General features: G+C 35.7%; 2 protein-coding genes and 1 non-coding gene across 7 annotated transcripts; 2 read left to right on the top strand and 1 right to left on the bottom strand.

The window, feature by feature from the left end:
• The first annotated feature begins 497 nt into the window (after window positions 1-497).
• LOC124968989 (U6 spliceosomal RNA) lies at window positions 498-600 on the top strand. The gene has a single exon (XR_007105905.1). It is a non-coding gene; the product is annotated as a U6 spliceosomal RNA (small nuclear RNA).
• Window positions 601-30,259: 29,659 nt separating this feature from the next.
• On the top strand, window positions 30,260-65,215 carry Znf326 (zinc finger protein 326). Of its 5 annotated transcripts, none has more exons than XM_047563448.1 (12): window positions 30,260-30,417; window positions 32,326-32,370; window positions 39,235-39,270; window positions 39,365-39,476; window positions 41,584-41,989; window positions 44,322-44,520; window positions 49,911-50,022; window positions 54,784-54,931; window positions 56,394-56,493; window positions 58,028-58,158; window positions 59,733-59,828; window positions 64,343-65,215. In XM_047563448.1, exons 1-12 carry the CDS (start codon window positions 30,402-30,404, stop codon window positions 64,688-64,690), a joined length of 1,749 nt encoding a protein of 582 aa, XP_047419404.1. In that variant the 5' UTR covers window positions 30,260-30,401; the 3' UTR covers window positions 64,691-65,215. The 5 variants fall into 5 exon arrangements, with proteins under 5 accessions (XP_047419404.1, XP_047419414.1, XP_047419438.1 ...); XM_047563458.1 differs by lacking the exon at window positions 39,365-39,476 and having other exon boundaries at window positions 39,235-39,324; window positions 41,584-41,744; window positions 41,873-41,989; XM_047563467.1 differs by lacking the exon at window positions 30,260-30,417 and having other exon boundaries at window positions 41,584-41,744; window positions 41,873-41,989.
• Window positions 63,078-63,482, bottom strand: LOC124992567 (60S ribosomal protein L36-like). Its single transcript, XM_047563497.1, has one exon. The coding sequence runs from the start codon at window positions 63,440-63,442 to the stop codon at window positions 63,125-63,127; it is 318 nt and encodes a 105-aa protein (XP_047419453.1). The 5' UTR covers window positions 63,443-63,482; the 3' UTR covers window positions 63,078-63,124.
• Window positions 65,216-72,089: the final 6,874 nt, after the last annotated feature.

The raw sequence follows: 72,089 nt of genomic DNA, 5'->3' as shown, positions 1-72,089 counted from the left end.
AGCAGATTAAAACAGATTTGATAGGCAGTTGGATATAGTAGTATGGTGGTAGAGTGTTGGGGAAGAAGATTTTAGGCTCCTGCTTGGTATTTGACCTCATTTAGTTGAAACAAAAAATGGATCCAGGGATATAACTTATGGGTAGAGTACTTGCCTAACATGCAGGAGTCCCAGGGTTCCAGCTCCAGCACCACAAATAATAATAATAATAATAATAATAATAATAATAATAAAATCTTGTGGGGTGTAGTGGCACACACTTGTAATCCTGGCCACAAGGGAGGCTGAAGTAGAAGGATGGCAAGTTCAAGGCCAACCTGGGCAACTTAGTGATATCCTATCTCAAAGAATTTCAAAAAAGGTGCTGGGGCAATCTGTGTTCAATCTCCAGTGTGTCTGTCTGTCTGTCTGTCTGTCTTTCTTTCTCACGTGCACTTGTGTGTGTGTGTGTGCGCGCGCGCGGGCGCACACACACAAAGAAAGTAAAGTCCATGTGCTCGCTTTGGCAGCAAATATACTAAAATTGGAACGATACAGAGAAGATTAGCATGGCCCCTGCGCAAGGATGACACGCAAATTCGTGAAGCGTTCCATATTTTTGAGGAAGGAAGGACTGTATAGAGGGAAAAGAGGGGTGGAAGGGGTGGGGGGGAAGGGAAAAAAATAACTAAATGAATCAAACAGCATTACTCTATGTAAATTTATGATTACACAAATGGTATGCCTTTACGCCATGTACAAACAGAGAAACAACATGTATCCCATTTGTTTACAATAAAATAAAAAAATTAAAAAAAAGTAAAGTCCAGAGGTCAATATTGTCAAAGTGAAAGGAAGTACTGAGAAGCTGCTCTAACTTGATTTGTCCTCCAGTGCTCCACAAGATGATATTTATTCAACTTGACAGTTGAAGTATTTTAAACCTAGGAGCTTTAGTGTGGGTTCTAAAGCAAGCCACAAAGTGGAATTCACCTCCCGGGAGTGTCAAAACTGCCTCTGGATGTCAAAGCCTAGACATCACCCACAAGGACAGACTCAGCACAGGTCAGGTGAGACCAGGGTCAAGGAGAGGTGGCAGCTGTGGTGTCAGGGCTTTAAATCTTCTGTCATGAAGGAGGGTGTTGTTTTGCCTTTTTGGATGAGTCCATGTGTGAGTTGGAGAGTTTGTAGATTCTGGCAGTCCTAGAAGGGTGGGGCAGGGCGCTCACCTCAGGGAAGGGCAGGGAACAAAGAACACAGGCAGGCTGAGTTGTCCAACACCAACAGCGGACTCGCCGTTTCCTCTTGCAAAAAATGAAACAAATGTCAAGACAAAGGAGATATTTTCAGTAGGACAGTGAAGCAGTTGAGAGCATGAGCTTCTGAGCCAGATTAGCTGGATTGACCCCTACCAGCCCTGAGATCCCGGGCTGCTTATCCAAGCTGTTGGAACTCTTAACAAGAGCCGGCACCCAGTAAGTACTCCGTAAATATTAGTTTCTACCGTTCTAAGTAATTTGGGACAGGAAAGGAAAACCAGAACTACTTTTCCAACCCTGAACAAGAAGCTAAGAAAAAATAGCTTTCAAAACAGCACTAGAGGCTATGATGTAGCTCAGTGGAAGAGCACGGGCTTAACATTTGCAAGGGCCTGGGTTCCATTTCCAGTTCCACAAAAATAAATAAATTAATAAAAATAAAACCAGCACTAAAATACAACTCCAAAAGCACAGACAACAAAAGGAAAAAATAGATAAAGTAGACATCACAAAATTAAAAACTTGATGCTTCAAAGGACATCATTAAAAAAGTGAAGACAACCCACAAAAATGGGAGAAAACTTTGCAAATCATATATTTAATAAGAGACTTGTATCTAAAACATATGAAGAACTGCTACAATTTAATAAAAAATTAAAAACACACACAAAGCCTGATGTGGTGGTGAAAACCTGCAATTCCAAGGACTATGAAAGTTGAGGCAGAAGGATTGCAAATTTAAAGCCAATCTATGCAACTTAGTAAGACCCTTTTTCAAAATTAAAAATAAAATCAAAAAGATTGGAATATGGCTCAGGCCCCTGGGTTCGATCTTCAGACATTTCTACAAAGAAGACACACAAATGACCAATAAACACAGGAAAAGATGCTCAATGTCTTTACCTATCAAGGTAACACAAATCAAAATCACAGCATAATATCCCTTCACACATACTGGTAGAGGCTATAATCAAAACAACAAATAAGGGCTGGAGATGTGACTCAGTTGTAGAGTGCTTGCCTGGCATGCATGAGGCCCTGAGTTTGATCCCTAGCACTTTGGGAAGGGAAAAAAAAAAAAAAAAAAGGATTGGCAAGGGTGAGAGTGGAGAAATTGGAACAATCACACAGAGCTTGTAGAAATGTAAAATGGTTTTGTCACTGAGGAAAACAATTTGGCAGTTCCTGGTTAAAAATAGTAAAAAGGTTAAAAATAGAGTTACAACCTAGAAATTCCACTTCTGAGTATATACTTAAGAGAAATGAAAACATATGCTCCCGCAGAAGCTTGTACCTGAATTTCATAGCTGCATTATATATTATGTAACAGCCAAAAGTGGAAAAACTCAACATGTGGTATATCCATACACTGGAATATCATCTGACAATAAAAAGAAACGAAGCCTGATCTATGCTGCAATGTGGGTGAACTCTGGAAACATTATACTTAGTAAAAGATGCTAATAAAGACAGGGGAAAAAAACAGTATTTTCCCTGTTCTTACACACAAAACTTCCAACACCAGATTGGGCAGTGGTGGCAATTCCACAATAGTTCTCCAACAGACACTAATTGGCTAGACTATAATTTAACTCAGTTCTGGATCTGTCTACCTGGTGATAGTGTCATATCCCACAGGTCAAGGGCTCAGTTCCACAAAACTGCCTCTACCTTCTTTTGATGCCAATAGCAGGACCTAAATTGTGACTTGTACTTCTGATCCTCCAGCTATACATCAGAGTTTCCCACAATTACAGTATACAGCAAACACATACAATGATTTGTATACTGCAATGAGTAAATTACATTTCAATAAATCTGCTGGGGAGAAAAGCACTAGAAGAAGGAGACATCAGTGTGTTAAGAATGTAGAATAATTTTCCCGGTTATGATACATCATATGAACTGCATTTTTAAATTAATAGATCAATATCAATGAAAAATTTCTAGTGCTGCACCGAAGATCTCCATTCATGGTCTTGGGTGTTCTACATTTTAATTAATGACCTGGAAATGTTCACGTGCTCCCCGAGATCCACTCTCTACTCTGCTCTAGGAAGGGAGGCAGACTTGTGTGAACTGTGCCAAGCGGCTTCGGAGCCTATAGTTGAGTCTGGACATGAGGATCTCTAACGGGAGATCCAAATGGAGAGAGGAGATAGAGGACTGCTCCCTCCCTGCAGGCCAGCACATGACTCATCCTGAGACACAAGAAGTTTCCTTTGCTTAGATGTTCACCCTTCCCTTGGGGCTTCTGTGAAGTTACTAGCCCTGCACCACCCCTTGGGATTTCTCTGAACTCTAGTCAGTTTCCTGTTGGGACACTAATTAACATACTCTCAATGCATAAGTGACATAAAGCAGGATCCAAAGGACCTGGACTGAGGAGAACAATGGGATGAATTTAATATGATTTTTTTTTAGATTCATAAATGATTTATTTTTTCCATTGTTTTTAGTATTTTGCAATATTTTCACAAAGAAAATGAACTTTAAATTTTATATAGTATTTATAATTTTTTTACCATGATAAATGAAGAGTAAATAAAATATGCCTTATAAATGATTTAATGGGAAACTAAGAAAAGTTGTTTCAAAGGGCACAGTGATTAATCATAATAGGATGATGTTTAATGTATAGGTATACAACCTCAGGACTGCAAATGCCCCAAGCATACTGCTTATCAATCCCAAATAAAGAACGTGGAGGACTCACTGGAGAGGGTTTGGACATGTTATTACTCATGCATTCTTGGCAGCAGTGGGCTGAGTTACATGGGAGGACTGTACTGCATCTACAAGCAGGGGGAATATACATATTGCATAGGTTGCATGCCCACTGCGTAGAATTTCTTCAGATGTTTATGAGTATATTCTTTTACTTTACAACCAGGGTTACAGTGCTTTGATTTTCACCTGAAGATTAGAGATAAGAGAAGCGGCCAGCTTCCCTTCCCCATTTCAATCCTTATCACATTTTCTCTGAGTTCTGATTTTGCAGCAAGCTTTACCAGGCTTAAATCAGTTAGTGTTTAACCAACCATAGGTCTGAAGATGTAGTTGCTACACTACATCTAACCAGAGCTGTGAAGCTCTGGTTATTACCAGCATATTGAATCAAGAGTTGACATGACGTAGACTCTCCAAAGAAAATTCTAGTCATGTTCGTTCACAGTGCTTGGAATTAGAACTATGGCCCTGTGTGGGCTAGGCATGTGCTCTACCACTGACCTACATCCCCAGGACCCCCTCCCATTCTGATTTCATAGTTTCCCAAATAAAACAGTGTTTGAATTCTCTTCCTCTGGGGTTAGACCACCCTTAATGCACTGCATCCTACTCTAGGTGATGCATGAAAAAAAGCTGTGTCATTACTGCACAAGTTTAATTGCATCCACTTAACTTTCAGTCCCATCTCTAGGGCTCTCAGACATGAGCAAATGGGGTCTGTGAGCCTGATGGGTGGACATGGAGCTATTTTTAAAAATCATCTTTCTCTTCTAATTCTTAAGACGTTGTTTTTGAACTCTCACTTTCATTAAACTCATTTCTAGGAGGAATCTCAAATCTTCATATGCATAGACTCAGTGATTCACTCTACAGACCTTAAATAAATCCAGCTCTATGAACACACTGTAGCCTCAAATCTGGTACATACAGAAGAACTCTCTAATAGATAGAGCAGATCAGAAATAGTTTATAAGTCTAGTTTAAGTGTATGGTAAAATTCAAGTTAAGGTCAAATAATGTCAGAATGTTCATGCTAGAAATGCTTTTGATATTTAATCTAAACCTCTGTTTTATAAGTAGGGAAACTGAGGCCCAAGGGAGGTGAAGTGACTTGCCCAAATTCATTGAGCTAAGGTGGTAGAACTAGATAAAAATCTCAGTTCTTCTGAGTCTATTCACTGTGTCATATTGCCTCCCTGAATAAATCATGCTATTTTTTGAGGTACTAGGGATTGAACTCAGGAGTGCACTGTCACTGAATGACACCCCATACCTTTTTAAAAATTTTTTTATTTTGAGACAGGATCTTGCTAAGTTCTGAGACTGGCCTTGAACTTGTTATCCTCCCTCAGCTTATCCTCCCTAGAGTTGCTGCGATCACTGGCGTGCACCACCACGCCCGGCGTGAAATCATATGTCTAAAAGTTGATGAGTTTGAGCCAATTTGAAGGGAACTTTGTGGATATTATTTTCTCAATGTTCACTGGGTGTCTACAATAGAAGGCACTGGGTACCACATTTCCAAGGCATTCATCTGCCTTGTTGAAGCTGAAACAGCACAGTATTTGTAATGTTTTACAAATAACTTCAAAAAAAGTTTTCCTGATTTTTCTTATCTATTAATTGCAAAAGCATTTGAGATACTGTCATGTACTAGGTAATGTCCAAAATACAAAGCAGTGATCAAACAGAAAAAAAATTCTTGCTGTCGGAGAATTTATGTCATTACTCTTGCTTTTATGTTTGGGGTGGGCTTCAAGTGAAGTGAGAGAATTCCTGTCTTCTTGGGTAGCCAGCCTTCAATATGTTGCCAATGATCCTTGCCTCCTGGTGACCGCATTCCTGTAAAATGCCCGCCCATGCTGCCCTGAGTGAGCAATAGAATACTGGAGAAGTGACAGTGTGTGACTTGGAGTTTCAGTCAAAAAGAACATTGCTGGTCTGTCTTTGCTTTCCTTGGATCACTTCCACAGGAGAAAGGACGGCAACTTAAACAGCACTGCAGAGCAGCCACATATTGGGAGGAACTAATCCTCCTATTTACGGTCAACATGAACTTTCCAGCAAGTGAGTATGTCATCTTTGGAAGCAGATCTTCCAGCCTTCAGATGACTGCAGCCTCATGAGAGACCCCAAGCCAAGCCTGCCAGCTAAGCTGCTCCAGAATTTCTGACCCAAAGAAACTGTGAGAAATAGTAATGTCTATTGTTCTTTTACATCACTGAGTTTTAGGATAACTGTTAGACAGCAGTAGATAATTGACATACCCCCTGGGTTTAAGGAGGGCTCCCTGTAGGGCAATCTGAGAAGCCCCTGCATGTTAAAACGGGAAAGGTGGCAACATTTTCCTGCACTTTAGGGTTATAAGAGACCCGATTTGGTGGGAAAGGTATATTAAAATATTGACCATTTCAAACCCGCAGTTTCTGATCAAGCATTCCATGTTTTGGGTGCTGGCAGAAATTTGTGGTTTCAAAATGTGAATAGGAAAAGATTAAAGGAGTTCTACCTTCCTAACATGGGAGAAGGAAGAGACCCACAGACAAAAGAGGAGGCAGTCGTGCTAATAAAGAAGTCTAGAGCAATCAACTCAGGTAGCTAAACTTAGCAGTGGGCATGGCAACAGAAAACATCGCAAAAAAGTGCAACAACTCAGCAAGTCTATTTGCTAATAATTTATTTTCATCAAGGAAAGAAAAACATCCTTGGTAATACGCCAGTTCTCAACAAGCTAATTCATGGCAAATCTTTCCCTGGGAAAAGAGATAATTAAATCTTCCTGAAGTCTTTGCTCCCTACCTACAGTAGTCATTAGAGCTGTTCACAAATATTCTTGTTCTTTCTTTCCTGACCTATGGTGGATAGTTATTTCTCACCCACGGGAAGGGAGTGCTACATGACTTACTTTGGCCAATGAAATGTCAGTGGAAGTTTGAAAAGTCAGGATGCTGTATCATCTTATCTTTTTCCTGTTATGGCAACAAGCGATGTTCCTAAAAGGGGTTTCTCTGTCAGTCTGGGGCCTGAGTGAGAATGATAAAGGTGTGGGACAGAGCCTCCAGCTACCATGATAGACTATTATGAATAAGAAATTTTATTTTCAAACTTAAGTCACTGAAATTTGGGTGCTACTTGTAATCACAGAAGAGCCTAGCCTAGCCCAGCTGAAATACTAATAAGGACTTGATGTTTGTGTTCATTACTCCTGTCTCTTCAGACACTAGCTTAGCAACTCTCACTAGGTTACGAGTTATTATGAATTAAAGTCTGGCTGGGAGCCAGGTACCTTCCATCCTGCATCTCAGTTCATTTCCACAGTAAACTTGAAAGCCAGGTATTATTCAACCCATTTTACCCTTGAAAGAACATGAGAAGCGAAGTGTCTTTCTCCAGCTCACTTGCAAGCAGCAGAACTGGAATAGGAAGTGAGGCTTTCTGAATATAAAATTCAAGCAGAGGCACTGTGTTATACCAAGGCCTCCTATTACTGATTGTGAACCAAGTTAATTTTATCCCACTTGATAACTCAGATGTCACCTCTTCCTGAATTAGTCTCTTTTGCGTCCTCCTCGTCTCTCCTTTTCTATTTTCTCAAGAACTAGGCTGTGGGAAGCTTCCCTTATCATGTTCCTCCACTTAGAGGTAATTTTCACTCTCCCACTTAACAGGCAGGAAATAAATACTTGGCAGGCAGTCCCTGAAAGGTATGTTAAGCATTTTATGTGCATTGCAATCTTGTTTAATCCTTATAGAAACTCTGTAACAGAAGTATTATAAATGTTTTTTTGAAGTGTGGAACTGAAGCACAGGCAAATTATGTGAATAGTCTAAGGTCTTAGTCAATAATGATTGGTGGGTGGAGTATAAACCTGTGGCCACCTGACTCTAGACTCCATGTTCTTTCTGATACCTCTTCCCACAGTGATATTCACTGTGCCTCATTCCTTCCAGGGGAGAGTAGGGGGTCCCTAACAAGGTGAAGAGAATTCAGCCACCCTGCAGTCAATTTGGTTGGGCTTTTCTCTACAAGAGCTCGCTCAGAGTCTCCAAAGACCCAGCGATTCTATCATCCTCGCCCCGCAAGCTCTTCCGGTTCAAGGAAGAAGTGAGATCAGCAGGAAAACATCATTTAATCTCCATCCTTTGCTTTGCATGAAGGAAGTACCCACTATATACTTGTTCATAAATTTCAGTTCTTCAGGGGCTTATCAAAGTCAGCAGAAGATGAATAAGGCCCACACAACTCTGGCTTAGGCAGTGGTTTTGGAAAACATCTCTGATGAGGCACCTTCTGAGCTTGACTTGATTGATAAGGAACCAGACTGGAAAAGAACATTCCAAGAGGAGGGAGTGGAAAGTTCTAAGGCTTGCAGACTGGAGTAAGTTTGAGATGTTTAAGGAATAGAAAAAAATTTAGCATGATTACCATTCATACACTAGCATGGACCCAGGCATCGCATCATGCACTTTTATATTTTATATCATTTTGATTCTTATAATTCCCTCCAAGGCAGATATTATTATCTCTACAGGTAAACCTTCAGGTTCTATCAGCACTTGAAATTTCCTTATTTCTGTGTGGGCATTCAGAGAAGTTCTCAACTGGGGTCATTTGGAAATATCTGAGTGGGAAAAACTAGCATTTAGTGGTCAGAGACCAGAAGGAAGAGACATGCTGCTATAAGTGAGTTGGCCCATAATGAACTGCCCCTCTTCACATATGAGACTTTGATATGTCCCACCAGATGAGGTTCATATAGATGAAAACCAGTTTATAATCTCCAAACCTAAAATAGAACTGCATTTTATGTACACTCTGAATGAAGTCACCAGCTAAAGGGAGTGAAGATTGTATTCAAGTTGGAACTTATATGAAGAAATGTTCAACATTTTAGCAAATGTGTCCTCTACTCTAATGCCGCTCATGATATCTGACTCAGAATGCCGAGCCTGCATCTGCCTGCACTTTTAGCTGTCATGTGCAAATATGCAACACAGAAGATCCTACACCCCTCTCAATGGATTTAGAATCAATCTCTTTGAATCTTATGAATAAAGGTTGTTTTAAAAATATTTCATATTACCTACCCTGAATTTTAACACATTTAGGCTCTGATAAGAAATCCATAATGTGAAAATAGCAGAATTATTTTGGGGTTATTCTGATACTGTCCTCAGATCTCTACCCCATAACCTCTATAACTCTTTTCTAGTCTGTACTATTGTTCCTATTGTTCATTCAAGTGCATGTCCCCAGAGTCTTTTTAAGTACTGTATGGATGCCTCAAAATGCTGAAGAATTTCAAGAAAAGGGATATTACCTTGCCCATGTGATAGTCTATAATGTCATAGAAAGAACACATATTTATGACAAGATCCACTAGTATGGGCCCAGGCATTACACAATATCTGTGTTTTCCATCTACATGAACCTCATCTGGTGGGACACTTCAAAGTCATGCATGGTGAGGGACAATTCATTGTGGACCAACTCACTTACTATGGCAACTCATCACCATGGAGCTCAGATTCTTTGTGTTTTCAACCTTAACATTGTGTAATTTGTTTTGCATGTTATCCGAACAGTAGTCAAATCAAATGGACACTTTCCCTTCTCTTACATGAATAAATTTAGTCTGTTATTACTTCTTTAAACACTAGATTTTATTCTAATGCTCTGTACACTCTTGTTCCTTCATACTTTTGTATTTCTTATTTAGATCTTATACTCTAACTCATTCACTGTAAATAAGTATAAGCAACTATACTTCACTTTATCTTGTAATATAGCCCAGTTCAAGCAGAGACTTCCAATACGTGTTAATTTATTTTAATTTATCTTTTATTTATCCTTTATATTGTAGTTAAGGCTTAGTGCTGAAAGTCATGTGTCCCGGAAAATTTCTCAGTCCCAGGTGGATGAAGACTCATAGTCATCCTAAATGAAGTGGGGTTATTCTCCCTGAAACCATGTAGGTAGTTTATATTATCTATGTGTTTAGTTTTATGATGGTGAAGAGAGTGTTACAAAATATTTTGTTGCAAGAAAAGGGAATTTAAAAAAAGGAAAGAAAGAAAGGGGAATTAAGTCTGATGGGGTGGAGAATCACCGCCCTAGAGAAAAACCTGACTCATGGAGAGGTTTAAGGGTAGGATCTGTTTGCACAAGCTTTCCAAAAGGGAAAACACCCAGGGCTGAGCCCCAACCCTTCCTGCATAGATAAGATTTGCATCTGTGAAGCTGGGCAAGTGCTTTGGGGGGCATTTGACATCTGTATCTTTACCACTGACAACCTCCAGAAAACACGTCACAAGGAATGTACTAAATTTTTTCCCCAAAAGGAGAAGTTTGTGTTTGCTATTCTTTTATCCTCTTTTGACACTTCTATCCTCATGGTCCCTAAATCCTCAAGTTGAAAACTTTTCTCCAGTGTAGAAGGAAGACATGTAGATTCTGGCTGCAGACAGATTTTGATTAGGGTTCCTGCTCCAACCTAATCATTCTGTGTCTAAGCTTCCACTGAGAAATGAGGATGATATCAATATATTTGCCTTATCTGGTTAATGGGGGAAGTAAATATAGGAAGTGGACTAATGTCACTCATTCTTAGCAAAACACATAGGGATTGTCTAAGAAATTTTATCACTTTTCCTAGGCCTACCCAGCTCTGTTCTTCCTAGTAGTGCTTTGTGAATTGAAATTACTTACTTTTGATTTCTTGATCTTTTCTCTCACACAGGTCACTGTTTTCCTACGGTTACTAGGAAAGCATTATTCTCTAAAAGGCAATTTTATTCTTAGGCTGTCTGTATTTTAAAACTTATTAACCTTTACCAGAAGCTTATCTATGAAAATTTTTTTTTCCAAGGAACTTATTTAATCTGACTTTTATAGGGCCCCAGAAAACTGCATTCTTAACAAGACATTGATTAAAAGTGTGGTTTGGGGAAGAAATTTTAATCTTCCTTTTGTATCAGATTACATGATACAATAAACTTAAATTAAAAGTCATACAATAACTGGGTGTGTTGGCACCCATCATAATCCCAGGAGCTCAGGAGCCTCCAGTCGCAAGTTCAAAGTCAGTCTCAGCAACTTAGCAAGGCCCTAAGTTACTGATAAGACCCTGTCTCAAAATGAAAAATAAAAAGGACTGGGAAAGTGGCTCAGTGGTTAAGCACCCCTGGGTTTGATCTCCGGTACCAAAAAAATAGTCATATAATTAAGCAAAAATTCTTTATGCAAATTATTAATAGATACCAAAAAACAATCTGGTTTGGAAAATGAAATAAAATGAAATCATGTATATAGTTGTATTAATAATATAAGTATGCTAAATCAAAAACTATATAATAATTGGAAACATTAATGGCTCAAATCCAAGTATAAATGAAGACACTTCTCTGAATTCCCATGTTTCATCAAGCATCAAAACCCATCAACTTTTGGTTCTTTTCTTGTCCATTATTTTGTATCCACACTCTGCTTCTGATTGGATTCCTGGATTTTATTTCATTTTCAGTGTGTGTATATATATATATATATATATATATATATATATATATATAAAATTGCCTGCTGCTTTGGGTTTTCAACATCCTTTTGTGTGTCCATTGTTAGTACTTATACAGCACGGAGAAGCTTCTCTGCATTTTTTGTGAATTTTTTTTCATTAGAGGGAAAGGGGAGCACATTCCCAATGCTCCCTCTTATGGACTGAATTATTGTTTTTGCTACATTCCCATATTTTGAACCCCTAACCTCCAGAATGTGAAAATGCATTTGAGAATAGGAGCTTTAAAGTGATCATGAAGGCTAAATTAGGTAATTAGGATGGGCCCTAATTCGATATGACTAGTGTCCTTAAAAGAAAAGATTGGAATACCCACATGCACAGAAGGAAGAGTGTGTGAAGACAGAGAGAAGATAGCCATCTCTGAGCCAAGGAGAGAGGCCTCACATGAACCAACATTGCTGACACCTTGATCTAGGATTTCTAGACTCTGCAATAGTTGGAAAAAGAATTTTTTGTCATTTAAGTCACCCAGGCTGTGGTACTTTGTTATGGAAGTCCTAAAAAATTAATATACTCCTTTACTCTTGTTATGGACCCTTTATAGATTTAAGCTTCTGGAACCATATTCCAAGTAAGTTTCCTGAATTCTCTGTTCTGCTTTTTCATCCTTATGGCAATTCCCAGAACTTCAGTGTATGGGCTCACAATGGGGAGGGCTGGAATGAATAATTTTTGAGCATCTACCCATGCATGGGATTTAACCATCATTGTAATTTATGGATGAATAGCATTATAGATCAGGAAGCTGAAAGCCAGAGAGGTTACATATCTTAACTAAAGTAATCACTCATTCAACAAGTGTTTATTAAACATCTATGCCAATTATCTGTATGCCAGGCACTATGATAGGTGCTGCAGAAACTTCAATGTATCAAACCGACTTAGCCCTTGGTTTCATAGACCTAATAATTTAGTGGGAAAACAGATGTTACATAATTACAAATAATATAATTCTGATAAATAATTGCAAATGTAATAACTTTTGAAGGAGCACAACATACTAGTAGAAGACCCAAACCAGTTTAGTTTCATTCAACAAAAATTTTCTGAGAGCACATTATAGGCCAAATATTATGCTAAGTAATTGAGAAATGTCAGTGAACATGACAGATATGGAATCTATATTCAGAGAATTTCCATGTCTAACGAGAAAAGAAGACATCGAACAGGACTTACAAAAGAGAAAGATATGTTCTGAGAACCAACTTCAAGATTAGATGAGAGAATTTAGTATCAGAAGTCAAGGTAGAGCATCCAGAGGAATCACCACACATCCTGAGGCCTGGAGAAGCATCAGTGAGTAGGCAGAAGCCTTCTCCAGTCAGGCCATCTCTAGTTCAGACAGTACCTCCTCCATGTGGCTCTCTCTGAAGGCATCTTTTCTTTGACTGACCATAAACATGTCACTCAGGTAGAACACTGGGCTCTAACCAGAGAGCCATTTCACCATTGAGTTGTCTGGAATGGAACATGACTTTTCTCTTAAGTGATAATCCTGGAAGCTTCCACTTCAGTGGGTGACTCTTCTCCCCTCCTATTCTGTCCATGACAGACACTGGGGGCTGACTTCTAAAGTCTTTTTCATAAACATAGAAGCTGTTTACCAAAATGTGTGTCCTGACTAAAATGTCACGCAAGATTACTAGATCTGTCACCTTCAGGTGTTTTTTTCCCCACCTCTGTCGTTTATTTGTAATTAAACACATCCCTGTGCGGTTCATTCATTGCCCTACCTGCCTGGTAACAAAAAACTGGGGATTGAATGATTGCACCTTAACTTTGAAGGAGTGCAAATGCTTTCTATATTCTGTTTCATGTCAGGGTGTTCTTGGTTGGAAAGCTCTAGGCATGGCTACAAACTCGAGCTGAATCATATTTGTATAGATTCATATTGTATAGGAATCATATTTGTTAGGTTCAGGATTGCAGAACCAGCTGCCTTTTGAAGTGCCATCATTTAAACACCCGGGGCTCTCCTGTTGATGCTTCTTGTTGAAACAGGTAAAATGTATTCAGAAGAGTAGCTACTCTCCGAAGTCTGATCACAATAAAAAATGATACAGATTAATTTAAAAACTTACAGCCAAAGGGAAATAGAAAAGGAAAATGCGAAGGGAGAAAAAACAGCAAAAGTACACCAACTGATTTCAGCTGGTGCCAGATTGTACTTCCTTTTGTCAGATATAAGTGAGTGGAAAATAGAGCCTCCTGAAGAAAAGCTTCGTTGAGATAGAAAGTCCCTCAGTCTGTGTGACTCCCTCCCTCCCAACAGACCCAGAGTCCTGGAGAGGTATTTACAAACAGATTTTGCTCAGAAGGATAATTTCAAAAGCATACTTACTGGAAAAGTCCTTTAATTTATAAGAATCTTTACTCTTGGAATACAATCTTAGAGTTTGTAAAATAAAACTAAATGTTTACCTTATTTTGGAGTCGGAATTTTTAATCTTTGTAAAACTGATCCTCAAAGAACCAGATTAGTAGCCACCTGGACTCAGTAGCTTATCCTGCATGTCACCTGCCTAAACAGTTGAAGTGGAGAGACTACAATATACCTGAGTTTTTTGGTTTGGCCAGAATCTCTCTGTAGGCAGACAAAAAAAATCAGAACAGCCACTTCCCACAATCCCACATCTATTCCTATTGGGTACCTGACAGAGGCCAGTGCTTTGGGTTAAATCAGTGAAAAATCACTGCTTGATAGAGAGTGGAAAGGGTCACTTGGTCTCAGAGCAGAGACAGGCTGAAGGACTCTAGGAGAGAAAAGATTATCATACATGTACAAATGGCAACCAGAGAGCTGATCAGAGTTGAGGCAGCACCAGGGACTGGAGATTCCCTTTGTTTCACTCATGGCTAGTATTCTCTCCCTTTTGTCATCTCTCTGCTTTCTCCTGTGATGTGTCCACCCCCACACTTAATTTTTTTTTTTTTTTAATCTATAGGACAACTAATTCCTCCGTTCAATTGCCGGAAAGAGCTAGTGGAAAGGACTTTGTTCACTGACATTGCCCTTTGAGTAGAACTCTTTGCCCCAGACATATTCATAAGCCATGAGACAAATGATGGACAGGCCACTTTGGGCCAGGTGCGTACCTCTGGTCCACTCAGCAACTGCTTTTGCACAGACTAGCCCAACTAAAATGATTTCCCTAATCCTGGATGCTGTGGATGTAACAGTTCAAACTAAAGGCAATTGTCTTGTAACACAGTCCCTGGGACATGCATTTAGGCTGAGTCACATGCCTGATTTCCTTGACCAGTTGACAATCAAATGTCCTTATCTGAAACAGAGAATCATAATGAAAGATATTTCATAGGGTTGTGGTGAGGCTTAAATAGGATAAGTGCATAGGGAAAAGTGCTTTGTAAACTGTTAAATATTACACTAATGATATTGTTATCAAAAAGGGATAACCTCCTGAGTCATTCTGAACAATTCAGCTTCTCAGAAAGGGCATCCATTCATCTAGAAAGGGAACAAAGATAGGGAACAATGAATGGGGAGTGAGATGGGCAGGAATCTCCTGTTATCCTGCATTAAGGGATATCCAGGGGTGGCTAGGGGGCTAACCAGGAATCCTGGTCACTAGGCTCTCACAAGTCTTTGAGTACTTGGTGTGTGTGTGTGTATGTGTGTAAAACAAGTGACAGAATCAAGGAATCTTTTTCTATCTATCCAGAGCTTCTTCTCCCCTCCATGAGTGCCACCCCCCTTCACTACCTCTCCAAAAAATTTTAAAGGCAAAGAGAAAAGCACACAGGAAGTAAAGAAATGAGAGCTGAAAAGAGAGAAGTGACAGTGAATAGGCAGAAGTAATAAGATACTGGGTGTGAGTTCCCAGAAGGGCTGGGCAGTTCAGCCCACAGAATTAAACTCCTGGGGAATTTTGGCTTCTAATTAAACATCCTGCAGCTGCTGGTAAATATCAAGCCCTTTGAATGAAAAGTGGCTCTGACCTTGAGCAAAACTGCATCTGGCAACCCCTGGGTCCCCTGACTCACTACAGAGGTAGCCAGTGAGGGCGAGGCACTGACAAGGGTATGGCAGCTTCATTGTTGACTCAACAACCAGGAGCCCTTATTGAATAGGACAGAGAGGGGAGAGCGGAGTGGCTGAACAGATACTCTAAAGCCTCCTGTCCCAAAGGTGAAACCAGGGTCCTGTCTGAGTAGGCATAAGTTGCTCACATTCAGTTTGTCACATAAAAATGATTTAATTAATGCGTGCTGCAGAACTTTACAGTTTATCCATAGAAACAAATTTTCAAAAACATACTGCAAACTGGAATGTCTTGGTCCAGCATAGACCATCTGCTGAATTCTAATGGTCAAGATGGTCCTATGCAAGAGCCATGTGGGATGGGAAGATTAAAAAGGAGGCAAGAAAAGTAGAAGTAAACTTCTGATATATTCCTTTGAGAAGGATACACGAAAGCCAAGCAAGGGGAGATAGGGAAGTGGAGAAGCAGACGAATCACTCTCTATATTTGGCTAATTTCCTCATTGGCATTGGCAGATGTGGCTGCTGGGGTCCTGGCTTTCTTCTTCTAGGGCTTTTCATTCTCCGTTAATTAGGACAGTGGAAGAATTGTCATGATAATTACAGTGTCTAGACTTGGGAAACTACAGAAGGCAGTAAGAGAATATTTAATTGCAGAGTCAAGAAGACGCATGAAGATGACAAGATTTTGAAAGTCTCTCCAGAGAACAATGCTATATTGAGCTGAGTTTTTCAGGATTATCCTAACACTGTCTTTTATGCAAAAGGGGTATCTTGGTGTTTTGTCTGAGCACTTGGAGTTGTCAAAATTCTGATTTCTTCTGAAGGTGTTGCTCAGTGGTAGAACACTTGTTAGAGGCATTGAGTTCGATCCCTAACCTTCTCCCCTACCACTCCCACATAAAATCTTATTCCTTCAAGAAGATTCTAAAGATCTGGAGAGAAAACTGTGTTTCAGTGTCCTAGTCTTTGTCAACTTTGCCCTCAGAAATTATCATTGTAAAGGATGTAGAGACAGATGCTCTCAGTTTTTAGACTGAAAGATATTGACCTTTTTTTTTTTTGAAAGATAAGAAAAAGTAATTAGGCATAGAATCTTCTTACCTTGCCACATTTGATCATATTTCCCCTTCCCCGGTTCCATTTCATGTTTCTTCAGCTGGTTGGTGGAAGAATAAAAATATTTTCTTTTGCAATGTATAGTGAATCCCTGTCTGTTGGTATTCAGTCAAATGAGAATCCCTGTTAATCAACATCTCCCAACTTGGAGAAGACAAAATGATAGATGTTCATAATGATGCTTGGAGTGTGCAAAGCCATCCCTAATTATCTTTTAATTTTCCCAAATGAAGTATCATTTTTTCTGTTGATTGTGTGTGTAAAACTAACTACCTTATTGTAAAAAATCAACATTGAAAAATGAGAAAGTTAAAAATCCCTTTGTAAATGACTCATCTCATAAGTAGCTCTCAGTTATCTACTCTATAGACTAGTATAGATTCCCTGGAAAATATACACATGTGTATGTGACATAAAATATCTTTATGCAAAAGATCACATTATTCATATTGTTGCTTTTTACTTTGTCATAAACTTCCATATCAAACATATGGAATTACCTCAAACTTTGTAACATTTTGTTCTACAGTATTGATTCATTGTAAATGATTTTTCTAAACATCTGTTAATTATTATTAGGCTACTTCCTGTTTTTTGCTATTATATTCAATTCTCCAGTGACATTTTCGCAGTGCTCTGATTTGTTAAAGATATAAATTATATTCTTTTAAATTATTGAAAACATAGCTTATGAACAGTAAATTGAAATATCTAGAAGTATACAATTTGATAAGATTTGAAAAATGCATCCACCCACGTAACTACCACAAAGGACTATGGAAAGTTTCCATTACCTCAGAAAGTACCCTCAGGCCCCTTGGAAGTCAAAATCCATCTCTATCCCTGGCACTAGGTAACATTGCTCTGCTTTCTGTTACTATAGGTAGTTTATATATTTATATATGAAGATGCACATTTTTTGAGTATGGCTTCTTTCACTTAGAATAATCTTTCTTTCTTTCTTTCTTTCTTTCTTTCTTTCTTTCTTTCTTTCTGTAATGCTAGAGATCAAATCCAATATACTCTATACCACTGAGCTACATCCCCAGCCCTAGAAAAATGTTTTTAAGATTCATTCACGGTGTGGGGGAAGAGAAGAATGAAGGAACTTTGGATGGTATAGAGGACAATGGGGCGAGAGGGGGTGGGGGAAGGAAAGACAGTAGAATGAGACAGACAGTATTACCCTATGTATATGTATGATTACATGAATGGTGTGAATCTACATTGTGTATAACAATAGAAATGAAAAGTTGTATCTCATTTTTGTACAATGAATCAAAACGCAGTCTGTAAAAATAAAAAAAAAAATTTAAAGGTTCATTCATGCTTTTGTCCTTATTGGTAGTTCCTATCTTTTTATTACTTAGTAGAATTTCATTATATGGATGTACTACAATTATTTATTCATTTGCTTGTTGATGGGTATATGGAGTATTTCCAATTTTTGCTACTATGAATAAACTTACTATGAACATTTGTGTAAAAGTCTTTGTATAGATATATGCTTTCATTTTTCTTGCATATGAACTTCACAAAAAAGCTGGCAAGCTGTTTTGCAGAGGTCATGCCATTTTATTTTCCTATCATCAGTATTAAAGGTCTGGTTGACCCATACATCTAATTTGAATTATTCTATATTGGATGCATAGTAATATATCATTATGACTTTAATTTGCATTTTTATAACTAAGAATGTTGAACATCTATCACAAGCTCTTGACCATTGACATGCCTCATTTTATTATGCATCTGTTCAAGTATGTTGCCCATTTAAAAAATCAGGTTGTTGTATCCTTATTACTAAGGTGCAAGAATTCTTTATGTATTTTAGATACAAGTCCTTTGTCAGATGTATGCATTACAAATATTTTCTCTCAGTCTGTGGCTTGCCTTTTGTTTTTTAACAATGTTTTCCAAAGTGGAAAAGCAGTTAATTTTAATAAAGTCCATTAATTATTTTTTAAAACAGAGAGAGAGAGAGAGAGAGAGAGAGAGAGAGAGAGAGAGAGAGAGAGAGAGAGAGAATATAGCAATCCGTATAGTTTTAGTGATGAGTGCATACAAAATTTCAGTTCCTTGAAAATGGTCAACTATCAGAGTTTAAAAAGACACCATTTTAAAATTACCCTGGATAAGAGAAATTGCTATGTTTATAAGTCCCCATGACTCTGAAATTTAAATGCCATCTTAAATGCCACCTTTGTTTTAAAATATGACTTAACTGGAAAATGTAGAGGAAAAGAAATACATCTTTGAATCAAAGAAATGGTCATCTTTGTTGACCATTCATATTGGAATATTATTTACCAAATTGAGTAATCTAAAAAAGTCTGTCCAGAGTGAAAACACAGTTCTTTCAGAAAGATCACACTCACATGTGCAGGCACATTGCACACACACCTGTAAGACCCCTTGTAACAGTGATGTTGAGACTCCTCGGGAAGGGGAAAGTAGGTTGTCTAAAGTCAGAATGATGATGATGAAAGCACTGAGTGCTTACTGTGTATCAGGCACTGTGCTAAATGGATAATTTCATTTAATCCTCACAACAATAATCCTATGAGCACAACAAAGGCTTGTGGGACATGCCCTTATTATCCCCCTTGATAGATAAACTAACTCAGAATGAAGCTTGTTAAAGTTCACTCAGCCTGGGGCAAAGATGGGATCCAAACCCTGGATGAACACTTGCCCATGTGCTTTAGCTCCCATCCACTCCTGATCTGCTTTGTGAGTTTCCTTTGGTGCATCGAGATACTTTGTATGTCAATGACAAAATTAACCTAGCAATGTCAACTAAATTGTTGCACATGAAGGTCATTTAATACTCAAATCTACATTCTGATTTCCCAGCTTGTTGATCAATATTTTTGTTATACCAATGCTTCATTCTATTAATAGATCTATACTAACCATCTATTATATATAAACATTTAATATTTATATATACATAAATATATAAAAATATATGTTTATATAATATATATAATATAGCTGATATATTATAATATTATATATAATATTATATGATAAATAATATTATATTTTATGAGATATGACATTATATATATACTAGATGGTTAGTGTCTGTCTGTCTGTCTCTCTCTTTCTTTCTTTCCAATACTGGGGACAGAACCCAGGGACTTATGCATACTAGGTAAGTGTTCTCATACTGAGCTACAATTCCAACATTTTTCTTATTTTTAAATATCTTTTCTATGACTGTCTCATCATCCTTATTAGGCATTCATTGATTGTGAGTATAAACTATTTTGAGATATGTTTTGTTGCTGTTGTTTTTATGTGTGTGCATTGTGGGGTAGTCTGGGGGGGTAGGTTTCCTGGGAATGGAATGAAATTTCCTGTTCATGAGATCTAAGTACACATTCTACCATGGAGCTATGTCCCCAGCCCCATTTCAAGATTTTTGAATATTTCATTTCAACCTAAAGAAGAATTTTTACAATATGGAATTTAATTTTGAAACTTACATTTGTCATTATTCTTAAGAAAAAAAAAATTAGAGGATCCTAGTTGAACATTTTAACTGATAAGGTACAGTTTACAAGACAAGAATCTGGAGGGATGGACAGAAGTTGCTAAGGGGGATTAGGGCTGTCCCTCATAAATAAGCAATTTTGCTGAGTCACAGCTATCCCTCATTTTCAAATCAGTTAAAGAGACTCAATGGGGGCATGCAGAAGTGAGCCCTCAGGGTGTCGCAAAGCTGGCTACATTTTCAGGTGGGACTCAGAGAGATAGTTACAGTTATAAGCATTGGTACCATGGTTTTGAAGGTTGACTGTGACTTTGTAGGTTCTATGGTTATATTTTCTAGTGGTTCCTTGAACAGTTGCCCTGGGGGAACAATGTTTGATGAGTTGTTATAGAAAGCCATTGTAGGACATGGAAGAGGACCTCTTCCTCATTACTTTGTGTTTTAAAAATTATGTTAATAGTCAAGTGTACTCTTAACATTTTTCTCTCTGGTTTCCTGAAGCAAACAGCAATAAACAAATTAAAGAATATAGAAAACCTTTATTTTGCCTCATATTCATTAGTGGACTAAACATCATAAACTTACAACCTTTCTTCCCTTGGTAATTCACACCAGCATAATAGGACATAAGAAGGTTCTGGGGAGAATGGTGTATTATGTCAACAGGAACAGCTACTCACTCCTTTTGTAAAAGAGTTCTCTAATTTCTAGGGCCAGAACACGTTTGTCAAAACAGCTGCCATCTGTATCAGTCCTTTCCCAGGCAGCCTTGGGGTAAGGTTGGGCAGTGAGGAGAGAAAGGTAATTCCCAAAGTTAAAACAGTTTTTTTCACTGATCCTAGCCACAGCAAGTAGATCCCTGGAAAAAGCAGGTCTGACTCCATCCCAGCTGCAGTCTTCTTCTCCCTCCCCACCTGCCCTCTTCTCTAGTTGTCTTTTTAGAATTCCTGAGAAGGATGTGGTTGGAGGGAAAGTGATTAGAGTGAAGCAAGAGGAAAACAGCTTCTCAAGACTTAGGGTGGGCAGTGTATGCCAGAAGGCTCTTGGGTACCCAGTGTGAGTTGGGGAGGGGTAGAAACCAACAGGCTGGGGAGTTCAACAAATTTCTGAAAGAGAGTGAAAGGGGAGAATGAATGGTTACAGTGGGTAGGAAGGAGTTTCCTACTCCCATGCCTTAGGCATGTAATAAATTTTGTGTTCTTTTTCCTGTTAAAATAAAATGTAATGGGCAGAAAATGCAACAAGCTGGAATATACACAATAAAATGGCTTGTTTTCTTACACTAATGCTTTCACTTATTTGCTGAGTGATCTTGGACAAGCACCTTCAGTTCACGGGGTCTTCTTGTCCTCAGCTGAAAAGTTGGGAATAAAGCCAGATAATCCCCAAATACCTTTCAAGACTTAACAACTTCACCTCCCTTCTGACTCTTTTAGTACTGCCTGCCTCATTCAAGACAATACTTGAAGGCCTATGAACAAGGTAAAACAGCATGTGCTTTAGGTAGGGGTCTGTTAAAAATGATCATTTTCCTATAATCATGTGATTCTTTAAAAACAAGCAAGAGAATTGCATCAATCAAAGTAATCTACTTTTAGAAGTATTTGGTAGCAGGAAGCCATTGATAGATCAACAGAATTGTTTTTCTCCTTAAGGACTCAATCTTAAGGCCAAAAGCAAAAGACTCCATATGCTTTTTTTTTTTTTCCTTCCTGATTACAGGGTTTTGCTATGTTGTCCAGATTAACCTTCAATACCTGGGCTCAGGTGATATTCCCACATCAGTCTTCTGAGTAACTGGGACTACAGGTGCGTGCCACTGGGCCTGGTTTTACTTTTCCTTTTTAAAGCTGGATGTCAGCTACTAATATACCCACTGTAAGGAATGATGTAAAACCATAGGAAAGGTGACACTTTCCTGTCATGAGAGAAGAGGAAACCTATAGGCAGTTATCTTCCACCGTGACTCCACTGAAAAACAAGTAGACACCTACAGGAAAAAAAAAAAAATTAGTGTGCATTGGGGAGATATGGAAATAGAAACCAACAGTCTGGAGATTTCAACAAATTTCTAAAAGAAAGTAAAAGTGGAAAATGAATGGTTAAAATGGGTAGGAAGGAGTCTAGTACTTCCAAGCCTTTCGCATGTAAAAAATTTCCTGTGTTCTTTTTCCTGTTAAAATAGAATGGGCAGCCGGGCAAGGTGCAAGCCTGTAATCCCAGGGACTCAGGAGGCTGAGGCAGGAGGGTTGGGAGTTCAAAGCCAGCCTCAGCAACTAGTGAATCCCTAAGTAACTCAATGAGACCCTGTCTCTTATAAAATATTAAAAAGGACTGGGGATGTGACTCAGTGGTTAAACGCCCCTGGATTCATCTTCTAGTACCAAAAAAAAAAAAAAAAAAAAAAAAAAAAAAGGCAGAAAATGCTGCAGACTGGATTGTCCAAAGTAAAATGACAATCAGAAAATCAAGAAAAAAAAATTCTGAGCAATAAAGTCACAAACTATACATGGAGCAAATTATGACCAGGCATAAATGTATCTCTTTCTTGAGGTTTATCTGATATTTTTCTTACAATTGGACTGTGGTTATTGGTTCTGTAAGGAAGACCATAAAGGTAAGGTGCTGGGCTGGGGAGATAGCTCAGTTGGTAGAGTGCTTGCCTTGTAAGAACAAGGCCCTGGGTTTGATCCCCAGCACCGCAAAAAAAAAAAAAAAAAAAAAAAAATGTAAATCCCCTCTTCCCCTTTGGCATAGGTTTTCAACTACTAAAGTCAACTTAAAGATAAAATAGAGAGGGCTGAGGATACAGCTCAGTCGGCAGAGTACTTGCCTTGCAAGCACAAGGCCCTGCGTTCGATCCACAGTACCACAAAAAAAAAAAAAAAAAAAAAAAGATAAAGCAGAGAATAATTTTTTAAAAAAATGACTGCAGTATACAATGAAAATATAAACAATTCTGATAGTGGCAAAGTGTAACTGGAAGAAAAAGAAAAACTGAGGAATAGTGGAGGAATGGGAAGAGGAACCACTATTCTTATTTTATAAACCAGTAAATCCACAGATACTACATCAAAAGAAGTAGAAATTTGAGTATTTATTTAAAAATTTAAAAGTTTAGTTCCAATAGGGAAATAAAATGCTCTTATTGCTTAAAAGTGAAGAGGAGGAAGGCAGGATGTGATGCATGTCCATTTTCAAACTGTGGTACCTATTGATGCCAAAGACATTGGTAAATCAAGAAGAGATATAGAGTGTGGTGGAAGTAAACATCAGTGTTCTTACAGCAGATCAAACAGGGGTTTCCTACTGCAGATAAGCTGGAGCTGGATCAGGTCGGGGAAAACCAGCTGCTTTTCCCTGGAGGCTCTTTTATTCTATGTGATTTGCTACCACCTACACAAATTACTTGCTTTAAAAACAAAAGATGAGCTGGGCATAGTAGTGTGTGACTCAAGCCCCAGCTACTCAAGAGACTGAGATAAGAGGATCACTTGAACTCATCCTGGGGAACACAATAAAATCCCTATCTTAAAAAACAACTAAACAAAACCACAAAATAACAACAAATGAATAATCCCAAAAGATGATGTCCAGGGAGTTTCTTCAGTTATCCAAGCAAGCCAGCTTACTGCCTAAACTATATCCACACAAACCACTTTGCAATGTGGTGTTTTGTTGAGACAGGCACTTCCACTTCTAAAATAGTGGAAGGGGTAATCCTAAGTCTTCAATTTGTAGGAAAGTCATTTAAAAAATAATTTCTTTTGTTTCCCTTAGATGAAAGGTTAGAAAGATTTTAGGTGCAAAAGAGAAATTAACCAAAAGATGCATCAAATTGTCTCTGGTTGAGAAGTATTGGTAATCAGTGGAAATCCTTTGTGTGTTTCCTGTGTTTACCATTTATACAACGTGTTTCAAGTTTAAAAGCCCTTTACTGTCATTAGCTAATTATCTCCCAAGGGCTGCAGGGTAGTTAGAGGGAATATTGGAATCAAGCCAGCTTTTAGAGCTGCAAGATGTACACATGTCTGTACCAGCCCTGACTCAGGGTGTAGTTGTTATACCATTTACCAACATATCAATCAGTGAATGTGTGGTTATTCAATCTCTAAAGTTCTTTTAACCAACTTGACATTTTCTCAAGTACAAGTTACTGAAACAAAATAATTTATTCTAAATAGCATCTCTTAGAAATATCTTGAAAATAATTAAACACTGAAGTGAGGCTTGAGTATTGGTGTTTACTAAAAAGTGCCCTGAATGATTCCAGAATAGAGTCACTATGATTAATAACCACTGACTTAAATGGCCATTGGAACAACCCACCTTCCACCTTAACTATGTCTCCAGAGAAGTAAGTACAATATTTGACTAAAGATAACTTGTAATAAACAGTAGTCATTAATAAATACTACATCTTATTTTATGTCAAATACATATTTTCTATTATCAAAGTGCTCAAGAAATTTGGAGAATGTAGAAGAATAAAATATGCACGTATATATAGTAGGTCATTACAAAAAATACTATTCATGCTTTGGAATTTTTTATATTTTATTCCTATACTTTGTCCTTTAAAATTTTTTTAACATAGCAATTATCCAATTCCATATGCAATTTCATATCTTCCTTTTCAAAATTTATCATTCTAATAAGCATTTTGCATTGTTTCATGCTTTCAAAGTCATATCTAAAAATGAAAGCTAATGAAAGAAGTAAATGGGAACATTTATATTTATGATTACACTGTAATTGAAGTACAGGTACCTGCGGAGCATAGACACACATGGGTATTCTCTACCTTGGTGTCCATTTGAGAGACCTTAAATCAGCAAGAACTAGAACTTGTGCTCAAATTCTGTTGTCTACATTTGGTGTATGGTGCCCTCTACTGGCTATTCTAGGACTGTGCCCTTTTCTGTTGTAAGCTTTGTTATGGGGAAGGACTCCACAAGTGGTTTAGATGGCACACCTATGTGTTTAAATGTTAAATGTCTGTATTTTTATTTCTAGGTGTTGTCCTAATGTATAATGGAAGCTAAATAAATACAGAATCTGACTGTGCTTCTTTTTCTTTTTTATTTATGCAACCCACATCAACAACCTGGATATGGTTCTAGGGGTTTGGTGGCACAAAGATGAAATCTTCTTTTGCAGGGGGCTCATTACCTAGTGGGAAAAACAGGACCACATGGGTTGACCTACTCAACAAGACTGGTATATCTCAGTGGAAGAACTCCATGTCTTGTAGACCACAGTGCACTTGACAGATGTCACAGCCAGCTTGCTTTCAATTTACTTGGAAAATTAAAATTTATGATGGACTAAAACACAGTAATATAAAATGAATGGCAATAATTCATAGTTTTAAATGAACCCCTAAAAGGAAATCAACCTCATTTTCCAAAAAAAAAAAAAAGCATACTCAATATAATATGTAGCTGAGACTGGAAGTAATGGTTACATTTTGAAACCACCTGTGCATTTGGAACTTTACCTTGCTTTCTTAGAAAGAAAAGTCATATAAAGTTGTTTGGTTTTTCTAATTTGAGGGAGGCCTGGAGCATAGGACAAAGTATTCATGATCACTTCTTTTCATAAGTAGTTCTCTTTGATCACATTATGTAGAATTATGTAAAACCATCTGTTATTTCCTTTTTATACCTAGGACTCTGATGATGATATTGGGTCTACAAGGTTGGCTTCACACACCCATTGACCTAAGCATGACTGAATAATATTTATCATGAATACGGAGCCAGCAACTTCTAATTGTGTATTGTTGGGTGAATTACTTAACTTCTCTTCCATTTTACTCGTTTGGAAAAGGGTACAACCTATCTCCTTGAAAAGATAAAAAATTAGGCATGTAGAGTGTCCATTGAAATTTCTGGAACACAATAGCTGTTCAGTATAGCATAGTAGGTACTTCAAGGTGATAGAGCTACAATCTGGGATTATGGAACCAGACTGGCTGGGCTGAAATCTCTGCTCACTCTCTTTATCAGCTGTGTGAGTTTGGGCAAGTAGTTTTACCTCTCTGGGTCTCAGTTTCCTCATTGATAAATTGGGGATGATATTAGCAACTCCATCAAGGATTTTTCAGGTGGCTAAAATGAGTTAATACATGTAAAGTACTTTTGAAAACAAATTTATGTATAGGGCTTAATAAAGGTTAGTTATTATTTTATTACTCTTCCTTTCAACTGACAGAGACTCCCACACCTTTTTTGAAGTTCTATGTTAAAACTAGGGAGAAACATCTTGTCATATGTATAAAACACATTCCATCCCATGCCATCATACTAGTTGATATCAGTTTTCCATTGTATGGCCCTGTAACCAACTCTCCTTTGATAAGTCCTCAGAATCCTCAGTGGGAATTACTTTTAAGTTTGGCTGCTTTGCTGTCAGACAATAATTCTTAGGTCTTGACTTTATTTCTTAAGTGTTTCTGGATTCCATAAAGAACATGGGAAGAAGAATTACTTGGTGGCAAAATAGAAAAGCATTGTGAAAACTGGTCTCAACTCTACTATCACTCTCCAAAATAATTCTATAATGTAGTAGTTTTGTGCAGATGAATCTCTGGGCAACCAATTTCAATCAAGTCTTTTTCTCAGTAGTGATTTAGCTAATGCTCCTCTCCCTCAACATACGTAGTGACAGTGTGCTATGTACAGGCCATCTAAAGGGCACAAAGAAGGGTATTTATACTCAAAAAGGATGAGCAAAGAGTTAAAGAAGGATATAACTAATTCACTCACTATAACAAAAATCCGACTGTGAAACTGCTAATAAGGTTACATAAAGTGAACAAGACTCTGGTTAAGAACTTGGTGAGAGGTTTAAAAAGAGGCCACATTTATAGTGAACCTGAAAAACCGAAGGAAGGAAGAGGATACAATAGCAGCATGGTATAACATGAGCAAAGGCATGAAAATTTGAAAATACAGAGCTTGTTCAGGGAACAGATGATGGTGCTGGTTGTTGGAACAAAAGTTATATAGGCAGAAAGTTAGGAGTTGCAGAACAAAGTTCTCTGTGTCCTCAGGGAGTCCACATGCTGAGTTCTTTTCAGGATCAGGGGTGGGGCTTCTCTGGCAATCCCTCAGGAACAGGTCCTAGGTGTGACCTTTATTTCCTCCTTATCCCTGCAGTTTGTTCTTGATCTCAGCCCCCAAATCTTTTGCCACTCTGTAAAGTAAAAGAAAAAACAAACAAAAAAACCAAAACTCTTCTTTTTTTCCCCCGTTAGACTCTGCTCTGAAATTTACTAACCTGTCACCTATTGTAATTGTGCATGTGTATGTTTTGGGCTGGGGATTGATTTCGGGCTCTTGTGCATGCTAGTCAAGTGCTCTACAACTGAGCCACACCTCCAGCTGTTTACATGTTGTAAAATATATGGAAAACAAAGCAGACTTTGTACAAAAGATTGAGATCTTAGGGTAAAAGTCTGAGCCTAGCAAAGTAGGAACAAGCCAGGTAGCCCTGTTTAGACACTATGTGGTAGAGGTGGATGAAAAAGGTGACAATGAAGTGAGAAAATGATGCTTGGCATAGAGGTGGTGCTCAATCAATATTTGTTGAATAAGTGAATCAAGTAAAAGCTTGATGGTCTCTTGTACACTCATTGCAGGGTATCCCTGGAGTATGACCATCTGTGAAAGAGAATTTCCTATTTGGGAATGGGGAAGAAAGCAGAGGAGAGATGTATGTATTCTGACTGTCCATGCAATTCTGGCCAGGCTTCTTCTGGAGTTAAGAATTCCTTGTCTGGTGGTTTCCTTTCTCAAGGAAGTAGTGTGTGTGTGTGTGTGTGTGTGTGTGTGTGTTATATGTGATACAAAATACAGTGACCCAATGTTTATCTCCTTCCAGTCATGGCAAGATCTGAAGACTTTAGGTTACAAAATCATTTCTTTACCAGAGCAATCTGTGGGTAAAATAAAAACAAGAAGAAAGAATTACAAACTTTGAGGGATAGCTCAATTTTGCTTGGCAAACATATATGTTTGGCACTAAGGATACAAGAAGACTTACAGGAGGGTACTGGGGATTGAACCCAGGGTCCCACAGGTGCTAGGCCAATGCTTCACCACTGAGCTACATCTCCAGTCTCAGAAGACTACTCTATATAAAAAGAGCTTTGATTGTGGAGAGACATAACACCAGTGTACTTGATACAAGGGAGACAATGCTGTAAGAGTACAAAGCCTTGCTACTTAGAGTGTGGTTCCAGCAGCAGCAGCATCCCCTATAGGTTTGTTGGGAATTCACACTCTCTGGACTTATCCCAGACTGACTGAATGTGAATCTGTTTTAACAAGTCTCTAGGTGAATAACTTGCATAGTAATACTTGAAAGGTTATGGCCAAGGGGGTGGGGATGAGGTCTGGAAATGTTTCCTAGAAAAGGTCAATCCTGAGTAGTGTTTTGAGGATACCTTGATTTAACCAGGTGATGTTCCAAGGAGAGGCAACAATGTAAGGAAAAGTTCAGTGGCACAAAAAGCACAGGAATGTTTTGGGTACTGGTAGTCTGAAATTGCCAATTAAAAAGGAGAGTATGGGAGAGAGAAAGGGGAAAATAAAGGGAGATGGTGGAGGTCAGGCTGTGGCCAGATGTTGCTACACATGTTCTAGGTTAAGGAGCTTTGACTAGACCTAAGCCACACTAGAGATGTGTAATGACATGTTCAGGTTTGCTTTTAGATCACTGCAGCCCTTAGGAAGCTGAAAACACCAGAAGCTGAAGGACAGAGAAATTAATTAGGAAGCTAAGGCAATAGTTGTGTACAGAGATAATGAGAGTTTTAACTGAAGTAATGGTAGTGGGAATGGAGAGGAGGGGACAGCTCTAAAAAATTTTTTAGGAGGTACTAAGTAGATGAAAGACTTCAGTAAGAATTGGGGGTAGGAGGTTGGGAGAAGACCAAATCTTAAAAGGATGACGCGCAGCCTTCTGGCTGGGATTAGTGGGTGGTTGCTCATGATGCCACTAACAGATGAAAGAATACAGGAGGATGAGCAGGTTTGAGAAGGGAAATTATGAGTTCAGTTTCCAACATGCTCAGCTCAGGTGAATAGAAAACATGTATAGGAGGATAAAAAGAAGGAAACAAGTAATGGGTGGAGAACAGGATGAGTCAATCAGGGTAGAGAAGGAAAATGATTAGAAGGAAACAATGCCCTGCTCAGATTTGGGGCTACATTAATAATACATATCTATGAGTTTTTCTTCCAGTTCTACTTCCAGTTCAAAGAAAGCTGCCTCCTTTGAGTAAAGCAAAGTTTCATTAGTGGTTTCCTATCTGGTGATCAATTCATTGTTGCCACCATTTGCTCTGTTTAAAAAAAAAATTTTAAGGTGAGGTTCAAGATATTTCAGGATCAGAATGACCAAAACAGCTGTTTTTTTTTTTTTTTTTCCATGTTGCCCCATGGGTTAATAACTTTGCTTATGTCCCTAACACTATTTCCAAAGTGGCAATAACACAATACTAATATGTGTGTTTGTGAGGGACATTTCTTCAAGTTTTGGATTACTCCTGCCATAAATCTAAACCAGACTAGGAACTTTTACAGTTCTCTTATTTGCATCTTAAAATTCAGAATCAGCTAATATCTTGTTTGGATCATTTCTATAATTGTTTCCTGTTCAGTAATCTGTTCTTCTCTGCACGTTCCAGACTTCTGTGTCTCCAAGGCAGAAACTTGATAATTACCTAAAAATTTTCTGATCAGTCATCACTAGCCAATAAAAAGCAAAAGGCTGGCGCGTGTTTTATTAGTTTGGGCAGGAGGAGGATGTTCCCACCAGATCCTTTCGCTCTTGCCAGGTTCAAACATGGCGGGCCACAGCCAGCCCTTCCAGAACACTCAGCTAGCTCACTTTCCAGTAATCCCCTCCAGTCTTTGGCGCTCCTTTCCTACCTTCCGTCACACTCGGTGGCTCAGGGTATTAAGAGCGTGACAGCGACCCTGCTTCACGCCCCCACGCGGAGGCCCGCCCACCACCCCGCGCCAACCAATCCCAGGCCGCGCTTCGGCGGCAGGCAGCGCCGGCCCACCCCACCCCCAGCCTCGTTGTGGCCTGCGGCTTCCCGGCCGGTAGCGCCGCTTTTGGTCGCGTGAACTGGTCCAGTGGGACGGTAGGTCGCGAGTTCTCGCAGCTGACCGCAGCTCCACCAGCCCCGCAGAGGTCGTCAGCCCAGAGCCTCCGCCATGGACTTCGAGGACGGTAAGCGCCGCCTCAGGCTGGTCGTAGCGGCATGCGGGAGGCGGAGTGGCCTGCGCTGGGGGTCTGTTTACCGTCTCAAGATGGCCGTGTGGGCTTTGTTCTGCCGGCCCGGAGGCCGCCCGCCCTCCGCGGGCCCAGCGCCCGGAGTTGGCTTCCTCGCCGACCCGCGCGCCGCTGTTCGGCCCGCCCGGGGTCCACTGCTAGCGGGGACCTGGGAGGTCCGTGCTGATCTCGGTGCGGGAAGGAAGCGCACAGAGCGCGAGGGCCTCGGGGCCCCGGACTCGCCCTGCCCCCTGTGCGTGCAGATTGTCTCCACTCCTCCAACTTCCTGGCCTCGGGCAGTGAGGCGAGCGGGCCGCCCCAGCGAGGCTCGCTTTGCCCCATGGGTCGGCGACCCAGATCCTGCGTTTAGTTAATCCCCGACCGGGTGATTTCTTGCAAAATACGATTTCCAGAGGCTTTTACGCGGTGTTGTTTCTGGTTGACTTAGTTTAGGATGAGTTTAAAGGGCGTCATGTTTTGGTAGATATTTATACGGAATGAGAAGCAATATATTTCCTGGTGAGCGAGTTGGGATATTTCATCCAGCAAAACTACCTAGACGTAAATACCTAATGTGCAGTAATTTTGTGAACCAAAGCACTTTTTTTAAGCTTGTGTTAAATCAATCAGAATTCTGGCACAGCCAGCATCAGACGCCCTTCACATCAGTACCCAGCAGCCTGTGTTGAATTTACTGATTAAATAAACGGGATTTTTAACAAGAGCGGTCATCTCTGACGCCAGTTTTTAAAACCGTATTCACAGGGTCACATAGTAGGATTATTTTGGTTGTCCTCAAATTTTTTTCAACTTTTATAGGACTTAGCATCAAGATAAAATGGTATGTAGTGACTACGTTAGGGAGACATGGGAAAGAGTTTATATGATTACACTGATTTAATCCTCCGTAACCGGTCACTTCTACATAAAACCAGATCACTAAGAATTGTAAGCATTCAATACCACCAAAAAATGATCTCTAACATTGAATGATTTGTGAGTCTTTCTGAATGAACTTCTGATTTTTTGTTTTTATACTACAAATAGTTAAAGCTGCCAAATCTAAGTATAGGAAAGGTGACAGAATAGCTCTTGTTATTCTATTTTTTTCTTTTCACCATATTCCTACAGTTATAAAGTGTTTATAATTGCTCATCACTGCTCATCCTCAGCGACCACAGCTGTATTTAGAATGTGGAATTTGACTTAAACAGTGTATCTGAATCTAATCCTGTGGGGTGTTCTTTTGTATCCAAATGACCATTGAATTGAATTCTATTCTTTTCAGCACTTGTAAAGTTAAATAAAGAATTTAACATTGTGAAATTAGTTTTTTGACAAAGAAATTGGCAATATGGTTTTTAGTGATGCCACATTGTGGATAGATGTAGCACAAGCTACAATGCATTTATACATATATATGCATTTCTCTGATAAGATCTTTAGAGAGCAAATCTTTAGAGAGCAAATTAAGTGATAAACGAAATACTAACTTTAAAAACAATTTGGGTTACATAGAAACAATTCTCAGATGTATCTGATTTTTATTGTTTGATACATAATATGTCTTTTTTTTGTTACTCAGTATAAATCTGTTTTGTTTTGTTTTGACTGTTGCTATAATATCAGGTGTTACAAACTAATTTTTACATCCTCATAACTTGGATTATGAACCTGCCATTTGGTGAGGTAGTGAAGAAGAGATACATGTTTTCCCATTTGAATATTGGTAATTATTTGTACTCCATCTGTTCAGATAATTGAGTTAATGGCTTTTAAAATTTGTGTTTTTTAATAGATGGATTTATAATTTTGGGTTTTTGCAAATACTTCACTAATTCCTTTTTGTTAAATATGTCTTCATAGATTACACACACTCTGCTTGCAGGAATACTTATCAGGGCTTTAATGGTAAGTATTCTCTTTCATTTGCTGTTAAATTTGTTGAGGGAATGCATTTTATCTTTTTCCTCCATATCCATAAAGTAAAGAGGCAAGGGAAAAAGCCAGTCCCACTTTATTTCAAATGATGTTTTGGCTTGTGATTTATTACATCTCAGTGTTGTCATACTATGTGTAGTATTTGAATTTGGGCATTTAGGATTAGAAAAGGTCAGAAGTTATACAAAGTGATTTGAATTTTTGCCTGTTTTATTTAAATTATGATTATTTTAATTAATTTCAAAGACTGACTACATACATTCTCAATATAGCTGAGGTCTTTTATTAATGTTTAGTAATGTAGATTGGTTGGATTATTGACTTGGTTCTGTATTTCTTCTATAGTAATACATTTTGTTTTCGAGGTCATTTTTTTTCTCAGTGTGTTTAAATGTGTTGGTATATGAAGAGTTGTCTGGAGAAGTACCTGAAAAGCCTGATTGTTTATTGACATAAGCATGATGATGTTAGGTGTTAGCTAGATAAAATCATAAGAGAGATGCAGAATAGAATTGAATGTTATTTTGATAGTTATTAGAGTTAAGTCCCTGTCAGACAGGATAATAACCCAGAAAAGAGCACAGAACAATTTTAAAAGATTAAAAAAGCATTATATGAAACACTTGAAAGAGGGTATTGATTCCTGACTGCCAGAGAAAGGCAAGATCCAGCTATTGTACAAAATATAATGTGTTCACAATAAAACTGAAGTAAACGTACTACTAAAGAAGTAGTTTTTATTTATCAACTCTAAGGAATAAGAAAAACTTTGGGTTTGATGTAGGTAAAAAAGGCTCAACATCTAGGAAATAGCCAATATGTAGTAAATGAGTGTTGAGATTACCCTCTATGTTGATCTATCAAAATATATAAATGCATTCTACTGTCATGTACAACTAATTAGAACAAATAAATAAAAAATAATTTTTTTAAAAAAAAGAATATATTTTTGAGAGGAAAAATGACACAAAATTACCAAAGGAAGTTTATTTTATCTCCACATGTGGTCTATTAGATTGGGAACTGGAAAATTAGAAAACTTCTTCACAAATTTAGATGTAGGGATTTTCAGACCTTGGATTTTGATGATGATGATAAGATATTCTCTAGAGAAAATTAATAGAACTTGCAAGCTGACTAGTAATGGGTGGAAGTTTGAGAGGGTTGGGTAAAAATGAATTCAAGGTTTTAAACTGAAATGAGTAGGCCTTATGCCTTTACCAAAGAGAGATTTGGAAGGACAAAAGGCTTTACTGAAGAATTGGATGTATAGTCTAAAGATAGGACTTGAAATGCAAAATCATGCAGGGCCAGATATTTTTTTCCTTATGAATGTACAGTGTTACAGAAGAGATCTAATGCTGACTTTTTTCTCTTAATTTTAGTTCCAGTAGTGGTTCTCATTAGAGGGTGATTACTAGAATCCTCTGGGAAGCTTTTTCAAAGTACATTTGTTCAAGTAATACCCTAGACTTCATAAACTTAATTTTAGGGCAAGTTATCCTGACTGTATGTATTGCAAAAGTACTCTGAATGAATGATTTTTGGCTTTCATCTCTGGTTAAAGACCACTAATTGAAAGTACTTGAGGTTAAGTTAACTTAGTTAACTAAATTCACTGTTAACTTAGTTAACTAAGTTCACTAAGTTAACTTAGTTAACAGTGAGTAACTTAACTTTAGGGATTTTATTTGACTTCATTGGACAACTATTATTTAGTGACTGCTGTGTATTAGATAGTATTCTAGGAGTTAGGAATGCAGCAGTGAAAAAAAATGGATAAATATTCCTGCCTGTGTGAAGCTTTCAGTCAAATGGGATGACATAGAAAACAAGATTTAAAAAGTAACAATTATTGTACGTTAAAATACTAGGGAGAAAAATAATGCAGGGAAGGGGTATAAGTATGTGTGCATAAGTTGTGATTTTAAAGACGTTTCAGGGGAGGACTCACAAGAAAGATGATATTTAAGCTTAGATTTAAGGGAGGTGAGGATGCAAACCTTGAGGCTATCTAGAGAAAGAATGTTATAACTTTAGGAAATAATCAGTAGGTACCCAATGAAACCAACAGTATACTTCATTGTTAGCATTGTATTTTCTAGCTTTCTACTGAAATGAAGTAGAAAGCATTGGAGAAAAATAGCAAGATACTAATTTCCTCCATACCATTTTTGAAAGGAAGTTGTATTTCCAGTGTTTCCATGTTTTCCTTTTGCCTCATAATAACTTTTCTTTTTTAAAATTAAAAGTTTTTTTTTAGTTGTCAATGGATCTTTTATTTTATCTATTTATATGTGGTGCTGAGTATCGAACCCAGGGCCTCATACTTGCCAGGCAAGTGCTCTGCCACCGAGCCACAACTCTGGCCCCAATATTTCTTGTATAAATAGCCAATAGAAAAAGGGACAACATTCCAGGTAAAGGGAAAGGCATGAACAAAGATAGGACTGAGTACACAGTGCTTCAGAAGAGACTTAAGAAGACTGGTTTGACCAGAATAGATTATTTTTGCTGAGCAATCTGAAGACAAAGGCCAGGAGGTGAGGTGTAGCCAGAAGGCATTAAAAGTCAGGTAATTTACTTATATATAAGAAGCTATAGAAAATACCTGAAAGAGGAGAGGTAGTGAATAGTGCGAATACAGGGGAAGAGTATTCCAGGCAGAGAAGCAGCAAAGTGCATAAACCGGTGTATACCTGCTCTAGAGACTTCAAGGAGCATAGTGTAGCTGGAATGAATAAAGGATATTAAAGTTAGGAGGTGATGGGGCAGATTATATAGGGTAGGGTTTCTCAACTTTGACACTGTTGACATTTTGAATTAGATAACTTTTTGTTGTGGGGTAATGTCATGTTAATTGTAAAAATGTTTAGTAGCGTCCTTGTTCTCTGGCCCCAGTTGTGACAACCAAAAATGCTTTCAGACATTGCCAGTGTCACTGGGAGGCCAAAATTGCCCCTGATTAAGAATGACTGGTATATGACCTTTAGTTTATTTTAAGGCTTTGGCTTTTACTTGGAATAAGATGCAAGCCACTGGAGGAGGATATTGAGCATTGGACAATCATGATATAACTTATATTTGCTAGAATTATTCTGACTTTTGTCTTTAGAATAAACAAAAAGGGAGTAAAAATAGAAGTGGGAAAACCAGTTAGGAATCTGTTGGGATATTATAAGTTGTTTTTTTCCTGACTGCCACACTTTTATGTTTTAATTGTAAGTTTTAGCTTTTTGAACTTATCTATACGTATCTACTTACCTATATACCTACCTTAGCTACATGTGATTGTGATCTAAGCAGTAGCATGGATTTGATTCAAAGTATGAGGTCAGTTTTATTAAGTCCTGAGTAAATTACTTTCTCATCTAACACTAGTAATAAAGAGATAATGTTGTTTTTATACTTTTATTTTTTAAATGATTTTTACAATCACTTTGGTAAACTGTAAGAAAATTCATATATTTACAGAATCTATTTTCCTTTAATTATATTAATTGTATACAATGTAAAGACTTCCCTTTTTAATTAACTGAATAGTGACAGTACTATGAACAATAATAAATCAGAATCACTGCTACATAAAAGCATTTTTTGTGTATCCCATAGTGCCTGACATGTGATGTGTTCATAAATACTATTCTGATTCCATAGTGAAATAATATCACACAGAATTAAACAAAAAGGAAAAAAATAAAAGATTTAATACCCACACAGCCACTGCTAACTCATAAACTGGCAAAAATAACATAAGATTTTTCCCAGATTATGTATGTTTATTTTTTATTTATGGACACAATACCTTTATTTTATTATTTTTATGTGGTGCTGAGGATCGAAACCAGTGTCTCATACATGCTAGGAAAGTGCTCTACCACTAAGCTACAACCCCGGCCCTTAAAATTATATTTGTACGTGAGACCTTATAGGAAAACTTTTTTTATGTCTCAAAATTGTCTGCTCTAGGAGAAACACAGGTGTATGTTACACTATATATTGAAAACCTTTTAGACAAATAATTGACTATTAGCTCATAATTTGGTAGCCATCAGTTACAGGAAACTGTTGAACACTTGAGATATGGGTAGTCTGAAATGAGAGGCCGAAAATAAATTACATACTGTATTTGAAGCCATAGTATGAACAAACAATGTAAAAATCTCATTAATGTTTTTTATATTGTTAAATGTTTTATACTCTGTTATATTAAAATCCCGGTATGTCTTGTACTTCAAATGGACCTTTTTACCCTGTATGATTCTGTAATATTAGTTATATTATAAAATATTCATTTACTGCATTATGCAGATTCTAAATACTGACAGATTTTATTGTATGATATTTAGAAAGCCATGTTAATACTAACAACAGTCTTATCAGAACAGCATTTAAGTATTGAGACATTGTCAAACTGATAAAATTTTTTTTTAAATTCTGATTTTCACTTAAAGATATAATTTTATTTATTTATTTATTTATTTATTTATTTATTTATTTATTTATTTTTTGGTAGTGTTAGAGATGGAACCCAGGGCCTTGTTCTTGTGAGGCAAGCACTCTACCAACTGAGCTATCCCCCTAGCCCTATAATTTTTATCATTGGCAACAAATAACTTTTAGCTTTCAGATGTTTTCCTTGAAGCAACAGTGTACTTCATTCATTTTTGCAAAAATGTTTGCTAAATGCTCAAGTCTGAAAACCAGTTTCAGACTCTCAATCTTTCTAGTAAAGAGCCACTTTCCTAGTAAAAAGTGACTATTTTAATTCACAAACAAAACACTTGAAGGAAGACTTTTCCTGGAAAGTTTGGATACTTTGATAGCAAAAATGCTTCATGTGTACTTCCTCTTTCATTACACAGAATGTAAAAAAGATGTGGTAAAATCAAAGATCATGATTTTTTTTTTTTTTTTTTTGGCGGTGCTGGGGATTGAACCCAGGGCCTTGTGCTTGCAAGGCAAGCACTCGACCAACTGAGCTATCTCCCCAGCCCCAAAGATCGTGATTTAATAAAAATAATAATTGCTTCATCAGGGACATGTTTAAGTGAAGGGTATATTTTTATTTATTTATTTTTTCATTGTGAGTGTGTGATATTAAGTCTGATGCAAGCCACTGCCTTGATGTGTGTCTGAAATGCCTGCAATTTTACCCACCAGTACTTTTGTACCTTCAATGTCAATACCATGTAAAAGGCAAATAATTTTGCCTTAGTATTATTTATGAAAATATTTTTGACATTGTGCCCCCCCCCCCCAGAAAAATGGTCTTAGCGAGTCCCAGGGATCAGCAGACCATTTTATAACTATTCCTGTAAGACATATAAAAAAATTAGTGGTCCCTCTCCTCTCTGAGGGGACTCATGCTTCTCCCTTGAGAATGGTTCCCCTTTCTCCTTTTCTTTCCCTTCTAATAAATTCATGCTTGTTATTCTGAAAAATAAGGTTAGTAAAAATCAGACCCTTAGCACAAAACTGGTGTCTAAGATGAGGCATGAACAACAGAATGTAAGGCTTAGTATGATAGCACAGCATAACATCTACAGCAGCTTTTGTAAATGGGAGGAAGATGATAATCAGTGGAGACAATATCAGTAAAAGTTTTATTCAATTAGTTATTTTAAGTGGACTTTAAAAATTGCAATAAGCAGATGTTTGGAGTGGTAGAAGGAATTGTCTCATATACAGGCAACAGTATGAAGCTAGACAGGAGTATGCCAGTGAGGTTTGGGGGAAATTATTTTATCATTCTCATCTATAAAATGAGAAGATTAAATTTGACTATTTAGATTGCTTCCAGGTTTAAAATGTCAACATTCTCAATAGTATTTTTAACTCGGTTATAATATTATTAGAAATATTAAATGATTATAAATAATATTTAGTGTTTTAAGAATATAAATTAAGGTATTTGTATACACTAATGTGTACATACATAAAATGTAGAGAGGGTGGTAATGAAGTATTTTAAGGGAATTTATAGGAAACAAGTTCTAAATGGTAGTTTTAATTTTTTATTTTTATAGTAAATGTAAATTAATATTGCTACCTCATTGTATTTATTTTTTGTATTAGAGGTTGAGATATAGGTAGAATTGCAGTGTAATGAAATATACCTAATACCTTTATTGTATCACAGCTTTTTTTAGTATTTGTGTTGCTAGAATTTATTGTATCACAACTTTTTTTAGTATTTTGTGTTGCTAGAATTCATATTCATTTCCTTTATTCAAGGGAATTTGAGTATTTGTTGCTGTCTGTTGAGTCATTATTTATAGACATGGTGCCAGTGATTGATCCCAGTCTGTGATTTTACTTTTTAAAATATCTGTTTCAGTTCATGTGAATGTGGCTAGTAAAAAATGTGACTGCTTCTGAGTTTTTAGACATTTAAGGGCAATTAGATACACAAAATTAAGATAGTAGATTTATATCACAGCATACTTAGGACAAAATATAACCTCTTTTCACTTTATTAAATGCTCACTTTTCTTGAGAATATGAATCGTGTATTAATTATCTTTATATATGCCAAATACAAGACTTTATAACAAAAAGTTTTTTAGTCAAGTAAGTATTGGTTAAAGTAAAAATAATTCTAATATAGAATTTTTTAGTTTGCTTTTCTTTGAAATATCAAGCTTTGTTAACAAATATGATTTTGAATAGATAAATCATTTTGGTGTGTTCTCCTTCAGTGTCTCTTTTGAGTTTAGCTTAATGACAAATTATTATCTCAGGTGATTGATGTAAATATCTTGTGTTTTATGCCAAGTTGTCTGAAGAAAATGGTATATTTTATTGAAAATTTCTTCATTGACTGTCTTTTAGGAATGGATCGTGATTATGGCCCTGGATCTTATGGAGGTCTGACATTCAAGGATATTTATCTAAAAATTCTTCTTTTGAGTGCCAGTAAAGGTGAGCATCATTTAATGTTTTTCTTTTTAAACTCTTATAGGGATGGATCGTGACTATGGCCATGGATCCTATGGGGGTCAAAGATCCATGGATTCCTACCTAAACCAGTCATATGGCATGGACAATCACAGTGGTGGTGGTGGGGGTAGCAGGTAAATTGCTTAATCACTTGGCCAAATAATTAGACAACTATAAGATTCTGGATATATTATTTTAAGTATTCCTTAGGCATGTTATGATGCTTGAACTTTGCTGTTTAGTATTGAATAATCACCTTAAATATTTAAAGGTGTTAATGCTCATAAAAATTATCTCAGGATCACTGCCAGACATTATTTTAGGGAAATCTCAGCTAACTATTATCATTTCAATATAATAGAGTAGGAGATTCTATCTTTAGCAATAACAATTTTTTTACTTTTATTTTTAACTCCTTAACATTCAGAATGTCCTGAACAAATGATATGAAAATGTGTTTCTGAAAATATTACTTGTGAAGCTTTTTCTTAACAATTAAAGAAAAAATCTTTTGAAATGTCGGGTATTACATAAAGCATCAGAACAGTCTGACTAGAATGGGTTTAAATGGACCAGTTTAGCAGCATTCAATTTCTAAGAAACATTTAAGATAGTTTTTTTTTTTTTTTTTAATTCTAAAGTAAGTTGAAAGAGCATATTGTGATGATAATAAGAGTGTTCTTTAAATCACATTCAGATTATTTATTGGCAGTTACTGTTTACAAGAACGTTTGTTCTAAAGGTTAGGAGAATTGTATTAAAGCCATGAGTACTATACTTTCAATTACAGTCTAGTTTGTATTTATATTTCACTGCTGATACTTTGTAAAACTTATCTGCAAGCTTTAGGTTGACTGTATTTCAGGAAAAGGGGTAGCTTCCTGCTGAATATTAAGTAAAACTAGTTAGGAGACATTTGAAATCATCGTCCTTCTTCATAAATTGAAGGATCCGGATTCCTTAATGATGGACCGAATGATGCTTACTTTTCTTCTTTCTGCTTCAACTGTGCCACTATGATATATAGTAGAGAAAAATCAAGAAAACGAACAGTTAACAACACTTTTTTCCTTATGTGATAGAAATTTTGAAATATGTAGTTGAAAAGAGGAATAATTTTTATATGGCTACTAGGATTCAGAAATAAATAGCACCTTCTCTCTAGTGATCTGTAATTAATTGAAGTAATGTAACACATTTAAATGTTTGGATATATCAGTTATTGCCCTATTATGTTGTAAATGTAATGTGCATAAACTGTTTCTGTAGATGTTATCGTTTATCTCATGTGTAATTGTGGGCCTTTATAAAACTGTGTTGTAAGATAACAAGTAATTTTTGTAATCCATGTTTTAGATTTGTGAGAAGTAAGATGACTTTTTTTTTTTCTGTTGACTTAAAACATCGAGGAGACTGTGTGCTCCCCTTTTTTAGAGTAGCTTAATGTGATAATTTCTGTTAGGAAAGAGTTTTTCAAATAATTGAAGACATTTTAAAATGTGTTCTTTCTCATCTGCCTTGAAAATCCATACGCAGAGGGTATATGTTGGTGATCTTTTTACTTTTTATGTTTTAGTTTTACGTGTTTATCCTTCTAGATTAGTTAGGTTTACTAGTCTACAAGTAAAAAGTGATTAAGGATTGATTATTGACCTTGGCCAAAGTTTGGCAGATTGTCAAATTTTATAACCTGAGATAATTCCTTAAATTTTTTACAGACACAATGAGGCAGCTTTGTGATAATAGATTATTGGGGGTGCGAAAGGATCGCTCTCTGTCACAAATAGCCTACATCTATTTAGTCTTCAATTTGTGTCCCAATGGAAAGCCAAAACATTGTTAATGCTTTGTAATTTTCAAAATTAGGGATGGAGTCAAAGAAAGTTTGAATAGTTTGTGAACTTTAGCAAATGACCTTTTCCAAGACTAGGGCTGGGCTTAAATAATCATAGACAAATCTTTTCTTCTTCATAAAATTGAAAAGCTACTAAAAAGCAGATTTTTTAAGCTAAGGTTTACTACGCTCAATTCATATTTAGAAACTGATTCAGATAGCTTTCTATCTGGTCTCATGTTGAATTGCCCAGCCCTAATCAAATGTGAATAAAAGTAGAACTGTGCAAATCAGTATGGTATAAATGAATTTTAGTTGATAAATGTCATCTGATAATTTTGTCTTTTGAATTGTCTAACATTAGTAAGCTTACTTTTGTTTTTTCCCTTACTGTGCAACTTTTCCAGGTTTGGACCTTATGAGTCTTACGACTCCAGGTCTTCTCTGGGTGGGCGAGATCTGTACAGATCTGGCTATGGTTTTAATGAACCCGAACAAAGCCGCTTCGGAGGTAGTTATGGTGGTCGATTTGAGAGCTCCTACCGGAATAGCCTTGACTCTTTCGGAGGTAGAAACCAGGGCGGGTCTAGCTGGGAAGCACCTTACTCCCGTTCAAAATTGAGGCCTGGGTTTATGGAGGACAGAGGAAGAGAGAATTACTCTTCCTACAGCAGTTTTTCTTCACCCCATATGAAGCCTGCACCTGTAGGCTCTCGGGGGAGAGGAACGCCTGCTTATCCTGAAAGTACGTTTGGAAGCAGAAACTATGATGCTTTTGGAGGACCATCAACAGGCAGAGGCCGAGGCCGAGGAGTAAGTACAACAGAATCTTTTCAGATTCTTTTCACTAGTCAACTCTTTTAAACCCTTTCAAGACCATGGTTTTCAACTAGAATAAACACTGTTCATCCCAGTGTATTTTAAGCAAAAGCTGAGTCACAAACATAAGTTTTAGGTTGACTGTAAAAGTTATTCCAGCACCTCAGAAAATAGGTGGCAGTTTGAGATGAATATTCATAAAATTATGCCAAATCTCCCTTTATTAAAAAGGTGAGGATGTTAGGTTTGGTCTAAAAGGGGTTAAAAGGAGTTGCATTTTTCCTTGTAAACACTAGCAGTTTTGCTGGTGGGATAGTTCTTGGATTATTATAAAAGGTAACTGAACCCTTTTTGAGTTTTTGAGTAGGTTAAAGGTGCAATGTATGATAAAATGTTTATGCTTTGTTACTAAACCGTAGCAGTTAGAATTTCTTCAGAGCTCTGTTTCACCTTAAACACAAGAGACTAAAAGTTGGTGATAGATAAGGATAGCATGGTGAAGAAGTCGATGTGTTTAATAGATTGTAGAATGATTTGTGGTCAGTATAATTTTGATAACTTATTGTCTTACTTATGTCCTTTGGTGGTTGCTTTATTTCCCCTTGTGTCACTAGCTTTACTATTGAGAAATAATTTCCTACCTGAAAATAGGACATGTTTATGGCTCCTTCCTAGGCAGTAATATTTTGTAAATTATTGCTTAAATGAGTATGTATAGTAGTCTTCAAGTGTTTAATTTCAGGATATATAGAGATTATACTTTAGTTTTTAGGTCATGTGATCAATATAAAATTTTACCTAGTAAGTGTATGTAGATTGTGGAATTATTTAGTTTGATCATATAAAGACTATTGTATTTTTGCTATAATGTAAGAATTTCTTTGGAAGGAAATTGCTCTTAATATTCTCTTTTTTAGAGGAAAGTACTTGTAATAAAAAATGCAGTAGGGCACATATTTTTGACTGTTCATTAGCCCTTGGTACATCAGTATAGTTTGTCATACTTGTGTAGAAATTTTGCAGTTTTAATAGTTACTCTTTACTTATGTAAAATGCATTGCACCTTTAATGGATAATTAACAAAGATTTTTTTGATGTGACTATATAGATTACCAGGAAAGATTACTTTCAATCTACTAGGTTAGTTAGGTATTCCTAAGCATACATACAAATGTAAGCAACTGTGTTGCTCTTCCACCATACTTGATGATTGATTGTAGGTTAATTGAAAATAGTCGGAGTGGAAAAAGACTTGCTTTGGGTTTTGAAATTGAAAATTCATTCCAGTTTGGAAATTGGAAAACACTTAACATTGTTAATAAGTTAGGCAAAGGATTTTTTTCTTAATGAGATCTCACATACCAATTTTGTTTTCATGGTAGTAAATCAAGTATTCCTGTACTTTGTATTTACCATTCTAGTCTGAATGGACTTTTCTTTCTTTCCTCCTGTTAACCAAGTAGTAGGATCTTCATTTTTAATCTTCACTTGTACAATTCCCATTGGGTCCTTCTCTTCAGATTACTCCTCAATCTTTACCTTCTAAAAGTAAGATTAGCAGAATAAATTTCTATGTACATGTGACTTCTTGGTGTAGTGGAGTTTGCTAATGGCAAGAGAAGAGGAAGGGATACAAAGAGTCGTTTGGTGGCATGACTCTTCGTCTGTAAACTTTTGCTTCTTGGGCTTCTGGGTCAGAATGTTTCTCTAGGTAAGAATGTGAATGGAACGTCAGATGCAATTCTTTATCTGAAGTGTGTTTTGGAAGTTGATGCATGGTTATGCTTTAACTCTCCTATTTCATACTAATGTTCCATCTCGCCTTCTCATTCCCTTTTTCAGCAGGGAGGAAATCCTAAATGATTTCTGGATCTTTTTTACTTCAAACTACAAATATGATCTTCTTTGTGTATCTTAGCTTTAAGCCAGGTTTTAGTAAAATAAAGATTTCTTTTAAGGTCTTTTCATGGAAAAACATCAATTAGGAACTCTGAAGAGGAGTTGTCAGAGAGTTGTACAAGTGGTAACCTTCTGACAGGCACATATGTTGTTCATGATCTCAGATAATTTTGAATTGTAAAAATCAAAAAGTAGGAATCACATTTGTTCTACTGGAAGTAAAAACACTAATTCACTGGATCCAAGTTCATGTAAGAATTTACAAAGCTTTTTAATGTGTTTTTTCCAAGTGGACATGTAAAATTTAGTCACATTTCAGGGAATTTTCATGTGAAAACTAGTAAATAGATAAAGTGAAAATTTTGTATGAATTCATATTTTATCTTTGAACTATATGCTGATATTTCTTGATTTCACAAATTTACAGCATATGGGTGATTTTGGAAGCATTCATAGACCTGGAATTGTTGTTGACTATCAAAACAAACCCACCAATGTGACAGTTGCTGCTGCAAGAGGAATAAAGAGAAAAATGATGCAGCCATTTAATAAGCCTGGTGGAACCTTTATCAAGAAGCCTAAGCTAGCAAAACCTATGGAGAAGATGAGCCTCAGCAAATCACCTAGTAAGTAAGAAAGTATAATTGTTATGGTTCAGGGTACTTTTTATTTTTAAAAATTTATTGCTTAAAGATAGTTTTCAGTGTTTATATAAAAAAAAGCTATATAATAATTATAACTATGCAAATTAGATCCGTGAATCCCATAATATAGTTATTAATCAGACATGACTGCCCAAAAATACTTTTTAAATTTACATACACCAGTCTTGCTCTTTTTTTCTGAATCCTGTGAGGTGGGCCCAGAACATCTTGTGTTTTTAAAAAGGCGATGCACATAGTTTTGTTTCACACCCCTTAATTGGCTGTTATATTTGTTGTTGAGGGCATTGTTCATGAAGAGTGGTTTGTTATGTCACACATAATCCACTTAGTGAGGACAAAGAAAATTTTCCTGGTCGTTGGTAGTAGGTAAAACTGTTCTAGAAAACTCATTTGCTTTTAATCTTCTGGACATGATGATGCTTAGAGATATTTCTGTTTGTACATTGACCAGTGCAACACTTTGAGCTGAACTCAAAATGGAATTTTACTCATAATAGCATCAAGCCAGGCAGGGGGACATGACCTGTAGTTTCAGCTGCTTGGGAAGCTGGAGTCATAGGATTGCTTAAACCTAGGAGTTTGAGAAAAGCCTTGGCAACATAGTGAGACCTTACCAAAAAAAAGCATTAAGAATAAAATACTTGGAAATAAATTTAACCAAAAAAAAAAAGAGCAAAACTTACACTTTGAAAACTATACAACATTGTTGTAAGATATTCAATCTAAACAAATGGAAAAACTAAGCTAGGTTAGAAGATAACAATGTGAAAATTACATTACTTTCTAAACTGATGTACAGATTCAGCATAATCCCTATCAAAATTCCAGTTGTGTAAGTACTTATAACTCGCGATTTCAAAACTTACTACAAAGCAATGGTAATCAAGACAGTGTATGTAGATCAGTGGAATAGAGTTGAAAGTCTACAAATAAACCCAGACATCTATGATGAACTGGTTTATAATAGGGGTATTAAAACTTTTCAATGGGGAGAAAATAGTCTTTTGACAACAGACTAGCCACATGCCAAAGCAATAATGCAAGATCTACTTGCAAGAGCTAAAACTGTAATACTCATAGAAGAAAACAGGGATAATTTTTCATGATTTTGGATTTGGCAAGGAATTTTTAAGACCAGATGAGCAACAAAAAATAGGTAAATTGACTATCAAAATTAAAACTTTGTGCTTCAAAGAACACCATCAATAGAAAATGAAAAGACAACTCATATACTAGAAGAAATTTATTTCTGTATGTCATGTATCTGTGAAAGGACTTGAATTCAGAATATATAAAGAACTCTTACAATTCAGTAACAAAAAGACAACTCAAAAAGTGGACAAAGAATCTGAACATTTTTTCAAAAAAGATGTCAATAAGCACATGAAAAGGTACTCAATAATTATCAGATAAATGCAAATTAAGGCTGCAATCACGTACTACTTCACATGCATTTGGATGGTTAGATTAAAAAAGATAATATGTTTTAGCAAGGATGTAGAGAAATTAGAACCCTTATACACTGCTGGTGGGAATGTAAAATGGGGCAGCCACTTTGGAAAACAGTCTGGCAATTCTTCTATTAAACACAATCATCACATGACCCAGCAATTTCACTTCCATGTTTATATCAAACATAAATGAAAATATCAGCCCATACATAAACATATACAGTCATATACTTTATAAAGATGTTTTGGTCAATGATAACTACATATACAGTGATATATCATATATTCTAGGTGTGTAGTATACTCTACCATCTAGGTTTGTGTAAATACACAACAAAACAGCCTAATGATGCATTTCTCAGAACATACCCTGGTTGTTTAGCAACGTATGACTATATATGGATGTTTTAGAAGCATTATTCGTAGTAGCCAACCTGAAAAAACTCATATATCATTATGAGATGAATGGGTAAACAAAATAGGCTATGTCCATATAGCATAGTATTATTTGGTTATAAAATGGAATGAAGTGTACTAATACTTGCTATAACTTAAATGAATCTTGAAAGGATTTTGCTGAGTGAATGAAGCCAGTCACAAAAGTCCATATATGATTTTATTCAAGTGGACATCTAAAATAGAAAATAGAGTTGGGCAATACCTAAAGAATAACCAGTTTCTTTTTTGAGTTGATGAAAGTGTTCTAAAATTGATTGTGATAATAATTGTACATATCTGTGAATATATTGAAAACTATTTTATTGTATACTTTAAAGGGGGGGATTATATTCCATAAAACTGTTTTTTTAAAAAAAGCACAGAGCCAAATTACTTTGTTTTTTCCCTCCTTACTTTTATTTCTGTTTCTCCCATTACTTTCATTTTTTAACATTGTGATGTATCTCTAAATGGGGGCAAGTGTATCTGAACAAATTGTATTAAGCCAAGGATATAAATAAAAAAGCTAAGGAAATACATCTGCATTCCATGAAAACATAATAGTAAAATAGTATGCAATAAATTATTTGCCTGTACATTGAATTATTTTTGTTTTTCAAATTTTTGCCTTGATTACTGAAGTTTTTTGTCTTTCTTAAGTAAGTGGCATTGCAAAGGTAAAAAAGTTACTGTCTTCAGGATTAATATTTAATTACCTGATTCAGTTGGAGCTGAAAAGGTTTAGATAATTGTAATAAATGAATAATTTAAAGTTCTGCTGGTGAAATTTTTTGATTTCTTACATCTAGTTTTAAAAATAAGATCTAGTGAGGATTACAGTGAATGTTTTAGAGTGTGTTCTTCCCTACCAGAATTGCTATGAAAGTAGTGGATAGCTTTTAAATAATTTTCCCAGAAAGGGGAGAGGGAAAAAAACATGAAGACCAAAGTATGTTCTAATTTTTTAAAAAACTGGGTGTTTTATGTTATATACTTTTGAAATACTGACAGTATGTATGTTTTTTAAAATTTTATTTTAAGGATGGATAATATCTTAATTGGATAAAAGTGAGATAATCGTAAGCTGGCACTAAATGAATGCTTTAGTCACTGTTAAAGAGCATAGTGTACATTACTGTTGTAATTCTCACATCAGCTTGCTCAAGTATGGGTGTGTGTATCAGACCCTCTACAGGTGACAAAACAGGAATAGAACAGATAAATAATTTGCCACCCAGGTCAGACAATCATCAATGACAAAGTCAGAATTTATATCAGGGCAAGTTTTGCATAGAGAAACTCTGCTCTTATGCTTCCAAATGATTATAATAGAAATTTGTATTTATTTCCTTTTTCTTTTAAACAACTTTTTTCCTAATTATAACATTATAGATACTTCGATTTTATATTTTTAAAATGGAAATTGCAATATTAGATTCTTTCCTCAAAATATATGAAGTATATAAAACTAGGATAAGGATTAATTACTAGGCTTAAATCTACTTTCCTGTTATACTTTATACAGATACCCACATTTTTAAATAAGAAATAACATTCTGGGACGAGGGATGTAGCTCTGTGGTAGAGCACTTGCCTAACACGCATGAGACCTTGGGTTTGATCCCCAACACTGCCAAAAATTTTTTTCTGAAAAACTGATACCAAGTTAGTGGTATCAGGTCTTTGGATCAGAGATTGAACCCAGAGGTACTTTACCACTGAGCCACATTCCCAACCTTTTTTATTTTTTAATTTTGAGACAGGATCTTGCTGAGTTGCTTAGGGCCTTGCTAAGTAGCTGAGGCTGGCTTTGAACTTGATCCTCCTGCCTCAGCCTCCCAAGTTGCCAGGATTACAGATGTGCGCCACCATGCCTGGCTGTGGGTACCTATAATTTTGAAATATCCCACTATGTACTTAGCGATTGTTTATTAGGTATTTATTGTTAAGTTGAAAGGAAAAGTGTAAGGACAAATAGGATAGGATTTTTAAAAGTTTAATGTATTGAAGAGAGAGTCTGCTTACAATGAGCTGCTACTCCATACATACTAGGGTGGTCATAATTAAAAAAAAAAAAAGTATAGTAACAAGTATTAGCAAGGATATGGAAAGATTAGAATGCTCATACACCACTGGTAGAAATGTAAAGTGGTATAGCCACTTTGGGAACAGATGAGTAGTTTCTCAAATTAAATAGACTGTCCATATGTCCCAACAATTCCACTTCTAGGGGTATATATCCCAAGGAATTGAAAAGAGGTGTTCAAACAACGATTTGTATACTAATATCAGAGTAGCAAAAAGGTGGAAACAATCCAAAAGTTCATCAGCAGGTGAATAGATTTTTTTTAAAGTATATTCATATAATGGAAAACTATTAAACCATAAAAAGGAAACATTAATGTATAATGTATGACATTATACATTATAACATGGTATAATATGGATAAACTTTAGAAACATGTTAAATAAAAGAAGCCGAATAGAAAAAGGCAAGATACTGTGATTCTGTTTCAATGAAATAACCAGAAAACAGAAAATAGATAGTAGATACTAGAACTGTAGAGTAGGGTTGAAATGGGTAATAACTATTTAACAGCTACTGAGATTTATTTGGACTGATGAAAAAGTGCTGCAACAAGAGTGGTGATGGTTATACAACATGTGAATGTACTCAGTCCTACTGGATTGAACACTTCAGAATGGTGGTTAAAACAGTAAATTTTATGTTTTGTACATTTTACCACAAAATTAGAAACTAGTTTCATTTTGAAGCTTATACATTTTAAGAAATGAGAATATGAGTTCTTGCATCCAGAGCTCTCTAGTGTTCAGTGGACTTCTATTTTCATGCTGGGTCATTTTCTTTTCTTTTTTTTTGCGGGGGCAGGGCGAGTACTAGGAATTGAACTCAGGAGTACTTGACCACTGAGCCGCATCCCCAGCCCTATTTTGTATTTTATTTAGAGACAGGGTCTCACTGAGTTGCTTAGAACCTCGCTTTTGTTGAGTCTGGCTTTGAACTCTCGATTCTCTTGTCTCAACCTCCTGAGCTGCTGGAATTACAGGCGTGTGCCACTGCGCCCACCCTCATGCTGGGTCATTTTCTTCACTGTTTCCTAAAGTGTATGTGATATGCAAGATGATTTTGGTAATAAGGATATTATTGCTTAGAGTAAGGATAAGAGAAAAAATGAACAGATTTAGAGAAGATATGTAGCAGATAATCATATAGATGAGAAGCAAATATGGCAAGATTATCATGTATTAAATCAAATGAAATTTATTCAGTGAAGTTTCTGAAATGCTGGGTAGTCTTAAATTCTAATTTTTCTGATAAGTTCAATTTAGATTGTGATCACTAAGGAATCCTTTTCATGTCTATACTTTACAATCCGGTGATTGAAAAGGGAAAAATGATAAAATGATTTTTAGTTTTGACTCTTTTGTTTGATATCCTAGCAAAAACTGATCCTAAAAGTGAAGAAGAAGAAAAGAGGCGGATTGAGGCTCGGCGAGAGAAACAAAGGCGCAGAAGAGAAAAAAACAGTGAGAAATATGGAGATGGATACAGGTTTGTTTTTAGTAGAGTTAAAAAAAGGGGGCTTATTGAAAAATAGTTTCCTAGAAAAGGCAAATACATGAATTGGAATATGAAAAAATTCTTACAAGTCAGGTGAGAAGATTTGATCAAAGAAAGAAATGCTTTTACTTTTTAATATTTATAGGTAATCACCAATTAGTATAAGAAGAAAGATCCTATTTATAATGGTGATCCAAAAATATAAACATCTAGAAATAACTATTTTTAAAAAGAAATACTTGTTATAATGTGAAGAAAACTATAAAGTCTTGAGTTTTGGTTATATGGAGACATATTGATATTTTTGGGTAGGAAAGCTGATTATTACTGATATTTTTGGATAACAGAGCTGATTATATAAGTTCTTAGCTGGGTGTGGTGGTACAGCCATAATCCTAGTAACTGGGGTGGGTGAGGCAGGAGGATCACAAGTCTGAGGTTAGCCTGGACAACTTGGTGAGATCCTCTCAAAAATAAAAAGAACCTGGGGATATAGCTTTGAGATAGAGGGCACCTGAGTTCAAGCTCCACCACCAACACAACATAACAATCCAAAATAATATAAGCTCTTTCTAATCCAGATCCCAAAACATTGTGAAAAAGAAGAGTAAATAGGTAAGATACTGACTTTTCTAGATATTGAGACATTAAAAGGCTGTATTAGTTAAAAAGCTTAGTGCTAGAGTGCTTCCCTAGCATGTGTAAGGCTCTGGGTTCAATCTCCAGCACCATGCACATACACAAAAAAATGGTAATAGGCAAGTTTAATCAATGTACCAGAATTAGTAGCCTATGAACAGACTGCCTTATTATATAAGAATGTAATGTGTAATAAAAACAAAAGGATTTGATTAAACAACAAAATAATAACAAAAAATAAGTTTAGATTCTCTTACCATTTGGAATGAATCCAAATTCCTAAAAATAATGGAGAATTACAGGAAAATGAATTGGAATATTTTAATTTGTCCAAGAAGAAATTTTTTTCCCTTAATAAGTTTGTTACTGAATAAGTTAATAAATGAAATTTTGAACAGATTCAGCTAAGTACACACTTAAAATTTGAAAGGCAAGCAAACAGTCTTGAAAATGGAATCATGGGAAATGTCTTATTAGATAAAAATTACTCAATTTTTATTTTGAGAAGAGCTCTTCCTATGTTGCCCAGGCTAGTCTTAAAATCTTGGGCTCAAGTTGATCCTCCCAGTTTAGCCTCCCAAGTAGCTGAGTTCAACCTTTTATTAAAAAAAAGTATGAGAACTAAGATGTCCAATAAATAATCTGGTCAAGAAACAACAACAGTTAATAACTTTAGGAAAAATATCGAAATGGTAATTTAAGTAAACAGAAAATGCAAATAATAGTATACTATTTTACTAGTGAAGAGATAATATTTATTTGCTAACTAAGGTACAGTCGAAGGATATGTAAAATTCTGCTGCTGCCAGGTATATTGACACAGGGCTGTAATCCAAGCTACTGAGGCAGAGGGATTGCAAATTTGAGGTTATGCTCAGTAACTTAGTGGGTGTTTTAGTCAGCTATTTTTACTGCTGTGACTAGAAGATCTGACCAGAACAAGTGTAGAGGAGGAAAAGTTTATCTGAGGACTCACAGTTTCAGAAATCTTAGTCCACAGAAGGCTGGCTCCATTCCTTGGGGCTCGAGATGAGGCTGAACATCACGGTGGGAGAAGGTGGCGTAGAGAAGCAGAAGGAGACTCCACTTGCCAGATACAAATTATATCCGAAGCCATGCTTCAGTTCCCACATCTTCCAGCCACACCCTACCACTTGTTACCACTCACTTAAACCCTACCAGGGGATTAAGTCACTGATTGTGTTAAGGCTTTTACAACCCCATCATTTCTCCTCTGAATCTTCTTGCCTTGTCTCACCTGTGAGCTTTTGGGGGTCACCTTACATCCAAACCATAACAGTGGGATCCTGTCTTACAAAGTGTAGAATGCTTGCCTAGTATGCATAAGATTCTAGGTTCAATACCCAGTACTGAAAAAAAAAATCTGGTGACCATATAATGTTGTTACCATTGGAAAGCAATTAGCAGTGTTTGTTTGTTTCTTTGTCTTAAATTTCTCTGTACCCATTAACTTTTTCAAGAAAATAATGTAAAAACATAGTATAGTCTACACAGATGCCCATTGCAACATTTTGTGTAATAACTCTAAACAGGAAACAAAACCAACTCTAGAAAGTGAACAAGTAGATGGAAGTTTGGACAGATTCCTTTATGAGTTTTTAAGTCATTTTTTAAGAATGAAGATAATGAAATTTGTAATAACATGGAGAAAAATGCAGACTAAATAGAAAAATGCATATTTAAAATGCAAATTATGTATTGGAGAAAGGGGCCACATCCAAGAGTAAAATGTCCTAGAAAGTTTTTCAAAAGGATAATCATTGATATTTTTTCCATCATTTTCTCTGTAGTCTTCTCAGGTACTGTTTATGCTAGGATATAAAATTTGCAAAGTAAATTTAGTATTTTTCCCATTTAGAATAAATATACTTTTGTTCTTTAAATGTTAACTTTCTGTAGCAAGAAAAGAACTGTTTCACATAATTTTCTGGGTAGCCGAGATTTACTCTAAAAGATAAAATTTAGAATTTGAAAACCTTTTAGTAGAGATCCTTTTTTAAAGTGTGAGTTTCTTCCGTTTTAAACAGGCAACTCTTTGTTATTACTTGATCTTTATATATTTGTTTTATTTATGTAAAATGTAGTAGAAGAAAATTCAGTTATAACTGAATTCCCAGATTATTTTGTTTGTTTTTTATTTTAGTCTCAATTATACTTGTATATTCTTTGTATCTAGTTTTAATAGCCTATTCTTTTTTGATATGTTGCTTCTGGGATTTGTTATTGGGATTTGAGTAATAATCAGATCAACCTTACTAAGAGTTAATCCATAAAAAGAAGTTCTGCTTTTAAGAGGATTGCTGTTTTGGGTACTTGCAAATATCTTTTCCACTCCTCATTTCTTATAATTCCTTCTTGTGGCAGAGTTAATGGGCATAGTTACTTTAGCGTGGAAATGAATTAAAGTCAATACTTTATATCAAATGAATAGGAGTCAAAAGATGATTTTGCATTATAAGATTAATTTTTATGTTTAATTACCCTATGAGTAATTTTCCCATTAAATTATAGATTTGAATATGATACAACCATGTTAATATAATAGGTGTTGTGATTTGGAGAAAATGAAAGAACTGGACTTTGTTTAGTTATTTTCTTCATAACTCTAAATAAAAACCTGATGATATAACCAATAGAATGTCAGTTCACTTAAGTTGTCATATTAGGATAAGAACCCTTTAAAATAACTCCAAATTATTTTAATTTACCAGAGCAGTTTTTCTTTGAGTTAGAAGGATTAGAGATTGACTGTAAATGACTGCTATCCTTATGATATGTTCCTTTGACTACTTGAATGCTCTTAATATAAAGAAGAAGGAAAGGTGACTGAATACCTGCTTAAGGGAAACTAGGAATATGGGATAGATGTGTGAGATATGTATACAAATAACAGTATGTGGTGCAGATTGCAGGAAGAGAGATACAAGGTAGTCTTATGAGAGAGAACTTGTAAATAAGAGTGCGGGTGAATCAGGGAATGATACTTGATGGAAGAGGTTTTTGAACTAATCTAGAAATGGTAGAATTGCAGGAGCTATGAGAGGCAGCATAGGTGCTTGGCTTAAGATAAAAGCAAAGAATAGTGTGGGTTCTTTTAAAATATTCAGAAAATGAAGAACTATAGAGATTTAAGTGAGTGCAGTAGGGCAAAAGGTATAATGTAATTTAAACATTTAGTGAAGACATACTGTGTCCTAGATACTATTAAAGGTATGTAAAGTCAAAAAGGAGAGATTAGGCATCTGAAAGCATTTTGACTTTGTTTTTTGATCAATAAGGAGCCATTGAAGCATTTGAGCAGTAACTGTGGTTATTACCTAGATTAGAAAGTAATAATAATTGAACAATTGCTGTTTTAAGGACCTCATATGTAGTAATTTTTCTTTTTTTAATCCTCATGGCATCTCTGTGAAGAATCTCATTAAGATCAGAAAACTGAGCCAGAGAAGTTAAATCATTTGCCCAATCTCACATAAGGTAGCCAGGATATAAACCCAGCAGCTTGCTCCAGAGCCCATAGTATGAACCAGGAAAATAAATCTAAAGCAGTGGTGCAGGGAATTAATTGGAAAATGAAGATTGTGGTCAGAAACCATTTTGGGGACTATTGACATAATTCAAGGAAAAAAAAATAACATATAATAAAGTAAAACACTTAATGGGGAAATTTATTCTGGGATGGCTCTTTGGCTTACAAATATATGTGTTTGTCTAGTCCAGGCCTGTTGTTTGCCCTGAAGTGTCATTAGTGAGTAGAACTTGATCACCTAAGAGCTCCATGGGAATGAGTCTAGTTTGCTACCTGGCTTTGTTGATGATACAAATGTAAAATAAGTTGTAGAGCTTTGTAATTTGATAGTCCTCTGCTTGCTTTGGCCTTTAAATTGTATAAACTCCAAGGTGGGCTGAAATGAAAAGTGGAATAATAATTTTTGTCCAACTAGGTAATGAAATACTATATTTTTCTGACTTAAGTTAAATTCAAGCAAGTTACAAAATGGAAGACATTATTTATGCTGGTAAAATTAGTTTCAATGGTTTATTCTCTGAGAAAATAAGGTACTATTAAAAAAAACCTTTTTTTCCTCATAGAATGGCATTTACATGCTCATTTTGTAAATTTCGAACATTTGAAGAGAAAGATATTGAATTGCATCTGGAAAGTTCTTCACATCAAGAAACATTAGATCATATTCAGAAACAAACCAAATTTGACAAAGTAGTTATGGAGTTCTTGCATGTAAGTAGCTGTTTTTGAGGTGAGAAGCACTTTATTGGATCTGAATTATCTTATTTCTTTTTTTATAGTTTCCCATTTGTTTCAAAAAATTTAATAATTAACTTTATTGAAAGAAAGCTAATAAAATTAACCCAGTATTAGATGTGAATTCTTCTGTAGTAGAGTTTGGATTTGGTATTTGGAAAACCATTTTACATTTCTCACAGGAGTTCCTGGCAGAGGTGTCAGGAAAATAATTCCTTTAACAACTATTTGTTCATGTCAATTCAGCTGTCATCCCACTTAGTCTACTGTGTATCTGGGGTTATGTGGTTGGCACTTTAATTCATTATTTTGGTTGAATCTCATAGCAACTCATTTTTATCATACTTGAAAGATCATGCTCAGAGCAGCTAAGTGATCCTGTCAGAGGCAAAGAACCTGGTTGTTTTAGTCAGCTTTTTTCACTGCTGTGACCCCAAATCCTGACAGGTACAATTAGAGGAGGAAAAGTTTATTTTGGGGCTCCCAGTTTCAAAGGTCTCAGTCCATAGTCAGCTGGCACCATCCTTGGGGCTAGAGGTGAGGCAGAACATCATGGCATGAGTGTGGTGGAGGAAAGTTACTTAGGGCATCACACCAGGAAGTAGAGAGAGAACAAAATATATACCCCAAAGGCACACCCCCAGGGTCCCACCTCCTTTAGCCACACGCTACCTTCTACAGTTACCACCCAGTTAATCCCTATTGGGGATCAGGACTCTCATAACCCAATCATTTCACCTCTAAACTTTTCTTGCATTGTCTCACACATGAGCTTTTGGGGGACACCTTTCATCCAAACCATAACACTGATGCTGTTTGGTATCCTTTGTATTATCAATATGTGGTCATGGATTTGTTTTTCTTGAATTTCTATGAAAGAGGCTGTCAGGCACTGAAAACCACAGATACTACTCTTAATGTACTAACCATTATTGGAACTAGAACATACTGACAGATAAACAGATGGTACATTTAAGAATAAATGGCAAGAGTACAGAAGTACACCAGGGGCTTGGAGAAAAGAAAGGTAATTGGGACCAGGAATGCAAAAAGAAACTTGAGCTGAACTGCTAATTGTACAGAAAACAGATTTAGACAAGTTGGAAATATAGTGATCATTCAGACTTTGCAGAATTGTGTCCCTTAATTAAAATTTCTTTCCTTAATGGGTAAATGCAATATTAGTATGCATTTACCTAAGAAGCCCTCTTGACTAGTTTAACTCTCTGATCTTTTTCTGTGTGTGTAAAGTACAATTTGAAAAGTCAGTACTTTTTTGTAGTTTTCTAGTATTTTATGATTGCCTCTTCACCTAAATTATAAACTACTTGAGAATAGATATTAGTTCTTATAGAGCAGGTGTTGTCTTCCATAGGATGAGCATGGTGCTGAGGATATACTAAGTGCTCACTGAAAACTGAATTCCATTATTTTCTAGGAATGCATGGTGAATAAATTCAAGAAAACATCTATTCGTAAGCAACAGACAAATAATCAAACAGAGGTCATCAAAATAATTGAAAAAGATGTTATGGAAGGTAAGTAGGCAAATTGTTTTAGGAAATTTACAAGTATATTTAATGTAACTTTGTAGCATAAATGATAGCCCCTCTCCAGAGTGATATTTCCTTGCCTCTGGGTGGGTTATCAGAAATGAACTCCTTTGACTTCCTGTTCCCGTGCTTACAAATTTATCACTACTTACAGTTGCTTCCTTTAGTTTAGAGGAAAATTCATCTTTTCCTTTAATTCCTTCTGAACTCTGTCTTATTCATCCAATTGCCTACTGACATCTCCTCAACAGTCAGACAAAATCAGTGTATCCAAAAATTTTATCATTTCTTTCTACATATGCCCCCTGCAAAGAAAACAAAACAACAAAACTCATTGAGTCTTGGAGCAAGACTTTCAGGGTTTGAATCCTGGTTCAGTATATAACAAGTAAATTTTACTTATCTTGAAAAATAGCCCCACCATCTACCAAAATCAGAATTATGGAGTTAATTTAAGACTTTTTCCTTTCTGTATTTGTAGCACTGTTTCTTATGGGTTCTAAAATATTTACCAAGTCTGTTCCTTTACCTCTCCTTTATATTTTGCCTTTATTCAAATCCTTACCTGTTCTCTTGACAGTTGTAGTATTTTCCTAACTAGTTTTCTTCCAGTCTTTCTTATTTCTAATTCTACTATATAATCTCATTACTTCAGAAAATTGCAGTGGCTCACCATTCTCTACACATTAAAGTTGAAATTCCTAGATACCGCATACAAAGATCTTTTAAACCTAGGCCCTCTTTGTTTTTCCTATTCTTATCTTTTGTCCCTTCATTATTCTCTCTGTCCCAGTTGTACTGAATTGCTTGCAGTTCTTAGAAAGTGCTATTTTCTGCATGGTTAGCAGAGAACCCACCACTTAGATCCTGCTTATGATTTTGTTTATGACTTATGTTTTCTTTTCCATTTATTTGTAATCCCTGACCAAATCAGATTTGATGCTGGAACCAAAAAGGAAAATAGTATTTACATGTTATTACTGAAAGTACTGATTAAGAATTATATTTAAAATTTTAGTAAAAATAATTAAAAATGCATCTTGAGCATATACACACAGAATATCCCTTGCATATATTTACCCCTTTCCCTGAAATAAATCCTGATCATTTTCAAGATCTAAAAAAGTTTTTTTTCCTTAAGAATCAAATTTTGACATCTTTCTCCCTTTTCCTATCCATCCACATTTGTAATCATGGCAGTTCTTATTTTATTATAAAATCAACCTTTTTTTGGGGGGGGGGGAGTTAGACAGACTTATAGGCCTCAGAGCATGAGTGTATATAACATGATTAGGAAATACAGTGTAATTACATGTAAAAATTTTAACCAGTTATCTACATATTTAAAAAATCCTTGTAGATTTATGAGATGTGTTAAAAATCTCAACATAAACCTATCTATTCTGATCCTTCTTGTGGAAAAGGGGGTATAAATGATTATGAAAACTAAGCAATAAAATCTTGATTTGTCAGAAAAAAAGAACATATCATTTCTTTAATGATAGGATTTGTTTTGTAGGTGTTACCGCAGATGATCACATGATGAAAGTAGAGACTGTTCATTGCAGTGCTTGCAGTGTATATATTCCTGCTTTACATAGTTCAGTTCAGCAGCACTTAAAATCTCCCGATCATATCAAAGGGAAACAGGTAAGTTTTGATCTATCTTAAAATTCTTGAATCTCTTAATCCTTTATTATCTTTTGGCCATTGTTTCATAGCTACCTACTTGCATAAAATCCCATTAATCTCAAATGTGAATAACTGAAAGTATACTTATAGAAGCAGTGTTGTATAATGGTTATGACTGTGGGCTCTGGAGCAAGACTTTCAGGGTTTGAATCCTGGTTCAGTGTATAACAAGTAAATTAATCTTTCTAAGTTTCCTTAGAAATATATATTCCTTAGAAATATAAGGAACTTGAAGGGATAATGATTTTTCTCTGATAAAATTGCTTAAAGATCAGATAAATTAAAACATCTAAGGTAATTAAAATGGTGTCCGGTTACAGTAAGCATTGAGAAAATCATAACTGTTGTTGATCCATTGTGGTTTTTTTTTTTTTTTTTAAGTTGATGCAAATTGATTTTGTGGGTGTATGCATGTGATTCAGAACAAAAACAAGATTCAAGATTATAACCGATAACACAAGTAAATTTAAAAATTAAGATTATCTATTGTTACTTTTTTTAAGGAGAATATTCTGGAAAATTTACTGTTTTCTTTTTGATTAGCATATTTCTGCTCCATATTTGCTGTTTTTTTGGTTAGATTTACTTCAAACAACATAAATGTTAATTTAGGAAATTTGTTCACTTGAAAGTTAGATTTAAAGATTTACATATTCAAGCTCTTAAGTTTTAAATAGAAGATACCTGTCTCTTAAATTCATATTTTGTATTGACATGAACTTCATTTAACTCAGACTTCTATATGCAGTTTGAGCACATAATAATCTTTTCTTAATCTTTGCTCTTTTTTTCCTCTTGATAATTTCTTTGACATTTTTTGGCAACTAAACATTTCATATTATTGCCTTTCCTTCTCTGTATAATACATTATTGTGATAACTGTAGCCTAGAGGAAGACTAATTAATTATTCTTGCAGTATGAAAAAATACTCTTTCATAGTAAGTAAGGAGTGGGGATGGGAGGAAAGGAGGAGTGGAGGAAGTTCAATGGACTGGACAAGGAGGAGTTGGGGGAAGGGAGGGAGGATGGGAATGGGAAAGAGTAGAATGAGTTGGACATAACTTTCCTATGTTCATATATGAATCAGTGTAACTCCATCATGTACTACCACAATAATGGGAAATTATACTCCATAAATGTATGGTATGTTAAAATACATTCTATTATCATGTATAACTAAAAAGAACCAGTAAAGAATTTAAAAAAATTCTTTCCTTTTTGATAACATGAAAATTAGTATTTGGGAACTGAGAGATGGTTTAGAGAGGAAAGAAAGCAATTGTCTAGTATATCTAGATTTATAGTGTTTAGGGACTGTGTTTTTATTGAAACTGATTGACTTAAGATTCTTCATTGTTTTAATCGATAGGGTGATTTAGATTATGATCACAGTAGCTAGCTCTACAGCTTAATTTGCCATAAGAGAAATCATTTACATCTAAGGATTTGAGCATAAAATGTTGTTTTAGTTATACAAGCACTTTTCATGGCATGACTTTCTAACCCTCAAAATGTATTCTGTTTTTCATAGGCTTATAAGGAACAAATAAAAAGAGAGAGTGTCTTGACTGCCACAAGTATTTTAAATAATCCAATAGTGAAGGCACGGTATGAACGTTTTGTTAAGGTAAGATTTGGGGGCAAAAGCTTCTTAGGAAATACTGTAGTATCACAGTAATTAAAAGTGACACAGCAGCAACTTTTTGTGATATTTAAATACAGTACAAATTGGGTGTCCCTGGCCCGCTTCACTACTCATGGTTTTTTTCATATATTACTGCTTGACTCCTTTACATAAAATTTCTTTGAATACTTATTGTACCAACAAGGATTTACATATATTGTTTTTAGGAAATTAATAAGCGTAAATTTTAGAGATTAGTTTTTGAGTATTTACAAAATTTTTAAAATCATTCTGAACTAATGAGAGCTGTTACATTGAAGATTTACAAAAGTCTGTTACTTGCATTTAGTAAATCTTTATAGATTAAAAAAGTTTATTTTGGCTTTTGTGGTGATTCATAGCTACTTTTGAAAAAGCTTGACATATTAATGGCTATTAACCCTCATCAAGTGACTTTCAAGCTGAATAATCTCATTTCTTTTGGCTTACTCCTTAAGGACCATTTTCTGATTCATTAATTGTGCTTGTCTCTATTCATTACATTCCTGACACTCTTAAATAAAGAAAAGGCAGCTGTGACTTGAAATCTTAATTTTTTGGTAGGTATGGCATCAAAAAGATAGAAGCTTAAAAATATAATAACTCACATAGGAAAAATTAATTTTTTTTATCCTTGCTTTATAACTTTCAAGAAGTTAGGGGGCTGGGGAGATAGCTCAGTCACTAGAGTGCTTGCCTTGTAAGCACAAGGCCCTGGGTTCGATCCCCAGCACCCCAAAAAACAAACAAACAAACAAAAAAAGAAGTTAGTGATTTCTGTTGTTGTAGGAAAGTAATTTCTAATGAAGGAAGAATATAAACTAGGAATTTCTATGTAGAGTTTTCAGGCTGCCTACTTGAGTCACTTCATGGAATGGGAGACATAACTGGTGGGAAGTGTTTTGCTTTTGTGTGTATTGTGGAGAAAACACCTGAACTGAAGAGATCTCTAGAACTTCAAATATGATCTCTAGACCAGCATTCTTGGCATCACCTGGGAGCTCAATAGAAATATAGAATTTTAGATCATATTCATGCCTACCGAGTAAGAATCTTCATTTACAAGACCCCCATTTTAGTCATATCATGTTAAAATTCAAGCATCATTAGAGTCACATTCTTAGTGATTTGCCTTTGTTTAGCATTCTTATCTGCTCTGTTCCTTGTCATTCTTGAGAACATCCTCTGCTCATAATCAGCTTTTGTCATGGCTTAAACCTCTTTCATCTTCAGTTGCTCTCGGCCTGACAAAAATACCCTTTTAAATCTTTGACCCCATCAAGATAATCAGTTCATCAGTTTATTTTCCAGTTATATCATTGTGTTCTACCTTCACTTCCTTCCCTGGACATTCATAGTCAACCATTTCAAGTCATTTCAACAAGTAACAGTGTCTACAATTCCTTATTTGTTCTTCAACCATTTACCAGTTGCTGCATTAAGCCACCTCTAGTTAGCTTATTAAAATGATATCATGGAGCTTGCTACAGTGGTATGCATCTGTAGTTCCAGCTATTCAGGAAGTCGAGACAGGAGGATCACTTGAGCCCAGGTGTTCAAGGCCAGCCTGGGCAATATAACAAGAGTCTGCCTAAAAAAAAAAAAAGAAAAGAAAAAAAAAAACCCAAAAAAAAACCATGGAATTGTGCCAATCCTGTTTGCCAGTTTTTCACTCAGTAATTTTACTTATTAATTATCAATATTGTATCTTCTATAGTGACCTTTCCAAACCATTTCCAGTCTTCACATGTTCCATATTTCATCTTTATTTCCCTCACTTCCATGTTCTTTTCTCTCTGTCAGGGACATAGAGAATATTAGAAATGAGTTTATGCATTAGATTTATGTACCTTTTCCTCATCTTCCTTGTTAAAATATTCTTTTTTGACCTTCATTCTGTCTTCTTATTTATTATTATCTCTTTCCTTACTTGAATCCGATTTTCATCCTTGCTCATTACTGTTTATTTTCTGTTTTTCCAAGTAGACATCCTTATGAGTTCCCCAAACTAAAAATGACTTTACTTTTCCTGGACTTTGGCCCTCCTCATATTAGTGTTAGTGCCTCTTCTCATCTCACTGTACTTGAGAATATTTTATTTTGTGTTGTGCTCTTTACTTCCTATCATTCACTCTTTCACTGAGTAGTTCTTAGTAGGAAGAGTGAAATCAGAATCACTTATGAGGCTATGAACAAGTAAAAAGTTGCCAAGGCCTTTTTTTCAGATCTTCTGAATTAGGGTTTCCTCAGACTTTTCAGATTAACATTTTATGAAATGCTTCTCAAATATACAGGTTACCTTCCACCCTGGAAATTTTTGATTCAGGAGGTCTGAGGTCTAATACTGATTCAGGAGATAGTGTTTTTAGTAAGAGTTCTAGTACTTGTCTCAATTAAAATCTAAGTGTGGATCAAGACCTTTGGTTTTTGTGAATTTCACAAGGAATTGTGAAGATTGATTCTTTAAAACTTTGCTCTTCAAACTCCTGTGTGTGTGTGTGTGGGTGTGTGTGTGTGTGCTCGCTTGTGCGTGTGCATGTGTGTGTGTTTGGTGCTAGAGGTTGAACATGGGGCCTTGTGCGTGTTAGGCAAGTGCTCATTTCTAGCTGTCTACCACTGAGCCACATTGAGCCACATTTTCAACCCTATGTACTTTTGAAACTGCTTCTCCTAAGATTATCAGTGACCCAATTATTGGATCTAGTGGCCTTTAAAAAATTAACATGCTATGGTTTATTTTAAACGTGGAAAAGCAAATATTTGGGAACCCTCATTGAACTTTAATAATGATTGAACTTCTGAATGTTTTTCGTTCCTTTTTCACTTTTATCTGTGTTCATTTTTTGGCATTGCTGATCTATCACAATTTTTCTTGAAACTCTTTTGGCAGATAATATTTTACTATCCTGAGTTCTTCTGTACTGAATGGTCCCTCTCTTCTGACCTCTACCCCCACATATAGCATTTTCATACCCTCCCTCTCTTTTGAGTTGCCAGTTTACAACTGCTTGCACCCAATTCTCCTCTCCCCACAATTTACATATTCTTTTACGTTTCCCTTTTCTGGATTATTAGTGTAGCCCCTTCATTAATATTCTTTTTTCATTTTTCTTCTCTTTTTTTGACACTTGGGATTAAACACAAGGCCTCCTAAGCACATGTTCTACTACTGAGCTTTACTCAAAACCCCAGTATTTCTTCTCTTACTACGTCTTTTTTTTTTTTTTTTTTTCTGGGACGGTTTATTGAGGGGACGGGGCTCAGTCCTTCTTGGCAGCTGCCTTCCTCATGGCGGCCAGAACGTTGCTCAGCTCCTCTCGCTTCCTCTTGGCACGGATGTGTGTCCCAACCCTCTTCTTGATGAACTTGACAGCCCGTTTGTCCTTGGAGACCTTGAGCAGTTCCATGGCGCGCCGCTCGTAGGGGGCGAAGCCGCACACCTCCCGGATCATGTCCCGCACGAACTTGGTGTGCTTGGTGAGGTGCCCGCGGCGGCGGCTGTGCCTCGGCTTGCTCACGTTCTTGGTCACCTTGTGGCCCTTGTTGAGGCCCACGGCCATGGGGTAGCGCAGAGCCATGGCTGCGGATCGGCAATGGCTGCTGGGGCGGAAGGGCCGGCGCCACACGGAATGTAACCACTGAATGTACGTCTTGTACATTCCTATCTGGGGATTAGTCCTAATACTCTCCTGTTTAATAACTTTTACTGCCTCTCCATTTCTTACCTATATTTAATATATAGTCTTCTAATATAGTCCAGTTTATATGAAGTTTGACCCACGTATATAAATTATTAAAATAAAATTGTACCTATGAATGTTTACCAAATTAAAGACTTTTTTATTTTTAATGACCTGTGTTTCTTTTTTCCTTATATTTTTTTCCTAGTTATAGATGGACATAATACTTTGTTTTATTTATTTGTTTTTATGTGGTGCTGAGGATCCAACCCAGTGCCTCATAGATGGTAGGCAAGTGCTCTGTTACTGAGCCACAACCCCAGCCCTCCTTTTTGTTTTTGTTCATTTATTTGAATAAATTTTTCATTGGTACATTACACAATAGTGGGTGTCTTTTTTTTAAAGTGGAAAGAAAATATGGTATCTATTAAGTAAAACAAGGTACCTGATTTTCATTTGAGTTTTGAAAAGATCCTACAACAATAGTAGGTGAATAGTTATTTAGTATGCAATAATATGTATCCTGTTTCTACCAAAACTTGCATATTTACCTTTGTCTTTCATGCATGATTTTAGAAATTCAGTTAAGAAGAAAATATGACTTTTAATTACTTTAGTTTGTGGAGTATAAAGGAATGATTTAAACATGAAGTTCTGAAATAGGTTCAAACAAATATTTAATGAATTTGTCATAAGTAAGAAACTACAGATATTGTTTTTCATGATAATAGCAAATAAAAATTTCACTGATAGAAAAAAAAATGTGCTGATATTAAAGGCCATTGCTCATATTTTTAGGGTGAGAATCCTTTTGAAATTCAAGATCATTCTCAGGATCAGCAAATAGAAGGAGATGAAGAGGATGAAGAAAAGATTGATGAACCCATTGAAGAAGAGGAAGATGAAGAGGAAGAAGAAGAAGCAGAGGAAGTGGGGGAAGCAGAGGAAGTGGAAGAAGTAGAGGATGTGGGAGAAGGTGGAGGAATAGAGGGAGAGGGGGATGTAGAGGGAGGGGAGGAAATAGGGGCAGTGGGGGAAGATGGGGCAGTAGGGGAAGTTGAGGGAGCCACAGAAGTTGAAGAAGTGGAGGAAGAGGCAAAGGAAGAACCTGTCGACTTCCCTGTTGAACAACCTGAAGAAAATTAAATATAAGGTGTTAGATTGAAAAGGAGCTTTAAATTTTTGTCCTAATGTGGAAAAGGGTAAGAATTTTAATAGCTTAAAATATGAATTAACATCCATGTTGCATGCATTCCACACATTAAAATTTGTTTTATATAATTTCTACACGTTTGGCATTTGTTTAATAAAATCAAAGTAAGACTAATTTAGTTTTTATAGCTATTAAGCTTAGATCTGATAAAATTGTTTGTATAATTTTTAAGCTTAATTTTTATTACTTTATTGGTGTTAAGGATAATAGATGTGTATTATTAGTATATCTATTCTAATCATTTGAACTTAAAAGCTGCTCTTGGGAGTGAATTTTCAAGTGTGCGTTAATTTTTTGAATACTTACCCTAGAAGAGATAAATTGGGCAAGTATTTTGTGCTCTGTGTATTTTTTTACTGCATTGGACATTGACTAGTATTTTGCGTTAAGATAGCTTAAAAGCTTTTTGTGTACATGTTTCCCTTTATAGTAATAAAATGTTTTTTTACAAAAACTTTCTCTCTGGATTAGCAATTTAAATGAATCAGTTTATCAGTTAAATTAGTATCTAAAATTAGTATTTGCCTTAATGTATCAGTTCAGCCTGCAAGGATTTCAAGATGATTGAGAAGACTTGAATTAAAGAAAAATATTTCTCAATCATATTTTTAAAAAGTGTGACTAAAGTATATTTTTAAACACATTACAAAGAGAGGTCAGTCTGTAACTGACATTGTTTATACTTGTTTTAGTTTGTTGCTTTTGTCTCTGCCTGTGTCAGATCTTGAAATCTTCCTGAAAATACATTTGAATGCAAGTAAGTTTGCCAGTTTTAGTTCTTTTGTCATGTCTGTTTTTGCCTGAAGAACCAAGAAGCAATCTTCTTTAAAAACAAAACAAAAAACCAACTTTCTCTTTCATGTATTTCTCTTTTTAACTTATGTTTTATATACCTACATATTCCATAAGAGAACATGAAACTAATAGATGATCTACTCTTAAGTCATTTATTTTCAAATGACAGTGTATGTATGTCACTGAAAATCAGTGCTCTTAAAAATCTTCTGAATCTTTTGTGAACATGAATTCAAAGAGAAGCATCTTTAAATCTTTATTCTGGGTTCTTTTGAGGAGCTATCAAAAAATTAGCTTTTCAAAATTTTGACGCAGTTGTATAAATGTACCATGTATTAGATAATAAGACATTGAGTAGATGAATGTATGGGCATTTGTAGAATTTCACAGATAATTACTATTTTTGTATAAAACAAGGCTTTTAAAACTAGATTTTTTGGACCATTGTGATTTTTTAAAAATGGTGAACTACTTTTGCTTACCTTTAAATTGGGGAAAATCCAATACTAGATATTAGATATTAGATATTTGGAGCCAAACAAGAGAAAGTTATTTGAAGACCCAGAAAATTTGGTCTTCAAATTATCTAGGCGTTTGTGTTTACTTAGTGGAAAACCTGTTTTGCTCAGGAGTTCATATTTTAAGGGTAATAGACTTTGATCAACCTCCTGTTTCTTCTTTACTTAAAAATAATTGTGGAAAGGCTAAGGAAAAAGAATAATAGATTCCTTTGGGTTATTAATATTTAGTTCTTTTGATACTAAGTTGGGGTTTTTAAATGTAATGTCCCTGGTAATCTGATTAAGATATGAAACTTTTAGAAAGTACTGTATAATAAGAATTCAGTGTAACAACTTTCAGGTTAATGTTTTAGAGTGAGAGAGAGGAGAGAACATTTAAGTAGTAATTTTTGTGGAAGGCTTAAGGCTTTATACAGAGCAGCTTATTTGCAAAGTATAAATAAAATATATCTTGTTATGCTTAATTTATAAATTCAAATTTATGTATTTTTCCAGTGGATAAATTGTATATTTGTAGTTTATAGACAGACTAATTTTTGTGATCCTTAGTGTTTATAGCTTCACTGCTTTTATAAAAAGGATTTGTATAAGAATTTTAACAATTTTTCAACTTCCATTTTCCAAGTATTGCTTGTTTTCTTTATTAAAAAGCAAGATATGTAGTTCTGATAACCAAAGAAATTAATTTACAGCCCATACAGTTCTATAAATTATGTCTCTAGGGATCATACTATAGTCTTTCTTTTTTATTGTTTCCTATTTCCAGTCTATTAGGTAATCTTGTCTGTTCTACTTCCAGAATTTGCCTGCTCTTTTACCTCTGCTGCTGTTAACCCAGTTGAAATCATCATCATCTTTGTTGGATAACCAAAATAGCTTATAACTAATCTTGTTTCCACTCTTAACTCTGCTAGACTTAGTTTTCCACACAGTTTAATAGTATAATCTTTTAAAGATATAATTCATATAGTGTTAGTCTCTTCTTTTTGGATCTGTGCAATCCAAACTCATGGTGATTAGTCCCGGCCTAGATTTCCAACTTCAATATTATGCTGTTCTTCACACTATAATGGCATTCTGTTACTTTTTGATGAAGCTCTTCTCTACAGAGACCTTTTACATTTTTTGTTTCCTGTACCTGTCAGCTCTCTGTGACTGACTCTTCCTCCTTAACATCACCTTAAATGTTCGAAAGGGGCAGTAGTTCTTAAAATTTTTGCAAAAGTAAGGATTTGGAGTGCCACCCCAGATTGACTGTAAGAGTATATTCTTTGGAAGTGATGTATTTTTAACCAAGTATTCCAGGTGATTCTGAAGGTAGTGGCGAGTGAGAACATTAAGGCCCCCAAGTAAATTTCTGGTACCTGTGACTCTCATATTAAAGCAGGAGCTTTTGCCCTTTTGTAAATAGGCATAGGTTTGGGGATTCTTCATAATAGTATATAAAAGCATTGGAATGATCTGTAACAGACTTGCAAAAGTCAGAACCCCCCCTGCCCCCTGTTAAATTTAATTCCTCATGTTATAAAGTCAGTAATAGGACTAGTAGTTTTTCCATGTAACAAGATCTTTCTTGTATACATGATAGAAAAAAGAACTAAACAAAGGCAAATATTAGTATATGTTAAAACACTTGAGATTCTGTTCTGATAGAAGAAGTAGATATTGTCAGGTTATCTTAGATATTATTTAACACTTGATTTGTTTATCAAATTGTTCTTATTTGGAATATAAGTAAACTTCATTATTGTGGTAAAGTATACATAACTTAAAATTGACCTTTTTAAATGCTTTAGGCTATACATCTGAGTGGCATTAATCATAAGCAGACTTATTTTTATTATAGTTTGACATCTGTTAATGGACAGAAAAAGAAATAGTTATGCTAGCAGAAATGTTGCAGGCCCTATGGTAGTTACAGTTCATATTATAAATTAACAGTTTGACTTTATTTGATACTTAAAGCCCCTGCTCTGAGAACTGGATCCCTGCTGGATATGCAAACAAAATGATGGATCCTGAAAAGCTAGAGAGTAGATTATTGGCAGTGGAAAATTAGTAGGCCCCACCACCATTTGAGGCCTCCTGGGAAACAACCATATCATCCTCTTCCCAACTTTCCTAACTTTTGTTTAAAAAACTCTTTAAAAATGCCTTATTAGGGATGGGGATAGGATGATGTTGATTTCAACAGGATTACCTTTTTGATGACAGGGAGGTATGAAACAGCATACATGGAAACACAAGCAGCTTAGTTATTAGATGAGTGTGAAGTATGATTAGAATAATTCAGGATCAAAGTGGCATACTAGATTCAAATTAATCTAAAATTCTATTAATTACAGAATGAAACTTTGGATTGTATAGAGGGAAATGAGGTGGGGGGCAGGAGAAGGAAAGAGAGTGGAATGAGACAGATATCATTACCCTATGTACATGTATGATTACACGAATGGTGTGTATCTACATCGTGTACAACCTTAGATTTGAAAAGTTGTACCCCGTTTGTGTGCAATCAATCAAAATGCAGTCGGTAAAACTGAAAATAAAAAAAGAATAAAATGAAATAAAATGAAATAAAAGATTACAGAATAATAAAAAATGATAAAAATTACAATGATAACAAGTTACAGTAATAAATTTATAACCATGCTAGAAAACAAGGGTGTTATGAGATGTTTTTAGAATTTATTAAACAAGGAATCAGATCTAGGTGAAACCAAGAGGACCAAGAATAGAGTTACATATAGATGATAATTCAAGAATTATCCAGTTTTAGAGGCAGCTGTGAGGGAATGGTTATATTTGGTAACCAGATTTTTAAAGGACTGGTTAATTAATCTAGGTACTAACTCAGAGCTGCTGGTCTACAGAATTCTTCCAAGGTACAACACTTCTTGCTGTTTACCAAATAAAGTGGGACACAGAGCATATATGGGCGGAGAGAGAGAGAGAGTGAGTGTGTGTTTGCATGTGTGTGTGTATCAGAGTGGGACACAGCTTATATGGGGGAAAGAGAGTGAGAGAGGTGTGTGTGTGTATGTAGTTTATGGATACTAGAGGGCTTTGATTCCTCATATTTCCACAAACAAAAAAACCTGACTGGCTATTTCCCAGTTTTTCTGCTGATTATTCTTCCTTACAAAACTAAAATGCTAGATTCCTTACAATAAAAACCTGCTGTGAAATTTTTTCACTCAAGTTGGGAAAAATTAGGTAATAATGAAAAAAATTTAGTGGTTAGAAAACTACCATCTGCAGGCCTTCAAATACCTGAATTTGTATAGATTTTTATATTTTGAAAGGGCTATATAAAACCAAAACAAAGAATTTGTGAAAGATACCATATATGGATCTCAAAGCCTAACCTTTACAGAAGAGATTTACTGACCTATAAAGTCTCAATGTAGAGACATACACCCAAGAAACAACACTTAGGAAATTTCGAGCAACATGAAAGATAGGTGCCATATGTAAGTAGAAAGAATACATGGGGAAACAATGAAAGGAAAAAATAAGTATAATTAGTATTATATGAAACAATTAGTACTAATTATAATTTTGAACTGAAGGAATCTTGCAAGAAAAGATCAAATAAATGGAAATTATGAGAAAAGATGGAAGATCCTGGAGGACACTATCCACTTAAACTTCCTGAAATGAGGAACATATATGGAGAGAATATAGCATTGAAGATCTTGACTATATCACAGTGTCAGGCACGTGTTAAGTGTTCAGTTAGCATTTTTGAACAAATGGATGTGAGTATGTTTATATAGATGTTTCAGATGGTGAAAAAAAATGGGAAAAAAGTTTTGATGAAAGACTCAAGAAAAAGGCTGAAATATTGAGCAAAAATAATGAAAATGGAGTCATCCAGGATAAGTTCTGACAAAATTTTTAATTCCAGTATAAAGAGAAAAATCTCAAAATGTCTAAAGAGAAACAATTTTCCTATAAGGAAAAGAATTATATCGTTCAGACTTCTTTGTGTTGGAGTATTAGATGATACTATTATATTTTTAAAGTTACGAGGGATTTTTTTTTTTTTTTTTTGAGGAAAAATTAGTTTAAACTTAGAATTCAACTTAAGGTCAAACTACAATCTGAGAATGAGGACACAAGGACATTTTAGCAGTTATAGAATGTAAAAATTCAGAAATAACTGTCAAAAATTATCCACTAAATAGCATCAAATTATATAAAGAAGGGCTGGGATTGAGGCTCCGCGGTAAAGTGCTCACCTAGCATGTGTGAGGCACTGAGTTCAATCCTCAGCACCTCATATAAATAAATAAAAAGTATTGTGTCTACCTACAACTAAAAAATATATAAAGAAAATTTTGGATACATAAGGAGATACTGATTTGCCATCATAGCTAAGTATTTGAACAAAGTTCTCAAAGCTGTCAGTTCAAAATTGAAACAAAATTTTGAATCTTACAGTTCATAAATTTTAATAGTGATAGACTGTATATTTCTTTTCAAACACCACAAAAAATGACCATGAAAGCAGGCCACAAAAAGAATTTTTGTTAGGTAAAATCAGGCCCCATCCTGTCATCACAGTGCAACAAAACAATTGAAAAGTGGGTAGCAATTAGTGATAAACAAATCCAGTCAGTTGTAAAACTCCTTGTGATGCTCACATTTAACAGGAAATAAAAACTTCGGAATTTATTTTAAAAAATCGAAGTTATTCTAGATTATACAAGATCTTGAAATAATTCAGTTTGGTCTCAGAAACTATCATGGCCCTTATTCCAGAAAAATGTCCATTAAAGTAACTATACCCCAGTCTTTTAGGAACAGATGGAATCATTGGAAAACATTACCAATTAAAAAGTTGTGTCATGGCAAAGTAAGGTTTGCCCAAAGAATGCAACATAACGTGACTCAGTCCATTGGAAAATATAGTACTGTGTGGGGGTAGAAAGGATAGTAGAGACAGATGTTATTACTTTGTGTACATGTATGACTGTATGACCTATGTGATCTTACAATATGTACAATCATTTTTGTATGATCTATCAAAGCGTATAAATGCATTCTACTGTCATGTACAACTAATGAGAACAAATAAAAAATTAATAGAAAATAGTGGTAGAGAAAAAAAAAGATTGGAAAATCATGATTATTTTGATGGATGATGAAAAAACACTTCCTAACGTTTAACACTTATATTTCGATTTAAAATTTTTCAAGTTCACATCAGGATCAAAAGATCACTTAACCCTAAGAAACACTGGGAAGAGATGCCACAGTCACTGTTTCAGGCAGTGTAACTGTGGAGACAGAACATCCAAGGGAATCAGTTGAAATCTATTAGAATAATAATAAAAGATAGTTTTGTGTGATAGTTCAACAAATGAAAGTGTAGCTTTCTATAGACTAACACTGACCAGTTGGAAGTGTAATTTAAAATACCTCATTTCCTGGTGCTGGGAAAACTGGAAATCCATATGCAAGAGAATGAAACTAAACCCCTATCTCTCACCGTGCACAAAAATCAACTCACAATGAATCAAGGACCTTGAAATCAGACCAGAAACCCTGCATCTTATAGAAGAAAAAGGTCCAAATCTTCAACTTGTTGGCTTAGGTTCAGACTTCCTTAACAGGACTCCCATAGCACAAGAAATAAAAGCAAGAATCAATAACTGGGATAGATTCAAACTAAATAACTTTCTCTCAGCAAAGGAAACTATCAGCAATGCGAAGAGAGAGCCTACAGAGTGGGAGAATATCTTTGCCACTCATGCTTCAGATAGAGCGCTAATTTCCAGAATATATAAAGAACTCAAAAAACTACACGAAGAATACAAATAACCCAATCAACAAATGGGCTAAGGATATGAACAGACGCTTCACAGAAGAAGATATACAAGCAATCAACAAACATATGAAAAAATGTTCACCATCATTAGTAATAAGAGAAATGCAAATCAAAACTACACTAAGATTCCATCTCACCCCAATTAGAATGGCGATTATCAAGAATACAAGCAACAATAGG

Source organism: Sciurus carolinensis, chromosome 1 (assembly GCF_902686445.1).
Source record: "Sciurus carolinensis chromosome 1, mSciCar1.2, whole genome shotgun sequence".
NCBI classification, from domain to species: Eukaryota; Metazoa; Chordata; class Mammalia; order Rodentia; family Sciuridae; genus Sciurus; species Sciurus carolinensis.
The sequence above is the reverse complement of the archived record's forward strand: the minus strand, read 5'-3'. Positions and strand labels throughout refer to the sequence as shown.

Coding starts and splice junctions, on each gene's coding strand:
- Znf326 (XM_047563448.1), top strand. Junction 39,477..41,583: donor GGTGGTGGTGGGGGTAGCAG/GTAAATTGCTTA, acceptor CAACTTTTCCAG/GTTTGGACCTTATGAGTCTT. Junction 50,023..54,783: donor AAATATGGAGATGGATACAG/GTTTGTTTTTAG, acceptor TTTTCCTCATAG/AATGGCATTTACATGCTCAT.
- LOC124992567 (XM_047563497.1), bottom strand. CDS start 63,442: ATGGCTCTGCGCTACCCCATGGCCGTGGGCCTCAACAAGGGCCACAAG.